At 48.5% G+C, this 72,089-nt stretch overlaps 1 long non-coding RNA gene across 1 annotated transcript; it reads left to right on the top strand.

Annotated features, from left to right (window-relative positions):
* Positions 1 to 12,463: 12,463 nt before the first annotated feature.
* On the top strand, positions 12,464 to 66,355 carry LOC144482142 (uncharacterized). Its single transcript, XR_013495876.1, has 5 exons — positions 12,464 to 12,522; positions 17,581 to 17,829; positions 26,836 to 27,084; positions 63,238 to 63,879; positions 65,408 to 66,355. It is a non-coding gene; the product is annotated as an uncharacterized LOC144482142 (long non-coding RNA).
* The last annotated feature ends 5,734 nt before the right edge of the window (positions 66,356 to 72,089 follow it).

Raw genomic sequence — 72,089 nt, 5'->3', positions numbered from 1 at the left:
CATTTTCGCTGGAAGCTTCAAATGACAAAGGGATCTTAATAACAGAGTCACAGAATCCCTGCAGTGCAGAAGGAGACCATTCAGCCCATCGAGTCTGTACTGACTCTCTGACACAGTATCTTACCAAGGCCCTTGACCCAGCCCTATCCCCGTAACCCCACACATTTACCTTAATCCACCGAACCAACACAGCTTTGGACAGGAAACGGCAATTTACTGTGTCCAATCCACAAATTTGGAAAATACTGGGATGGATTGAGAAATGGTTTCCGGGCAGAAAACAGAGCTCAGATACAAATGGGCCCTTTGGCCCAACTTTTCCCTGCCACCCAGTTTTTACCATTAAGCTCGTATCAAATGCCTTGCGTTTGGCCCAAATCCCTCCATACCAATCTTACCAGAATAACTGTCTAAATGCTTTTTAAAATATAAAATTGTGTCCGCTTCTACTACGACTTCTGGCAGCTTGTTCCAATCCCTCACCACCCTATGTGTGAAAAGAATTGCCCTCTGGACCCTCTCCCCTCTCACCTTAAACCTGTGTCTTCTAGTTTTCGACTCCCCTTCCTTTTGGAAAAGATGTTGACGAGCTTCTCAAAGAACAAAGAGAATTACAGCACAGGAACAGTCCCTTCGGCCCTCCAAGCCTGCACCAACCATGCTGCCCGACTGAACTAAAACCCCCTACCCTTCCGGGGACCAGATCCCTCTATTCCCATCCTATTCATGTATTTGTCCAGACGTTCCGTAAAACTCACTATCGTATCTGCTTCCACTCCCTCCCCCGACAGCGGGTTCCAGGCACCCACCACCCTCTGTGTAAAAAAACTTGCCTTGTACATCTCCTTTAAACCTTGCCCCTCACACCTTAAACCTATGCCCCCTAGATTTTGAATCTTCCACCCTGGTAAAAAGCTTCTGACTATCCACTCTGTCCATGCCCCTCATAATCTTGTTGAATTCTATCAGGTCGCCCCTCAACCTCCGTCGTTCCAGTGAGAACAAACCAAGTTTCTCCAATCTCTCCTCAGAGCTAATGCCCTCCATACCAGGCAACATCCTGGTAAATCTTTTCTGAACCCTCTCCAAATTCTCCACATCTTTCTGGTCGTGTGTCGATCAGAATTGAACACTATATTCCAAGTGCGGCCTAACTAAGGTTCTGTAAAGCTGCTGTATCCATGCCCTCATTATTTTAGAGACCTCTATAAGAACACCACTAAGCCAACTCAAGGGAAAAAAAGTCCCAGAGTATCCAGCCTCTCATTATAACTCAAACCATCAGGACCCCTTGGCATCCCAGTAATTCTTTTCTGCACACTTTCCAGCTTAATCATCTCCTTTCTATAAGGGTGACCAGAACAATACACAGCATTCCAAGTGTGGTCTTACCAATGTCTTGTACAACTTCAACAACTCGTCCCAACTCCTGTATTCCATGTTCTGACCAATGAAACCAAGCATGTGGAATGCCTTCTTCACCACTATATCCACCTGTGACCCCACTTTCAAGGAGCTATCAATCTGTACCCCGAGATCCCTTTGTTCTGTAACTCTCACCAACACCCTACCATTAACTGAGTAAGTCCTGTGTTGGTTCGATCCACCAAAATGTATCACCTCGCATTTATCTAAATTAAACTCCATCTGCCATTCAACAGCCCACTGGCCCAATTGATCAAGATCCCATTGCAACCCGAGATAACCTTCTTCACTGTCCACTATGCCACAAATCTTGGTGTCAACTGCAAACTTACAAACCATGCCTCCTAAATTCTCATCCAAATCATTAATATAAATGACAAATAACAGTGGACCCAGCACCGATCCCTGAGGCACCCCGCTGGTCACAGGCCTCCAGTTTGACCAAAAAAACAACCCTCTACAACCACCCTCTGTCTTCTGTCATCAAGCCTATTTTATATCCATTTGGCTACCTCACCCTGGATCCCGTGAGATTTAACCAAATCCTGTCTGCTTTTGTTTTTAAATGTTTACATTTTTAAACACTGAAACCTCTTGCCCTTGTTGGGAATATCACTGCGGTTTGAGAAAAGCAAACACTGATCCCACACTCAACACCCCCAAAACACAGGACTGAGCAGAGAGTGTGAAATGTGACTGGTGTGAGTGTGGATTGTCTTTTAAAAGTGGGTAAGAAACACTCCTCCATTTTCAAATCTTTACCTTGCTTATGTAGCGTCTCGGACTCCCCTGTCACTCACTATCCATCTGAATTAATCTCTATTCCTCACTGTCTAACTGTTACTCTCTGCATTGCTCCCTCTCCCTATCTCTCTGTTACTCTGCATCGCTCCATCTCTCTCTCTTCCTCTCTCTCTCTCCCTCTCCCTCTCTATCCCTCTCATCCACCATGTTGTTTATCGTTAAGGGGTCGAATCACGGAGAATTCAAACACTCTTTCTGTTTCTGTCTTGGCAGAATTAGCAACATGAGTGGATATTTCAAGACTGGATTCACACAATACAGACAGAACGCTGGTGAGCTCAGTACACGTGGTACCTGAATGTTACAATAAGATAGAATCTGTATTCAGACAACTGTCACCCCACAGGGTCCAAACTTCACCATGTTAATTTGATTTGATTTGATTGATTTGTATTGGGATGCAGTGAAAAGTATTGTTTCTTGTGCGCTATACAGACAAAACATTCTGTACATAGAGTACACAGGGAGAAGGAGAGGAAAGGGTGCAGAATATAGTGTTGCAGTTACCGATAGACTGTAGAAAAAGATCAGCTCACACACACACTCTCTCTTACACACTCTGAGACACACACATAATCTCACGCACACACACGCTCTCTCTCTCGCACACACACTCTCTCACACACTCAGACACACACACTCTCTCACACACACACACACACTCTCTCTCACACACACGCTCTCTCTCTCTCGCACACACACTCTCTCACACACTCAGACACACACACTCTCTCACACACACACACACTCTCTCTCACACACACGCTCTCTCTCTCACACACACTCTCTCTCACACTCTCAGACACACACACTCTCTCACACACACAGACACACACTCTCTCACACACACACGCTCTCTCTCACACACACTCTCTCACACTCTCAGAGACACACACACTCTCTCTCACACACACACACACTCTCTCTCACACACACAGACACACACTCTCTCACACACACACGCTCTCTCTCACACACACACTCTCTCACACTCTCAGAGACACACACACTCTCTCTCACACACACACACACTCTCTCAGACGCACTCTGTCTCCATCACACATTGTCTCTCTTTCTCACACTCTCCCTCTCACACACACACACAAAGTCATATTCTCTCTCACACACACACTCTCTCTCACACACACACATTCTCTCACACACACACAATGCAGAGGGAGATATACGCTGTATCTCACCCGATGCTGTACCTGTCCTGGGTGTGTTTGATGTGTAGGCAGCTTTTCCCTGTATCTATCCCCATGCTGTATCTGTCATTGGAATATTTGATAGTCATGATGTGGAGATTTGATAGTTATTTGATAGTGACAGTGCAGAGGGAGCTTTATCTGTATCTAACCCCGTGCTGTACCTGTCCTGTGTGTGTTTGATGGGGACAGTGTAGAGGAAGCTTTACTCTGTATCTAACCCTGTGCTGTACCTGTCCTGTGTGTGTTTGATGGGGACAGTGTAGAGGAAGCTTTACTCTGTATCTAACCCCGTGCTGTACCTGTCCTGTGTGTGTTTGATGGGGACAGTGTAGAGGAAGCTTTACTCTGTATCTAACCCCGTGCTGTACCTGTCCTCGGAGTGTTTGATGGGAACAGTGCAGAGGGAGATTTACTCTGTATCTAACCCCGTGCTGTACCTGTCCAGGGAGTGTTTGATGGGGACAGTGTAGAGGGAGCTTTACTCTGTATCTAACCCCGTGCTGTACCTGTCCTGGGAGTGTTTGATGGGGACAGTGTAGAGGGAGCTTTACTCTGTATCTAACCCCGTGCTGTACCTGTCCTGGGAGTGTTTGATGGGGACAGTGTAGAGGGAGCTTTACTCTGTATCTAACCCCATGCTGTACCTGTCCAGGGAGTGTTTGATGGGGACAGTGTAGAGGGAGCTTTACTCTGTATCTAACCCCGTGCTGTACCTGTCCTGGGAGTGTTTGATGGGGACAGTGTAGAGGGAGCTTTACTCTGTATCTAACCCCGTGCTGTACCTGTCCTGGGAGTGTTTGATGGGGGACAGTGTAGAGGGAGCTTTATTCTGTATATAACCCTGTGCTGTACCTGTCCTGGGAGTGTTTGATGGGGACAGTGTAGAGGGAGCTTTACTCTGTATCTAACCCCGTGCTGTACCTGTCCTGGGAGTGTTTGATGGGGGACAGTGTAGAGGGAGCTTTACTCTGTATCTAACCCCGTGCTGTACCTGTCCTGGGAGTGTTTGATGGGGGACAGTGTAGAGGGAGCTTTACTCTGTATCTAACCCCGTGCTGTACCAGTTCTGGGAGTGTTTGATGGGGGACAGTGTAGAGGGAGCTTTACTCTGTATCTAACCCCGTGCTGTACCTGTCCTGGGAGTGTTTGATGGGGACAGTGTCGAGGGAGCTTTACTCTGTATCTAACCCCGTGCTGTACCTGTCCTGGGAGTGTTTGATGGGGACAGTGTAGAGGGAGCTTTACTCTGTATCTAACCCCGTGCTGTACCTGTCCTGGGAGTGTTTGATGGGACAGTGAAGTGGGAGCTTTACTCTGTATCTAACCCCGTGCTGTACCTGTCCTGGGAGTGTTTGATGGGGACAGTGTGGAGGGAGCTTTACTCTGTATCTAACCCCGTGCTGTACCTGTCCTGGGAGTGTTTGATGGGACAGTGTAGAGGGAGCTTTACTCTGTATCTAACCCCGTGCTGTATCTGTCCTGGGAGTGTTTGATGGGGACAGTGTAGAGGGACCTTTTCTCTGTATCTAACCCCGTGCTGTTTCTGTCCTGGGAGTGTTTGATGGAACAGTGAAGTGGGAGATTTACTCTGTATCTAACCACTTCCTGTATCTGTCCTGGGAGTGTTTGATGGGAACAGTGTAGAGGGAGCTTTACTCTGTATCTAACCCCGTGCTGTATCTGTCCTGGGAGCGTTTGATGGGGACAGTGTCGAGGGAGCTTTACTCTGTATCGAACTCTGAGCTGTACCTGTACCTTTCCTGGGAGTGCTTGATGGGATCAGTGTCGAGGGAGCTTTACTTTGCATCTGATCCCGTGTTTCAGTTACTGATAGACTGTAGAGGAAGATCAGGTCACACACACGCTCTCCTTGCACACTCTCAGGCACACACACACACACATGCTCTCTCTGTCTCTCACACACACATACACTATCTCTTACGCACTCTCTCTCTCACACACATGCTCTTTCGCTCTGTCACACACACTTTCTCTCTCACACATACTCTCTCTCTCTCACACATACACTCTCTCTCAAACACACACACTCTCTCTCACACACACACTCCCTCTCACACACACACTCCCTCTCACACACACACTCCCTCTCACACACACACTCCCTCTCACACACACACTCCCTCTCACACACACACTCCCTCTCACACACACACTCCCTCTCACACACACACTCCCTCTCACACACACACTCCCTCTCACACACACACTCCCTCTCACACACACACTCTCTCTCACACACACACTCTCTCTCACACACACACTCTCTCTCACACACACACTCTCTCTCACACACAGACTCTCTCTCACACACAGACTCTCTCTCACACACACACTCTCTCTCGCACACACACTCTCTCTCGCACACACACTGTCTCATACACACACACGCACTCTCTCACGCGCTCGCTCTCTCTTGTACACGCTCTCACACACACGCTCTCTCTCTCGCACACGCTCTCTCTCTCGCACACACTCTCTCACACACACTCTCTCTCTCTCACACACACACTCTCTCTCACACACACTTTCTCTCCCGTGCTGTACCTGTCCTGGGTGTGTTTGATGTGCACAATGTGGAGGCAGCTTTTCCTTTAATCTAGCACCATGCTGTATCTGTCATTGGATTATTTGATGGGGACAGTGTATAGGGAGCTTCACTCTGTATCTAAACCTGTGCTGTACCTGTCCTGGGAGTGTTTGATGGGGGACAGTGTAGAGGGAGCTTCACTCTGTATCTAAACACGTGCTGTACCTGTCCTGGGTGTGTTTGATGGGGACATTGTCGAGGGAGCTTCACTCTGTATCTTAACCCGTGCTGTACATGTCCTGGGAGTGTTTGATGGGGACAGTGGAGAGGGAGATCTACTCTGTATCTAACCCCATGCTGTACCTGTCCTGGGAGTGTTTCATGGGGACAGTGTTGAGGGAGCTTTACTCTGTATCGAACCCCGTGCTGTACCTGTCTTGGGAGTGTTTGATGGGGACAGTGTAGTGGGAGCTTTACTCTGCATCTAACCCCGTGCTGTACCTGTCCTGTTAGTGTTTGATGGGGACAGTGTAGAGGGAGCTTTACTCTGTATCGAACCCCGTGCTGTATCTGTCCTGGGAGTGTTTGATGGGGATAGTGTAGAGGGAGCTTTACTCTGTATCTACACCCATGCTGTATCTGCCCTGGGAGTGTTTGATGGGGACAGTATGGAGGGAGCTTTACACTGTATCGAACTCTTTGCTGTGTCTGTCCTGGGAGTGTTTGATGGGGACAGTGTAGAGGGAGCTTTACTCTGTATGTAACTACGTGCTGTATCTGTCCTGGGTGTGTTTGATGGGGACAGTGTACAGCGAGCTTTACTCTGTATCTAACCCCGTGCTGTATCTGTCCTGAGTGTGTTTGGTGGGGACAGTGTCGAGGGAGCTTTACTCTGTATCTAACCCCGTGCTGTATCTGTCCTGAGTGTGTTTGGTGGGGACAGTGTCGAGGACGGTTTTCTCTGCATCGAAATACTTGAGGTATCCACTCTTCGATCGCTTCAATGTGGGAACAAACAGGGATCTAATTTTATCCAGCAATTGGATGGAGCTCTTGGGGCTAAAGTGGGATCAGGATGTTGAATTTGATGATCAGCCATGATCATAATGAATGTTGGAGCAGGCTGGAAGGGCCGAATGGCCTCCTCCTGCTTCTAGTTTGTGTGTTTATAAATGATGAAAAGACAGCAGCAGTGGGAGTTCAATATGTGTGGATATTTCACAGCTTGATTCACACAATACACACAGCAATGTCGCTGATATTTTGGAAATGCTGCAAATGTTGTCAAACACAATACGCAGGGCACCTTAATGTTGCAATGTTACTCCCAAACTGTCATCCCACAGGGTCAACATTTCTGTACAATGTGAGTGAATCGTAAGTTAATATAGTTCAGTTTCAATGTTTAAAATAACCAGTCACTTTTCTGTGGCTGCTTTGGGAATGTCAGTGGAATGTAGTTTACAGTAACGTGTGAACAATTGTATTGGGGAATAATTGGAAGCAGTTTCCATTGAGAGCTTCCTGCATTCTGGAAATGTGTGTGATCTATTCAGAGATTGGAAATGATGGATGAATAAAGATACAGTTCTTTGTTACTGACATTAGATTGTGACTCTTGAAGTTTCACCAGTTCCATGTGCTGAGAGAAAGGAATGATTAAGCAACATCCAGCATTCAAATTCTTCAGAGAAGTTTAAAAGGCAGTGAAAGACTGAATACACAAACTCTGAGACAGACAGACACAACTGTATTCACAGCTTAAACTTCATGTTTGAATCTGCGGGGATGAGATCATGGTTGGAATAAACAAGAGTCCACTCTGGGATGCTGAGCAATTTGAGTTCTGTTTTTCCTAAAAAGTCAATCTAAAAATCTGCAATTAAAAATTCCTTGGACAGAGCAGAGGGGATTTTACTCTGTGTGTTGTGTTTGGGTTGGAAGTGTTTTCTGAGCAGGGTGGTACAATGGCACAGTGGTAGGCACTGCTGCCTCACAGCGCCAGGGACCCGGGTTCAATTCCAGCCTCGGGTGACTGTCTGTGTGGAGTTTACACATTCTCCCCGTGTCTGCGTGGGTTTCCTCCGGGTGCCCCGGTTTCCTCCCACACTCCAAAGGTGTGCGGTTTAGGTTAATTGGCCATGCTAAATTGCCCCTTAGTGTCCAGGGATGTGTAGGTTCGGGGAATTAGCTCTGGTAAATGCATGGCGTTATGCGGATAGATGCTCTTTCGGAGAGTCAGTACAGACCCGATAGGCTGAATGGCCTCCTTCTGCACTGTGGTGATTGTATGGTTTTTGTGTCGATGAAGATTTACTCTGAAACACTGGGATTGAGGTTAAGGAGTGACTTAATGAAACCCTTCAAAATAATAAGTGAAATGGAGAGGGTTAATAAAGAAGAAAGCTAAAAGCAAAATACTGCAGATGCAGGAATCATGGGTGGCACAGAGGTTAGCACTGCTGCCTCAGAGCGCCAGGGACCCAGGGTCGATTCCAGGCTTGGGTCACTGTCTGTGCGGAGTCTGTACATTCTCCCCGTGTCTGCGTGGGTTTCCTCCGCCTGCTCCACTTTCCCCCCACAGTTCGAAAGACACGATGGTTAGGGTGCATTGGCCATGCTAAATTCTCCCTCAGTGTCGCCGAACAGGCGCTGAAACAAAAACAGAAAATCTCAGCAGGTTTTAATGCAGTGAAACGCATTAAACAGCATCTGTGGAGAGGGAATGGAGCCAATGTTTCGAGTCAGGATGACCCACAGATGCTGATAAAGAGGAACATTTTCTGCTGGTTGGGGAGTCCAGGACTTGGGGACATTTGATTTTAGACAATGTTTGGTATTTTAGACTTTTAGGAGTGAAATGAAGAAACACTTTGCCACGTGGAACTTACAAAGAAACATAGAAAATAGGAACAGGTGGAGGCCATTCAGCCCTTCCATCCTGCTCCGCCATCCATTGTGACCGTGGCTGATCATGGTTTCCTCCGGGTGCTCCGGTTTCCTCCCACAGTCAAAAGATGCCCAGGTTGGTTGATTGGCCGTGACAAATTGACCCTAGTTTCGGGGGGGATCAGCAGGGTAAATGTGTGGTGTTACGGGGATAGGGTGGGATTATTGTCGGTGCAGTCTCGATGGGCCGAATGGTCTCCTCCTGTTCCTATTTGCGACGTTTTTTTGTAAGTGTCAGGTACAATCTGCGACTGTACATCTTGTGTGTGTCTCAGTGTCAGCTCTGAAACCTGTACAGCACAATCCCATCCTGTTTCAGTCCCAGCCTGCCTCTGTATCTGTATCTCTCCCTCTGAAATTAGCTTGTCCTTTTCCTGAATAAGACTGACTACATTTCCAAAGGGCTGGATTCATACAATATAAACAGCAAGCTTTCTTCAAACGATGGTTTGCAAATGTTGGTGAGCTCAGTACACGTGGTACATTAATGTTACAATGAGATAGAATCTGTATTCAGACAACTGTCACCCCAGAGGCTCCAAACCTCACCGTGTTAACATTCTGACCAAACACTAAAGCTTTCCATAAAGCAAGGCTGACAAATCCCAATCCTCCTTTTCCGATGCACTCTGACTGATATATTTCTCTCACTCACTATCTCTCGGTCCCCCTCTTGATCTCTGTCACTCCCTTTTTCTCACTCACTCAGTCTGTGTTTTCTCTGAATCTCTCTCTCTCTCCCTCTGAGAATCTGGAATGAAACATCAGTCAGCTTTTTTAGGTTTGTTCACAGTGAGCAATTTTCTTCAATGCATTCTCAGATAAGGAGAGCAAAACTGTCCACAATACTCCAGGTGTGGTCTCACTGAGGCCCTGTCCAGCTGCAGTAAGACATCCTTGCTCCTGGACTCACATCCTCTTGCAAAGAAGGACAACATCCCATTGGTCTTCCTAACTGCTTGCTTTCCTGCAAGCTCACTTCCAGTGACTGGTGTATAAGGACATCCAGGTCCCTTTGTACACCATCATTCCCAATCTATCACCATTTAACCTATACTCTGCCATTCTGTTTCTCCGTTCAAAGTGGATAACATCACATTTATCCACATGTGTGGTGTGTGAGTTTGTGTCCAAATACAGTCAAACTAAGACACAAACTGGGGCTTTAACCACACACACAGTGTTGTGTACAGTTTTATCCTCTTACCTAAGGAAATACATTCTTGTTGAGAGACTTCAATGACGTTTCACTGCATTAATTCCAGGGGTGGAGGGAGTGTCCCCTGAGGAAAGATTCAATAGACTGGACTTTTATTTTATGCACTTTGGAAGAATGAGAGGTGATCTCATTCAAACTCAGAGAGTTCTTACAGGGCCCAGCGGGGTAGAGACATAAAGATTTACACATTGGAAACAAGCCCTTTGGCCAAACTTGTCCATGCCACCCAGATTTTACCATTAAGCTAGTACCATTTGCCTGTTTGACATATATCCCTCCATACCAATCTTCCCAATATAACTGTCTAAATGCTTTCTAAAATATAAAATTGTACCCGCCGCTACTACGACCTCTGGCAGCTTGTTCCAATTCCTCACCACCCTCTGTGTGAAAAGAATTGCCCTCTGGACCCTCTCCTCTCTCACCTTAAACCTGTGCCCTCTAGTTTTAGACTCCTCTCCCTTTTGGAAAAGATGTTGACGAGCTTATCAAAGGACAACAAAAATTACAGCACAGGAACAGGCCCTTCGGCCCTCCAAGCCTGCACCGACCATGCTGCCTGACTGAACTAAAACCCCCTACCCTTCCGGGGACCATATCCCTCTATTCCCATCCTATTCATGTATTTGTCCAGACGCTCCGTAAAACTCACGATTGTGTCTGCTTCCACTACCTCCCCGGCAGTGAGTTCCAGGCACACCACCCTCTGTGTAAAAAACATGCCTCGTACATCTCCTTTAAACCTTGCCTCTCGCACCTGAAACTTATGCCCCCGAGTAATTGACTCTTCGACCCAGAAAAAAAGCTTCTGACTATCCACTCTGTCCATGCCCCTCATAATGTTGTGGACTTCTACCAGTTCACCCCTCAACCTCTGTCGTTCCAATGAGAACAAATCAAGTTTCTCCAACCTCTCCTCATTGCTAATGCCCTCCATACCAGGCAACATCCTGGTAAACTTTTCTGAATCCTCTCCAAAGCCTCCACATTTTTCTGGTAGTGTGTCGACCAGAATTGAACACTATATTCCAAGTGCGGATTAACTGAGGTTCTATAAAGCTGCTATATTTATGCCTCATTATTTTATAGACCTCTATAGGACCACGCCTAAGTCAACTCAAGGACAAAAAGTCCCAGACTATCCAGCCTCTCATTATAACTCAAACCATCAAGACCCTGTAGCATCCCAGTAATTCTTTTCTGCGCACTTTCTGGTTTAATAATATCCTTTCTATAATAGGGTGACCAAAACAATACACAGCATTCCAAGTGTGGTCTTACCAATGCCTTGTATAACTTCAACAAGACGTCCCAACTCCTGTATTCAATGTTCTGACCAATGAAACCAAGCATGTGGAATGCCTTCTTCACCACTCTATCCACCTGTGACTCCACTTTCAAGGAGCTATCAATCTGTACCCCGAGATCTCTTTGTTCTGTAACTCTCACCAACACCCTACCATTAACTGAGTAAGTCCTGCGTTGGTTCAATCCACCAAAATGCATCACCTCGCATTTATCTAAATTAAACTCCATCTGCCATTCATCAGCCCACTGGCCCAATTGATCAAGATCCCGTTGCAACCCTAGATAACCACCTTCACTGTCCACTATGCCATAAATCCTGGTGCCAGCGGCAAACGTACTAACCATGCCTCCTAAATTCTCATCCAAATCATTAATATAAATGACAAATAACAGTGGACCCAGCACCGATCCCTGAGGCACCCCGCTGGTCACAGGCCTCCAGTTTGACAAAAAACAACCCTCTACAACAACCTTCTGTCATCAAGCCTATTTTATATCAATTTGGCTACCTCACCCTGGATCCCGTGAGATTTAACCAAATCCTGTCTGCTTTTGTTTTGAAATGTTTACATTTTTAAACACTGAAACCTCTTGCCCTTGTTGGGAATATCAGTGCGGTTTGAGAAAAGCAAACACTGATCCCACACTCAACAACCCCCAACACAGGACTGAGCAGAGAGTGTGAAATGTGACTGGTGTGAGTGTGGATTGTCTTTTAAAAGTGGGTAAGAAACACTCCCCCATTTTCACATCTTTACCTTGCTTATGGAGTGTCTCGGACTCCCCTGACACTCACTATCCATCTGAATTAATCTCTATTCCTCACTGTCTAACTGTTACTCTCTGCATTGCTCCCTCTCCCTATCTCTCTGTTACTCTGCATCGCTCCATCTCTCTCTCTTCCTCTCTCTCTCTATCCCTCTCATCCACCATGTTGTTTATCGTTAAGGGGTCTAATCACGGAGAATTCAAACACTCTTTCTGTTTCTGTCTTGGCAGAATTAGCAACATGAGTGGAGATTTCAAGACTGGATTCACACAATACAGACAGAACGCTGGTGAGCTCAGTACACGTGGTACCTGAATGTTACAATAAGATAGAATCTGTATTCAGACAACTGTCACCCCACAGGGTCCAAACTTCTCCGTGTTAATTTGATTTGATTTGATTGATTTGTATTGGGATGCAGTGAAAAGTATTGTTTCTTGTGCGCTATACAGACAAAACATTCTGTACATAGAGTACACAGGGAGAAGGAGAGGAAAGGGTGCAGAATATAGTGTTGCAGTTACCGATCGGGTGTCGAGAAAGATCAGCTCACACACACACACTCTCTTACACACTCTCAGACACACACATAATCTCACACACACACACACACTCTCTCTTACACACTCTCAGACACACACATAATCTCATACACACACTCTCTCTCTCACACACACACTCTCTCTCTCACACACACACTCTCTCTCACACACACACACTCTCTCTCTCACACACACACTCTCTCTCACACACACACACTCTCTCTCACACACACACACTGTCACACACACTCTTTCACGCTCACACACTCTCTAACACATGCACTCTCTCACACAGACACACTCTCACCCACACATACACGCGCTCTTTCTCTCACACACAAGACTCTCTCTCATACACACGCGCACTCTTACGCACTCACACATACACACGCTCTCTCTCTCACACACACACTCTCTCTCACACACGTACTCTCTCTCTCACACACACACTCTCTCTCACACACGTACTCTCTCTCTCACACACACACTCACACACTCTTTTATGCTCACACACTCTCTCATGCACTCTCTCACATATACACTCTCTCTCTCACACACACACACACTCACACACAGTCTCTCTCTCTCGCACACTCTCTGTCTCTCTCTCACACTGTCTCTCAAACATTCCCTCTCTCTCTCACACACACACAAACACACACATATTCTCTCTCACTCAGACACAATGATGGGGACAGTGTAGAGGGAACTTTACTCTGTATCTAACCCCGTGCTGTACCTGTCCTGGGTGTGTTTGATGGCGTCAGTGTCGAGGGAGCTTTACTCTGTATCTAACCCCGTGCTGTACCTGTCCTGGGAATGTTTGATGCAGACAGTGTAGAGGGAACTTTACTCTGTATCTAACCCTGTGCTGTACCTGTCCTGGGAGTGTTTGATGGGGACAGTGTAGAGGGAACTTTACTTTGCATCTAACCCCGTGCTGTACCTGTCCTGGGAGTGTTTGATGGGGACAGTGCAGAGGGAGCTTTACTCTGTATCTAACCCTGTGCTGTACCTGTCCTGGGAGTGTTTGATGGGGACAGTGTAGAGGGAACTTTACTCTGTATCTAACCCCGTGCTGTACCTTTCCTGGGAGTGTTTGATGGGGACAGTGTAGAGGGAACTTTACTTTGCATCTAACCCCGTGCTGTACCAGTCCAGGGAGTGTGTGATGCGGACAGTGTAGAGGGAACTTTACCCTGTACCGAGCCCATGCTGTCCTTGTCCTGGGAGTGATTGATGGGGACAGTGTAGATGGAACTTTACTTTGTATCTAACCCCGTGCTGTACCTGTCCTGGGAGTGTTTGATGGGGACAGTGTAGAGGGAGGTCTACCCTGTATCTAACCCCGTGCTGTACCTGTCCTGGGAGTGTTTGATGGGGACAGTGCAGAGGGAGCTTTACTCTGTATCTAACCCCGTGCTGTCCCTGTCCTGGGAGTGTTTGATGGGGACAGTGTAGAGGGAGCTTTACTCTGCATCAAACTCTGTGCTCTAACTGTCCTGGGACTATTTGATCGGGACAGTGTAGAGGGGTCTTTTCTGGGCACCTCATCCCGTGCTGTTCCTGTCCTGGATGTGTTTGATGGGGACAGTGTAGAGGGAACTTTACTCTGTATCTAACCCCGTGCTGTACCTGTCCTGCGAGTGTTTGATGGGGACAGTGCAGAGGGAGCTTTACTCTGTATCTAACTTTGAACTGCACCTGTCCTGGGAGTGTTTGATGGGTGCCAGTGTCGAGGGAGCTTTATTCTGTATCTAACCCCATGCTGTACCTGTCCTGGGAGTGTTTGATGGCGTCAGTGTAGAGGGAGCTTTACTCTGTATCTAACCCCGTGCTGTACCTGTCCTGGGAGTGTTTGATTGGGACAGTGTCGAGGGAGCTTTATTCTGTATCTAACTCCATGCTGTACCTGTCTTGGGAGTGTTTGGTGGGGACAGTGCAGAGGGAGCTTTACTCTGTATCTAACCCCGTGCTGTACCTGTCCTGGGAGTGTTTGGTGGGGAAAGTGCAGAGGGACCTTTACTCTGTATCTAACCCCGTGATGTACCTGTCCTGGGTGTGTTTGATGGGGACAGTGTGGAGGGAGCTTTACTCTGTATCTAACCCCGTGCTGTACCTGTCCTGGGTGTGTTTGATGGGGACAGTGTGGAGGGAGCTTTCCTCTGTATCTAACCCCGTGCTGTACCTGTCCTGGACGTGTTTGATGGGGACAGTGTAGAGGGAGCGTTACTCTGTATCTAACCCCGTGCTGTACCTGTCCTGGGAGTGTTTGATGGGGGACAGTATAGAGGGAGCTTTACTCTGTATCTAACCCCATGCTGTACCTGTCCTGGGAGTGTTTGATGGGGGACAGTGTAGAGGGAGCTTTACTCTGTATCTAACCCCATGCTGTACCTGTCCTGGGTGTGTTTGATGGGGACAGTGTAGAGGGAGCTTTACTCTGTATCTAACCCCATGCTGTACCTGTCCTGGGAGTGTTTGATGGGGGACAGTGTAGAGGGAGCTTTACTCTGTATCTAACCCCATGCTGTACCTGTCCTGGGAATGTTTGATGGGGACAGTGTAGAGGGTGCTTTACTCTGTATCTAACCCCATGCTCTATCTGTCCTGAATGTGTTTGATGGGGACAGTGTGGAGGGAGCTTTACTCTGTATCTAACCCCATGCTGTGGTTGTCCTGGGAGTGATTGATGGGGACAGCAGAGAGGGAGCTTTACTTTGTTTCTAACCCCGTGCTCTATCTTTCCTGGGTGTGTTTGATGTGGACAGTGCACAGGGAGCTTTACTCTGCATCTAGCTCCGAGTAGTACCTGTCCAGGGAATGTTTGATGGGGACAGTGCACAGGGAGCTTTACTCTGGACCTAACCCGTACTGTATCTGTCCTGGGAGTGTTTGATGGGGGACGATGTAGAGGGAGCTTTACTCTCTATCGAGTGCCGTGCTGTCTCTGTCCTGGGAGTGTTTGATGGGGGACAGTGCAGAGGGAGCTTTACTCTGGACCTAACCCGTGCTGTACCTGTCCTGGGAGTGTTTGATGGGGGACGATGTAGAGGGAGCTTTACTCTCTATCGAGAGCCGTGCTGTCTCTGTCCTGGGAGTGTTTGATGGGGGACAGTGCAGAGGGAGATTTACTCTGGACCGAACCCGTACTGTATCTGTCCTGGGAGTGACAGGCTGGAATTGAACGTGGGTCCTTGGTGCTGTGGGGGAGCAGTGCTAACCACTGTGCCATCATGTCGCCGGTGATGAGACAGAAAGTTTGCTACATTTCACAGAAATAGGCAGCATTTTAAGTCTTATAGCCAGAAGCTTCAAATGGCAAAGAGGTATTCCGCTGCATAAGAGCCCATTCAGCTCATTGAGTCTGCACAGACTTGATGACAGAGTATCTTACCCAGGCCCTCACCCCAGCCCTATCCCCATAACCCCATTGCTAATCCATCTAATCTATATATCTTGCGAGTGTGGAAGGTAACCAGAGCACCCGGAGGAAACCCACGCAGACACGGGGAGAATGTGCAAACTCCAAACAGTCACCCGAGGCTGGCATTGAACCCGGGTCCCTGGCGCTGTGAGGCAGCAGTACGAACCACTGTGCCACCGTGCTGCCCTAAAGTAAAATGTCTTGACTGAAAGGTTCAAAGAGTGAAAGATGGATTTCATTGGAGACAATTGTGTGGTCACCCACTTCAAAAGGATAGAACAGATTGCTTTATGAATGGGGAAAGGCTGGAAAGAGTGGAGGCCCAAAGAGACTTGGGGCGGTCACATCAACATAGAAAATAGGAGGAGGAGGAGGCCATTCAGCCCTTCGAGCCTGACCCACCATTCAACACTATCATGGCCGATCCTCTGTCTCAATGCCATACCCCAGCGCTCTCCCCATACACCTCGACACCTTTAGAGTCTCGAACTCTATCTCTTTCCTTCTTAAATATATTCAGTGACTTGGTCTGCACAGCTTTCTGTGGGAGAGAATTCCACAGGTTCATCACCCTCTGAGTGAAGAGGTTTCCCCTCATCTCAGTCCCAAATGGCCTCCCCCGTATCCTGAGACTGTGACCCCTTGTTCCAGACATCCCCAGCCGGAGGAAACAATATCCCTGTATCCAGCCTGTCCAGCACTGTCAGAATTTTATACCTTTCAATTAGATCCCCGCTCACTCTTCTACATTCCAGTGAATACAGGCCCAGCCGACCCAATCTCCCCACAGACATCAATGCTGCCATCCCAGGAATCAGTCTGGTGAACATTCACTGCTCTCCCTCTGTGGCAAGTACATCCTTCCTCAGATAAGGAGAGGAACACTGCACACAAGACTCCAGGTGTGGTCTCACCGAGGCTCTGTCCAGCTGCAGTAAGACATCCTTGCTCTTCTACTCGAATCCTCTTACAATGAAGGCCAAGATGGGTGGCACAGTGGTTAGCTCTGCTGCCTCACAGTGCCGCGGACCTGGGTTCAATTCTGGTCTCAGGTCACTGTCTGTGTGGAGTTTGCACGTTCTCCCCGTGTCTGCGTGGGTTTCCTCCTGGTGATCCGGTTTCCTCCCACACTCCAAAGATGCGCGCGTTAGGTTGATTGGCCGTGATAAATTGCCCCTTAATGCCAGGGAGATTAGGATATTGTGAGTGAGACTATGGGACTGTTCTCTATCTGTGTGTGTGTGTGAGACTGTGCGTGTATCTGTGTGTGTGTGTGTGTGTGTGCATCACTGCGTTTGTTGTCAGTGAGTTTGTGTGTGTTTCACTATCTTCCTGTCTCTCAGTCCCCCAGTCCCAGAATCTGCTTCTCTTTACACAGATGCTGCCTGTCCTGCTCAGTATTCCGGCATTGACTATTTCACAATCTGAGGAGTTGTGAATGCTGCGATCATCAGCGAACATCTCACCTATGGAGGGAAGGTCAGTGATGGAGCAGCTGAAGATGGTTGGGGCCTCGGACACTCACCCTGAGGAACTCCTGCAGTGATGTCCCGGGACTGAGAGGATCGGCTTTGAGATAATCGGCACATTGGGGGAAAGCTTGGAAAGCAGAGGATGCTGATTTAAGGTAAATGGCGACAGCGGCAACATGAGGCAATATCTGTGGCTTTGGAGTGATCCTTGTTGTACCCCACTATTAGCTGCTTGCCAACCTGAATATCTCACTGTTACTCTCTGCATTACTATCTCATCCCTATCTCTCAGTGACTCTGCCTCTCTCCATCTCTCCGGGGATATTATAATGGGGAGCAAAGAAATAGCAGCAGAATTGAACATATACTTTGGTTCTGTCTTCACAAAAGAGGCACAGATAACCTGGCAGAAATGTTAGGGAACCAATGGTTTAGTGAGAGTGTGGAATTGAATTGAAGGAAATCAGTATTAGTAAGAAAATGGTGCTGGGGGAATGAATGGGGTTAAAGGCTGACAAATCCCCAGGGCCTGATAATCTACATCCCAGAGTATTAAAGGAAGCGGCGCTGGAAATATTGGATGCATTGCTGGTCATCTTCCAAAATTCTATAGACTCTGGAGCAGTTCCTACAGATTGGGGGGTGGCAAATGTAACCCCACTATTTAAAATAATCTTTTCACTTGCGTGTAATTTATCACAGAACACGGGCAGCATGGGCTTATCGAGAATGATGGGATAGTGTTGGGGTGGAGAAGTTATTCCTTCAAGTGGAAATCAGTGTAGATTTGAAATGTGTTGAGGGTTTCTGCCTCTCCCCATTCAATCCTTCCCAACCTCTCTGTCGAGGCTCCTTCTCACTTTCTACCAGACAATTATTTGTGTTCGAGAGCGGGTGCAGAGGAGATGGAAATGAAACGGACAGACAGTTAACTTCAACACTGTATCTGTCCTGGGAGTGTATGAAGGGGAGTGTCGAGGCAGCTTTACTCTGCATCGAAAGCCTTGCTGTATCTGTCCAGGGAGTATTTAATGGCGACAGTGTAGAGGGAGCTTTACTCTCTATCTAACCCCGTGCAGTACCTGTCCTGGGAGTGTTTGAAGGGGACAGTGTAGAGGGAGCTTTACTCTGTATCTCACCCCGTGCTGTAACTGTCCTGGGTGTGTTTGATGGGAACAGTGTGGCGGGAGCTTTACTCTGTACCTAACCCCGTGCTGTACCTGTCCTGGGAGTGTTTGATGGGTGACAGTTTATAGGGAGCTTTACTCTGTATCTAACCCCGTGCTGTACCTGTCCTGGGAGTGTTTGATGGGGACATTGGAGAGGGAGCTTTACTCTGTATCTCGCCCCGTGCTCAAACTGTCCTTGGAGTGTTTGAAGGGGACGCGTGTTGAGGGAGCTTTACTCTGTACCTAACCCTGTGCTGTATCTGTCCTTGGAGTGTTTCATGGCGACAGTGAAGAGGGAGCTTTACTCTGTATCTAACCTCGTGCTGTACCTGTCATGGGAGTGTTTGAAGGGGACAGTGTAGAGGGAGCTTTATTCGGTATCTAACCCCGTGCTGTACCTGTCCTGGGAGTGTTTGTTGGGGACAGTGTCGAGGGAGCTTTACTCTGTATCTAACCCCGTGATGTACCTGTCCTGGGAGTGTTTTTTGGGGACAGTGTCGAGGGAACTTTACTCTGTGTCTAACTCCATGCTGTATCAATCCTGGGATTTTTTTGATGTGGGAAAATGCAGAGGGAGCTTTACTCTGTATCTGACCCTGTGCTGTCCCTGTCCTGGGAGTGTTTGATGGGGACAGTGTAGAGGGAGCTTTACTCTGTATCTAGTCCCGTGCTGTACCTGTCCTGCGAGTGTTTGAAGGGGACAGTGTAGAGGGAGCTTTACTCTGTATCTAACCCCGTGCTGTATCTGTCCTGCGAGTGTTTGATGGGGGCAGTGTCGAGGGAGCTTTACTCTGTATCTAACCCCCTGCTGTCCCTGTCCTGGGACTGTTTGATGCGGACAGTGTCGAGGGAGCTTTACTCTGGATGTAACCCCTTGCTGTATCTGTCCTGGGAGTATTTAATGGCGACAGTGTAGAGGGAGCTTTACTCTCTATCTAACCCCGTGCTGTACCTGTCCTGGGAGTGTTTGAAGGGGACAGTGTAGAGGGAGCTTTACTCTGTATCTAACCCCGTGCTGTAACTGTCCTGGGTGTGTTTGATGGGAACAGTGTGGCGGGAGTTTTACTCTGTACCTAACCCCGTGCTGTACCTGTCCTGGGAGTGTTTGATGGGGACATTGGAGAGGGAGCTTTACTCTGTATCTCGCCCCGTGCTGTACCTGTCCTGGGAGTGTTTGATGGGGACATTGGAGAGGGAGCTTTACTCTGTATCTCGGCCCGTGCTGTCCCTGTCCTGGGAGTGTTTGATGGGGACAGTGTAGAGGGAGCTTTACTCTGTATCTAGTCCCGTGCTGTACCTGTCCTGCGAGTGTTTGAAGGGGACAGTGTAGAGGGAGCTTTACTCTGTATCTAACCCCGTGCTGTAACTGTCCTGGGTGTGTTTGATGGGAACAGTGTGGCGGGAGCTTTACTCTGTACCTAACCCCGTGCTGTACCTGTCCTGGGAGTGTTTGATGGGGGACAGTTTAGAGGGAGCTTTACTCTGTATCTAACCCCGTGCTGTACCTGTCCTGGGAGTGTTTGATGGGGACATTGGAGAGGGAGCTTTACTCTGTATCTCGCCCCGTGCTCAAACTGTCCTTGGAGTGTTTGAAGGGGACCCGTGTTGAGGGAGCTTTACTCTGTACCTAACCCTGTGCTGTATCTGTCCTTGGAGTGTTTCATGGCGACAGTGAAGAGGGAGCTTTACTCTGTATCTAACCTCGTGCTGTACCTGTCATGGGAGTGTTTGAAGGGGACAGTGTAGAGGGACCTTTATTCGGTATCTAACCCCGTGCTGTACCTGTCCTGGGAGTGTTTTTGAGGACACTGTCGAGGGAGCTTTACTCTGTATCTAACCCCGTGATGTACCTTTCCTGGGAGTGTTTTTTGGGGACAGTGTCTAGGGAACTTTACTCTGTGTCTCACTCCATGCTGTATCAATCCTGGGAGTGTTTTGATGTGGGAAAGTGCAGAGGGAGCTTTACTCTGTATCTGACCCTGTGCTGTCCCTGTCCTGGGAGTGTTTGATGGGGACAGTGTAGAGGGAGCTTTACTCTGTATCTAGTCCCGTGCTGTACCTGTCCTGCGAGTGTTTGAAGGGGACAGTGTAGAAGGAGCTTTACTCTGTATCTAACCCCGTGCTGTACCTGTCCTGCGAGTGTTTGATGGGGATAGTGTAGAGGGAGCTTTACTCTGTATCTAACCCCGTGCTGTACCTGTCCTGGGACTGTTTGATGGGGGCAGTGTCGAGGGAGCTTTACTCTGTATCTAACCCCGTGCTGTACCTGTCCTGCGAGTGTTTGATGGGGATAGTGTAGAGGGAGCTTTACTCTGTATCTAACCCCGTGCTGTACCTGTCCTGCGAGTGTTTGAAGGGGACAGTGTAGAAGGAGCTTTACTCTGTATCTAACCCCGTGCTGTACCTGTCCTGCGAGTGTTTGAAGGGGACAGTGTAGAAGGAGCTTTACTCTGTATCTAACCCCGTGCTGTACCTGTCCTGCGAGTGTTTGATGGGGATAGTGTAGAGGGAGCTTTACTCTGTATCTAACCCCGTGCTGTACCTGTCCTGGGAGTGTTTGATGGGGGCAGTGTCGAGGGAGCTTTACTCTGTATCTAACCCCGTGCTGTCCCTGTCCTGGGAGTGTTTGATGCGGACAGTGTCGAGGGAGCTTTACTCTGGATGTAACCCCTTGCTGTATCTGTCCTGGGAGTATTTAATGGCGACAGTGTAGAGGGAGCTTTACTCTGTATCTAACTCCATGCTGTATCGATCCTGGGAATTGTTTGATGGGGACAGTGTAGAGAGAGCTTTACTCTGTATCTAACCCTGTGCTGTACCTGTCCTGGGATTGTTTGATGGGGACGGTGTAGAGGGAGCTTTACTCTGTATCTAAACCCGTGCTTTACCTGTCCTGAGTGTGTTTGGTGGGGACAGTGTCGAGGGAGCTTTTCTCTGTATCTAACCCCGTGCTGTATCTGTCCTGGGAGTGTTTGCTGGAGACGGTGTACAGCGAGCTTAACTTTGTATCTAATCCCGTGCTGTACCTGTCCAGGGAGTGTTTGATGGGGGACAGTGTAGAGGGAGCTTTACTCTGTATCTAACCCCGTTCTGTACCTGTCCTGGGAGTGTTTGAAGGTGACAGTGCAGAGGGAGCTTTACTCTGTATCTAACCCCCTGCTGTACCTGTCCTGGGAGTGTTTCATGGGGACAGTGTTGTGGGATCTTTATTCTGTATCTAATCCCGGGCTCTATCTGTCCTGGGAGTGTTTGATGGGGACAGCGTAGAGGGAGCTTCACTCTGTATCTAAGCCCGTGCTGTACCTGTCCTGGGAGTGTTTGATGCGGACAGTGTCAAGGGAGCTTTGCTCTGTATCTCGCCCCGTGCTGTCCCTGTCCTGGGAGTGTTTGATGGGGACAGTGTAGAGGGAGCTTTACTCTGTATCTAACCTAGTGCTGTACCTGTCCTGGGAGTGTTTGATGGGGACAGTGTAGAGGGAGCATTACTCTGTATCTAAACCCATGCTGTACCTGTCCTGGGAGTGTTTGATGGGGACAGTGTAGAGGGAGCTCTACTCTGTATCTAACCCCGTGCTGTACCTGTCCTGGGAGTGTTTGATGGGGACAGTGTAGAGGGAGCTTTACTCTGTATCTAACCCCGTGCTGTACCTGTCCAGGGAGTGTTTGATGTGGACAGTGCAGAGCGAGCTTTACTCTGTATCTAACCCTGTGCTGTACCTGTCCTGGGAGTGTGAAGCATCTTGGGATAATACTGTCCAAGGTGCTATATAAATGCAAGTTGTTGTTGTGTGTGTCTGAGTGTCAGCGTCTGTCCATGTCCAGGACACTGCAGGTAACAGAGAATGATTCACTCTGGTCTGCGATTGTACATCTCGTGTGTGTCTCAGTGTCAGCTCTGAAACATGTACAGCACTATCCCATCCTGTTTCTGTGTCTCTCTGCCTCTGTATCAGTATCTCTCCCTCTCGCTCCATCTCTCTCCCCATGACTGAAACAAACTAGAGTTTCAATCCCACACTGGCATGCTGTTCAATGTGAGTTCAGTTTCCCAGAAATAAAAATCCTCAATTAAAAATTCCTTTGACACAGCAGAGGGAACTTTTCTCAAAGTGAATTTGCGGCTGTCTTGAATTTGAACCCAAGTTTTCAATATGGGGGTGGCACAGTGATGCATGGGTTAGCACTGCTTCCCCACAGTGCCGGGGACCCGCCTTCGATTCCCAGCATGGGTCACTTTCTGACTGGAGTTTGAACGTCCGTCCCGTGTTTGTGTGGGTTTCCTCCGGGTGCTCCGGTTTCATCCCACACTCCAAAGATAGAACAAAGAAAATTACAGCACGGGAACAGGTCTTTCGGCTCTCCAAGCCTGCACCGACCATGCTGCCTGACTGAACTAAAACCCCCTCCCCTTCCGGGGACCATATCCCTCTATTCCCATCTTATTCATGTCTTTGTCAAGACGCCCTTGAAAAGTCACTATCGTATCCGTTTCCACTCCCTCCCCCGGCAACGAGTTCCAGGCACCCACCACCCTCTGTGTAAAAAAACTTTCCTCCCACATCTCCTTTAAACCTTGCCCCTCGCACCTTAAACCTCTGCCCCCGAGTAATAACTCTTCCACCCTGGGAAAAAGCTTCTGACTATCCACTCTGTTCATGCCCCTCAAAATCTGGCAGACTTCTGTCAGGTGTACAGGTTAGGTGGATTGGCCAAGCTAATTTTTCCCTTCGTGTCAGGAGGATTAGCTGAGGTAAATGTATGGGATTATAGGGATGGGGCCTGGGTGGGATTGTGGTCAGTGCAGACTCGATGGGCCGAATGGCCTCCTGCACTGCAGGATTCTATGAACCCTGTTCTGTATTTGGTTTGGGATTGTTTGTTGAAAAGTGTAGTTGAAGTGTTACTCTGTAATGCTGGAATTTAGGCTACGGGATGATTGGATCAAACACTTCAAGATAATAAGGGGAATGGAGAGGACTGATAAAGAACAACTTTTCCTGCTGGTTGGGGAGTCCAGGACTTGGGGACATTGGATTTCAAACAATGTTGAGGATTTTAGACTTGTAGGAGTGGAATTCAGAAACACTTTGCCACACCAGCTGTGATATTAGTTTGGAACTACCTTCTATAATTCACAGTTGATGCTCAGTCTGAGGTTGATAGATGATATTTTTATACAGGAGAAGCAATTTAAAATCAATGGGTCAATGTTAAAATGGATGCAGGAACAGAGAGACCTGGGATTTCAGTTCATTTTTACATCTTAAAGATTCAACCTGGGGCTCGGAATCTGTCAGTTGAATCTACTTTTCCCGCCAGATAAAGTATCAACAATTGTGTTGGGGAATGTGACAAAATGTGACATTCCTGCACAGTGGGGTTGGGAGGATGTTTGAAAGGAGATTCAGATTGTATCAGAAAGCGTCAATTAGATTGTGTCTCGTTGCAGAAGGTGCATATTTCACAGGAAATGCCCCGAGATAAAGACTAGTTTCACCGGTGTCTGAGTGACTTTCAAAGTCTGCAGACGCATGAAGGGGGCAGAGATATTGTAATATTCAGAGCAGGAGATGGGGGACAATCACAGAATTGAAGATGTGAGGCCATCTCCTGTTACCGAATGTCAGTGTTTAGCTTTTAAACTTTAGTCCTGTGCTAATAATTCCAAGTTTGCAATCCCACACTTTGCTGTTGTGAATTAGAGTTGTGAATTTTCTGAAATTGGTTGTGTAATAAAACTCCGTGCAGGATGCAATGATTCCCATTCTGCCTGCTGCTGCAAAGCCCCCGTGTCTGTCTCAGTTTCATCGTATTTATCAATGATTTGAGATCCTAGAATCATAGAATCCCTAAAGGGCAGACCATTCGGCCCATCGAGTCTGCATCGACCACAATCCCACCCAGGCCCGATTCCCGTAACCCCATATATTTACCCTGTTAATCCCCTGACACTAAGGTCAATTTATCATGGCCAATCCACCTTACCCGCACATGTTTGGACTGTGGGAGGAAACTGGAGCACCCGGAGGAAACCCACGCAGACACTGGGAGAACTCTACACTGACAGCGAGCTGAGGCTGGAATTGAACCTGGGTCCCTGGCGCTGTGCTAACCACTGTGCCACCATGCCGTTCATCATAGAATCCCTAAAGTGCAGAAGGAGGTCCTTTGGTCCATCAAGCCTGCCCCCGACAACAAGACCACCCGGGCCTGAATCCCCCGAACACTAAGGGGCAATTGAGCACGGCCAATTAACCTCACCCGCACATCTTTGGAGTGTGGGAGGAAACCAGAGCACCCGGAGGAAACCCACGCAGACACTGGGAGAACGTACAAACTCCACACAGACAGTCACCCGAGGCTGGAATTGAACGTGGGTCCTTGGTGCTGTGGGGGAGCAGTGCTAACCACTGTGCCATCATGTCGCCGGTGATGAGACAGAAAGTTTGCTACATTTCACAGAAATAGGCAGCATTTTAAGTCTTACAGCCAGAAGCTTCAAATGGCAAAGAGGTATTCCACAGCATAAGAGGCCATTCAGCTCATTGAGTCTGCACAGACTTGATGACAGAGTATCTTACCCAGGCCCTCACCCCAGCCCTATCCCCATAACCCCATTGCTAATCCATCTAATCTATATATCTTGCGAGTGTGGAAGGTAACCAGAGCACCCGGAGGAAACCCTTGCAGACACGGGGAGAATGTGCAAACTCCACACAGTCACCCGAGGCTGGAATTGAACCCGGGTCCCTGGCGCTGTGAGGCAGCAGTACGAACCACTGTGCCACCATGCTGCCCTAAAGTAAATTGTCTTAACTGAATGGTTCAAAGATTGAACGATGGATTTCATTGGAGACAATTGTGTGGTCACCCACTTTAAAAAGGATAGAACAGATTGCTTTATGAATGGGGAAAGGCTGGAAAGAGTGGAGGCCCAAAGAGACTTGGGGCGGTCACATCAAAATAGAAAATAGGAGGAGGAGGAGGCCATTCAGCCCTTCGAGCCTGACCCACCATTCAACACTATCATGGCCGATCCTCTGTCTCAATGCCATACCCCAGCGCTCTCCCCATACACCTCGACACCTTTAGAGTCTAGAAATCTATCTATTTCCTTGTTAAATATATTCAGTGACTTGGTCTCCACAGCTTTCTGTGGGAGAGAATTCCACAGGTTCACCACCCTCTGAGTGAAGAGGCTTCCCCTCATCTCAGTCCCAAATGGCCTCCCCCGTATCCTGAGACTGTGACCCCTTGTTCCAGACACCCCCAGCCGGAGGAAACAATATCCCTGTATCCAGCCTGTCCAGCACTGTCAGAATTTTATACCTTTCAATTAGATCCCCGCTCACTCTTCTACATTCCAGTGAATACAGGCCCAGCCGACCCAATCTCCCCTCAGACATCAATGCTGCCATCCCAGGAATCAGTCTGGTGAACATTCACTGCTCTCCCTCTGTGGCAAGTACATCCTTCCTCAGATAAGGAGAGGAACACTGCACACAAGACTCCAGGTGTGGTCTCACCGAGGCTCTGTCCAGCTGCAGTAAGACATCCTTGCTCTTCTACTCCAATCCTCTTGCAATGAAGGCCAACATGGGTGTCACAGTGGTTAGCTCTGCTGCCTCACAGTGCAACGGACCCGGGTTCAATTTTGGTCTCGGGTCACTGCCTGTGTGGAGTTTGCACGTTCTCCCCGTGTCTGCGTGGGTTTCCTCCGGGTGCTCCGGTTTCCTCACACACTCCAAAGATGCGCGCGTTAGGTTGATTGGCCGTGATAAATTGCCCCTTAATGCCAGGGGGATTAGGATATTGTGAGTGAGACTGTGGGACTGTTCTCTATCTGTGTGTGTGTGTGAGACTGTGCGTGTATCTCTGTGTGTGTGTGTGTGTGTGTGCATCACTGCGTTTGTTGTCAGTGAGTTTGTGTGTGTTTCACTATCTTCCTGTCTCTCAGTCCCCCAGTCCCAGAATCTGCTTCTCTTTACACAGATGCTGCCTGTCCTGCTCAGTATTCCGGCATTGACTATTTCACAATCTGAGGAGTTGTGAATGCTGCGATCATCAGCGAACATCTCACCTATGGAGGGAAGGTCAGTGATGGAGCAGCTGAAGATGGTTGGGGCCTCGGACACTCACCCTGAGGAAGTCCTGCAGTGATGTCCCGGGACTGAGAGGATCGACTTTGAGATAATCGGCACATTGGGGGAAAGCTTGGAAAGCAGAGGATGCTGATTTAAGGTAAATGGCGACAGCGGCAACATGAGGCAATATCTGTGGCTTTGGAGTGATCCTTGTTGTACCCCACTATTAGCTGCTTGCCAACCTGAATATCTCACTGTTACTCTCTGCATTACGATCTCATCCCTATCTCTCAGTGACTCTGCCTCTCTCCATCTCTCCGGGGAAATTATAATGGGGAGCAAAGAAATAGCAGCAGAATTGAACATATACTTTGGTTCTGTCTTCACAAAAGAGGCACAGATAACCTGGCAGAAATGTTAGGGAACCAATGGTTTAGTGAGAGTGTGGAATTGAATTGAAGGAAATCAGTATTAGTAAGAAAATGGTGCTGGGGGAATGAATGGGGTTAAAGGCTGACAAATCCCCAGGGCCTGATAATCTACATCCCAGAGTATTAAAGGAAGCGGCGCTGGAAATATTGGATGCATTGCTGGTCATCTTCCAAAATTCTATAGACTCTGGAGCAGTTCCTACAGATTGGGGGGTGGCAAATGTAACCCCACTATTTAAAATAATCTTTTCACTTGCGTGTAATTTATCACAGAACACGGGCAGCATGGGCTTATCGAGAATGATGGGATAGTGTTGGGGTGGAGAAGTTATTCCTTCAAGTGGAAATCAGTGTAGATTTGAAATGTGTTGAGGGTTTCTGCCTCTCCCCATTCAATCGTTCCCAACCTCTCTGTCGAGGCTCCTTCTCACTTTCTACCAGACAATTATTTGTGTTCGAGAGCGGGTGCAGAGGAGATGGAAATGAAACGGACAGACAGTTAACTTCAACACTGTATCTGTCCTGGGAGTGTATGAAGGGGAGTGTCGAGGCAGCTTTACTCTGCATCGAAAGCCTTGCTGTATCTGTCCTGGGAGTATTTAATGGCGACAGTGTAGAGGGAGCTTTACTCTCTATCTAACCCCGTGCAGTACCTGTCCTGGGAGTGTTTGAAGGGGACAGTGTAGAGGGAGCTTTACTCTGTATCTCACCCCGTGCTGTAACTGTCCTGGGTGTGTTTGATGGGAACAGTGTGGCGGGAGCTTTACTCTGTACCTAACCCCGTGCTGTACCTGTCCTGGGAGTGTTTGATGGGGGACAGTTTATAGGGAGCTTTACTCTGTATCTAACCCCGTGCTGTACCTGTCCTGGGAGTGTTTGATGGGGACATTGGAGAGGGAGCTTTACTCTGTATCTCGCCCCGTGCTCAAACTGTCCTTGGAGTGTTTGAAGGGGACGCGTGTTGAGGGAGCTTTACTCTGTACCTAACCCTGTGCTGTATCTGTCCTTGGAGTGTTTCATGGCGACAGTGAAGAGGGAGCTTTACTCTGTATCTAACCTCGTGCTGTACCTGTCATGGGAGTGTTTGAAGGGGACAGTGTAGAGGGAGCTTTATTCGGTATCTAACCCCGTGCTGTACCTGTCCTGGGAGTGTTTTTTGGGGACAGTGTCGAGGGAGCTTTACTCTGTATCTAACCCCGTGCTGTACCTGTCCTGGGAGTGTTTTTTGGGGACAGTGTCTAGGGAACTTTACTCTGTGTCTAACTCCATGCTGTATCAATCCTGGGATTTTTTTGATGTGGGAAAATGCAGAGGGAGCTTTACTCTGTATCTGACCCTGTGCTGTCCCTGTCCTGGGAGTGTTTGATGGGGACAGTGTAGAGGGAGCTTTACTCTGTATCTAGTCCCGTGCTGTACCTGTCCTGCGAGTGTTTGAAGGGGACAGTGTAGAAGGAGCTTTACTCTGTATCTAACCCCGTGCTGTACCTGTCCTGCGAGTGTTTGATGGGGGCAGTGTCGAGGGAGCTTTACTCTGTATCTAACCCCCTGCTGTCCCTGTCCTGGGACTGTTTGATGGGGACAGTGTCGAGGGAGCTTAACTCTGGATGTAACCCCTTGCTGTATCTGTCCTGGGAGTATTTAATGGCGACAGTGTAGAGGGAGCTTTACTCTCTATATAACCCCGTGCTGTACCTGTCCTGGGAGTGTTTGAAGGGGACAGTGTAGAGGGAGCTTTACTCTGTATCTAACCCCGTGCTGTAACTGTCCTGGGTGTGTTTGATGGGAACAGTGTGGCGGGAGCTTTACTCTGTACCTAACCCCGTGCTGTACCTGTCCTGGGAGTGTTTGATGGGGACATTGGAGAGGGAGCTTTACTCTGTATCTCGCCCCGTGCTGTACCTGTCCTGGGAGTGTTTGATGGGGACATTGGAGAGGGAGCTTTACTCTGTATCTCGGCCCGTGCTGTCCCTGTCCTGGGAGTGTTTGATGGGGACAGTGTAGAGGGAGCTTTACTCTGTATCTAGTCCCGTGCTGTACCTGTCCTGCGAGTGTTTGAAGAGGACAGTGTAGAGGGAGCTTTACTCTGTATCTAACCCCGTGCTGTAACTGTCCTGGGTGTGTTTGATGGGAACAGTGTGGCGGGAGCTTTACTCTGTACCTAACCCCGTGCTGTACCTGTCCTGGGAGTGTTTGATGGGGGACAGTTTAGAGGGAGCTTTACTCTGTATCTAACCCCGTGCTGTACCTGTCCTGAGAGTGTTTGATGGGGACATTGGAGAGGGAGCTTTACTCTGTATCTCGCCCCGTGCTCAAACTGTCCATGGAGTGTTTGAAGGGGACCCGTGTTGAGGGAGCTTTACTCTGTACCTAACCCTGTGCTGTATCTGTCCTTGGAGTGTTTCATGGCGACAGTGAAGAGGGAGCTTTACTCTGTATCTAACCTCGTGCTGTACCTGTCATGGGAGTGTTTGAAGGGGACAGTGTAGAGGGACCTTTATTCGGTATCTAACCCCGTGCTGTACCTTTCCTGGGAGTGTTTTTTGGGGACAGTGTCGAGGGAGCTTTACTCTGTGTCTAACTCCATGCTGTATCAATCCTGGGAGTGTTTTGATGTGGGAAAGTGCAGAGGGAGCTTTACTCTGTATCTGACCCTGTGCTGTCCCTGTCCTGGGAGTGTTTGATGGGGACAGTGTAGAGGGAGCTTTACTCTGTATCTAGTCCCGTGCTGTACCTGTCCTGCGAGTGTTTGAAGGGGACAGTGTAGAAGGAGCTTTACTCTGTATCTAACCCCGTGCTGTACCTGTCCTGCGAGTGTTTGATGGGGACAGTGTCGAGGGAGCTTTACTCTGTATCTAACCCCCTGCTGTCCCTGTCCTGGGACTGTTTGATGCGGACAGTGTCGAGGGAGCTTTACTCTGGATGTAACCCCTTGCTGTATCTGTCCTGGGAGTATTTAATGGCGACAGTGTAGAGGGAGCTTTACTCTGTATCTAACTCCATGCTGTATCGATCCTGGGAATTGTTTGATGGGGACAGTGTAGAGAGAGCTTTACTCTGTATCTAACCCTGTGCTGTACCTGTCCTGGGATTGTTTGATGGGGACGGTGTAGAGGGAGCTTTACTCTGTATCTAAACCCGTGCTTTACCTGTCCTGAGTGTGTTTGGTGGGGACAGTGTCGAGGGAGCTTTTCTCTGTATCTAACCCCGTGCTGTATCTGTCCTGGGAGTGTTTGCTGGAGACGGTGTACAGCGAGCTTAACTTTGTATCTAATCCCGTGCTGTACCTGTCCAGGGAGTGTTTGATGGGGGACAGTGTAGAGGGAGCTTTACTCTGTATCTAACCCCGTTCTGTACCTGTCCTGGGAGTGTTTGAAGGTGACAGTGCAGAGGGAGCTTTACTCTGTATCTAACCCCCTGCTGTACCTGTCCTGGGAGTGTTTCATGGGGACAGTGTTGTGGGATCTTTATTCTGTATCTAATCCCGGGCTCTATCTGTCCTGGGAGTGTTTGATGGGGACAGCGTAGAGGGAGCTTCACTCTGTATCTAAGCCCGTGCTGTACCTGTCCTGGGAGTGTTTGATGCGGACAGTGTCAAGGGAGCTTTGCTCTGTATCTCGCCCCGTGCTGTCCCTGTCCTGGGAGTGTTTGATGGGGACAGTGTAGAGGGAGCTTTACTCTGTATCTAACCTAGTGCTGTACCTGTCCTGGGAGTGTTTGATGGGGACAGTGTAGAGGGAGCATTACTCTGTATCTAAACCCATGCTGTACCTGTCCTGGGAGTGTTTGATGGGGACAGCGTAGAGGGAGCTTCACTCTGTATCTCGCCCCGTGCTGTCCCTGTCCTGGGAGTGTTTGATGGGGACAGTGTCGAGGGAGCTTTACTCTGTATCTAGTCCCGTGCTGTACCTGTCCTGCGAGTGTTTGAAGGGGACAGTGTAGAGGGAGCTTTACTCTGTATCTAACCCCGTGCTGTAACTGTCCGGGGTGTGTTTGATGGGAACAGTGTGGCGGGAGCTTTACTCTGTACCTAACCCCGTGCTGTACCTGTCCTGGGAGTGTTTGATGGGGGACAGTTTAGAGGGAGCTTTACTCTGTATCTAACCCCGTGCTGTACCTGTCCTGGGAGTGTTTGATGGGGACAGTGTAGAGGGAGCTTTACTCTGAATCTAACCCCATGCTGTACCTGTCCTGGGAGTGTTTGATGGGGACATTGGAGATGGAGCTTTACTCTGTATCTCGCCCCGTGCTCAAACTATCATTGGAGTGTTTGAAGGGGACCCGTGTTGAGGGAGCTTTACTCTGTACCTAACTCTGTGCTGTATCTGTCCTTGGAGTTTTTCATGGCGACAGTGAAGAGGGAGCTTTACTCTGTATCTAACCTCGTGCTGTACCTGTCATGGGAGTGTTTGAAGGGGACAGTGTAGAGGGAGCTTTATTCGGTATCTAACCCCCTGCTGTACCTGTCCTGGGAGTGTTTTTTGGGGACAGTGTCGAGGGAGCTTTACTCTGTATCTAACCCCGTGATGTACCTTTCCTGGGAGTGTTTTTTGGGGACAGTGTCTCGGGAACTTTACTCTGTGTCTAACTCCATGCTGTATCAATCCTGGGAGTGTTTTGATGTGGGAAAGTGCAGAGGGAGCTTTACTCTGTATCTGACCCTGTGCTGTCCCTGTCCTGGGAGTGTTTGATGGGGACAGTGTAGAGGGAGCTTTACTCTGTATCTAGTCCCGTGCTGTCCCTGTCCTGCGAGTGTTTGAAGGGGACAGTGTAGAGGGAGCTTTACTCTGTATCTAACCCCGTGCTGTACCTGTCCTGGGAGTGTTTGATGGGGACAGTGTCGAGGGAGCTTTACTCTGTATCTAACCCCCTGCTGTCCCTGTCGTGGGACTGTTTGATGCGGACAGTGTCGAGGGAGCTTTACTCTGGATGTAACCCCTTGCTGTATGTGTCCTGGGAGTATTTAATGGCGACAGTGTAGAGGGAGCTTTACTCTGTATCTAACTCCATGCTGTATCTATCCTGGGAATTGTTTGATGGGGACAGTGTAGAGAGAGCTTTACTCTGTATCTAACCCCGTGCTGTACCTGTCCTGGGATTGTTTGATGGGGACGGTGTAGAGGGAGCTTTACTCTGTATCTAAACCCGTGCTTTACCTGTCCTGAGTGTGTTTGGTGGGGACAGTGTCGAGGGAGCTTTTCTCTGTATCTAACCCCGTGCTGTATCTGTCCTGGGAGTGTTTGCTGGAGACGGTGTACAGCGAGCTTAACTTTGTATCTAATCCCGTGCTGTACCTGTCCAGGGAGTGTTTGATGGGGGACAGTGTAGAGGGAGCTTTACTCTGTATCTAACCCCGTTCTGTACCTGTCCTGGGAGTGTTTGATGGTGACAGTGCAGAGGGAGCTTTACTCTGTATCTAACCCCGTGCTGCACCTGTCCTGGGAGTGTTTGATGGGGACAGTGTGGAGGGAGCTTTAATCTGTATCTAACCCCGTGCTGTACCTGCCCTGGGGGTTTTTGATGGGGACAGTGTTGTGGGAGCTTTTCTCTGTATCTCACCCCGTGCTGTACCTGTCCTGGGAGTGTTTGATGGGGACAGTGTAGAGGGAGCTTTACTCTGTACCTAACCCCGTGCTGTATCTGTCCTGGGTGTTTTTTGATAGGGACAGTGTAGAGGGAGCTTTACTCAGTATCTAACCCCCTGCTGTACCTGTCCTGGGAGTGTTTCATGGGGACAGTTTTGTGGGATCTTTATTCTGTATCTAATCCCGGGCTCTATCTGTCCTGGGAGTGTTTGATGGGGACAGCGTAGAGGGAGCTTCACTCTGTATCTAAGCCCGTGCTGTACCTGTCCTGGGAGTGTTTGATGCGGACAGTGTCGAGGGAGCTTTAGTCTGTATCTTACCCCGTGCTGCACCTGTCCTGAGTGTGTTTCATGGGGACAGTGTACTGGGAGCTTTACTCTGTATGTAATCCCGTGCTGTAGCTGTCCTGGGTGCGTTTGATGGGGACGGTGTAGAGGGAGCTTTACTCTGTATCTCACCCCGTGCTGTACCTGTCCTGAGTGTGTTCGGTGGGGACAGTGCAGAGGGAGCTTTACTCTGTATATAACCCCGTGCTGCACCTGTCCTGAGTGTGTTTGATGGGGACTGTGTACAGCGAGCTTTACTCTGGATCTAACCCCGTGCTGCACCTGTCCTGGGAGTGTTTGAAGGGGGACAGTGTAGAGGGATCTTTATTCAGTATCTAACCCCATGCTGTATCTGTCCTGGGAGTGTTTGATTGAGACAGTGTAGAGGGAGCTTTACTCTGTATCTAGCCCCGTGCTGTACCTGTCCTGGGAGTGTTTGATGGGGACAGTGTAGAGGAAGCTTTACTCTGTATCTGACCCCGTGCTGCACCTGTCCTGGGAGTGTTTGATGGGGACAGTGTAGAGGAAGCTTTACTCTGTATCTGACCCCGTGCTGCACCTGTCCTGAGTGTCTTTCATGGGGGACAGTGTACAGGGAGTTTTACTCTGTATCTAACCCCGTGCTGCACCTGTCCTGAGTGTGTTTCATGGGGACAGTGTACCGGGAGCTTTACTCTGTATCTACTCCCGGGCTGGATCTGTCCTGGGAGTGTTTGATGGGGACAGTGTCGAGGGAGCTTTACTCTGTATCTAACCCCGTGCTGTACCTGTCCTGGGAGTGTTTTTTGGGGACAGTGTACAGCGAGCTTCACTCTTTATCTCACCCCGTGTTGTACCTGTCCTCGGAGTGTTTGATGGGGATAGTGTAGAGGGATCTTTATTCTGTATCTAATCCCGGGCTCTATCTGTCCTGGGAGTGTTTGATGGGGACAGCGTAGAGGGAGCTTCACTCTGTATCTAAGCCCGTGCTGTACCTGTCCTGGGAGTGTTTGATGCGGACAGTGTCGAGGGAGCTTTACTCTGTATCTCACCCCGTGCTGTACCTGTCCTGGGAGTGTTTGATGGGGACAGTGTGGAGGGAGCTTTCCTCTGTATCTAACCCCGTGCTGTACCTTTCCTGAGTGTGTTCGGTGGGGACAGTGCAGAGGGAGCTTTACTCTGTATATAACCCGGTGCTGCACCTGTCCTGAGTGTGTTTGATGGGGACAGTGTACAGCGAGCTTTACTCTGGATCTAACCCCGTGCTGCACATGTCCTGGGAGTGTTTGATGGGGGACAGTGTAGAGGGATCTTTATTCTGTATCTAACCCCATGCTGTATCTGTCCTGGGAGTGTTTGATGGGGGACAGTTTAGAGGGAGCTTTCCTCTGTATCTATCACCGTGCTGTACCTGTCCTGGGAGTGTTTGAAGGGGACAGTGTAGAGGGAGCTTTACTTTGTATCTAACCCCGTGCTGTACCTGTCCTCGGAGTGTTTGATGGGGATAGTGTAGAGGGATCTTTATTCTGTATCTAATCCCGGGCTGTATCTGTCCTGGGAGTGTTTGATGGGGACAGTGTAGAGGGAGTTTACTCTGTATCGAACCCCGTGCTGTACCTGTCCTGGGAGTGTTTTTTGGGGACAGTGTCGAGGGAGCTTTACTCTGTGTCTAACTCCATGCTGTATCAATCCTGGCAGTGTTTGATGGGGGACAGTGTAGAGGGAGCTTTACTCTGTATCTAACCCCGTGCTGCACCTGTCCGGGGTGTGTTTGATGGGAACAGTTTGGAGGGAGCTTTACTCTGTATGTAACCCCGTGCTGCACCTGTCGCGACTGTGTTTGATAGGGACAGTGTACAGCGAGCTTTACTCTGTATCTAATCCCCTGCTGCACCTGTCCTGGGAGTGTTTCATGGGTACAGTGTCGAGGGAGCTTTTCTCTGTATCTAACCCCGTGCTGTATCTGTCCTGGGTGTGTTTGATGGGGACAGTGTACAGCGAGCTTTCCTCTGCATCTAACCCCGTGCTGCACCTGTCCTGAGTGTGTTTGATGGGGACAGTGTACAGCGAGCTTTACTCTGTATCCAACCCCATGCTGTACCTGTCCTGGGATTGTTTGATGTGGGACATTGTCGAGGGAGCTTTACTCTGTATCTCACCCCGTGCTGCACCTGTCCTGAGTGTGTTTGATGTGGACAGTGTAGAGGGATCTTTACTCTGTATCTAACCCTGTGCTGCACCTGTCCTGGGAGTGTTTCATGGTGACAGTGTAGAGGGAGCTTTACTCTGTATCTAAACCCTTGTTGTACCTGTCCTGGGATTGTTTGATGGGGACAGTGTCGAGGGAGCTTTACTCTGTATCTAACCCCGTGCTGTACCTGTCCTGAGTGTGTTTAGTGGAGACAGTTCAGAGTGACCTTTACTCTGTATCTAACCCCGTGCTGTACCTGTCCTGGGAATGTTTGAAGCGGACAGTGTACAGGGAGCTTTACTCTGTATCTAACCCCGTGCTGCACCTGTCCTGGGAGTGTTTCATGTGGACAGTGTAGAGGGAGCTTTACTCTGTATCTAACCCCTTGTTGTACCTGTCCTGGGAGTGTTTGATGGGGACGGTGTAGAGGGAGCTTTACTCCGTATCTAACCCCGTGCTTTACCTGTCCTGAGTCTGTTTGGTGGGGACAGTGTCGAGGGAGCTTTTCTCTGTATCTAACCCCGTGCTGTATCTGTCCTGGGAGTGTTTGATGGGGACGGTGTACAGCAAGCTTTACTCTGTATCTAACCCCGTGCTGTACCTGTTCTGGGAGTGTTTGATGGTGACAGTACAGAGGGAGCTTTACTCTGTATCTAACCCCGTGCTGCACCTGTCCTGGGTGTGTTTGATCGGGACAGTGTACAGCGAGCTTTACTCTGTATCTAATCCTATGCTGTATCTGTCGCAGGAGTGTTTGATGGTGACAGTGCAGAGGGAGCTTTACTCTGTATCTAATCCCGTGCTGTATCTGTCGCAGGAGTGTTTGATGGTGACAGTGCAGAGGGAGCTTTACTCTATATCTAACCGCGTGCTGCACCTGTCCTGGGAGTGTTTGATGGGGACAGCGTGGAGGGAGCTTTACTCTGTATTTAACCCCGTGCTGTACCTGTCCTGGGAGGTTTTGGTGGGGACAGTGTCGAGAGAGCTTTACTCTGGATCTCACCCCGTGCTGCACCTGTCCTGAGTGTGTTTTAATGGGGTCAGTGTACAGGGAGCTTTACTCTGTATCTAATCCCGTGCTGTTTCTGTCCTGGGTGTGTTTGATGGGGACAGTGTAGAGGGAGCTTTACTCTGTATCTAACCCCGTGCTGTACCTGTTCTGGGAGTGTTTGATGGTGGACAGTTTAGAGGGAGCTTTACTCTGTATCTATCCCCGTGCTGTAACTGTCCTGGGAGTGTTTGAAGGGGACAGTGTAGAGGGAGCTTTACTCTGTATCTAACCCCGTGCTGTACCTGTCCTGGGAGTGTTTGATGGGGATAGTGTAGAGGGAGCTTTACTCTGTATCTAACCCCGTGCTGTACCTGTCCTGGGAGTGTTTGATGGGGATAGTGTAGAGGGATCTTTATTTTCTACCTAATCCGGGGCTGTATCTATCCTGGGAGTGTTTGATGTGGGACAGTGTAGATGGAGCTTTACTCTGTATCTAACCCCGTGCTTATCTGTCCTGGGAGTGTTTGATGCGGACAGTGTCGAGGGAACTTTACACTGTATCTAACCCCGTGCTGTACCTGTCCTGAGTGTGTTTGATGGGGACAGTGTACAGCGAGCTTTACTCTGTATCCAACCCCATGCTGTACCTGTCCTGGGATTGTTTGATGTGGGACATTGTCGAGGGAGCTTTACTCTGTATCTCACCCCGTGCTGCACCTGTCCTGAGTGTGTTTGATGTGGACAGTGTAGAGGGATCTTTACTCTGTATCTAACCCTGTGCTGCACCTGTCCTGGGAGTGTTTCATGGTGACAGTGTAGAGGGAGCTTTACTCTGTATCTAAACCCTTGTTGTACCTGTCCTGGGATTGTTTGATGGGGACAGTGTCGAGGGAGCTTTACTCTGTATCTAACCCCGTGCTGTACCTGTCCTGAGTGTGTTTAGTGGAGACAGTTCAGAGTGACCTTTACTCTGTATCTAACCCCGTGCTGTACCTGTCCTGGGAATGTTTGAAGCGGACAGTGTAGAGGGAGCTTTACTCTGTATCTAACCCCGTGCTGCACCTGTCCTGGGAGTGTTTCATGTGGACAGTGTAGAGGGAGCTTTACTCTGTATCTAACCCCTTGTTGTACCTGTCCTGGGAGTGTTTGATGGGGACGGTGTAGAGGGAGCTTTACTCCGTATCTAACCCCGTGCTTTACCTGTCCTGAGTCTGTTTGGTGGGGACAGTGTCGAGGGAGCTTTTCTCTGTATCTAACCCCGTGCTGTATCTGTCCTGGGAGTGTTTGATGGGGACGGTGTACAGCAAGCTTTACTCTGTATCTAACCCCGTGCTGTACCTGTTCTGGGAGTGTTTGATGGTGACAGTACAGAGGGAGCTTTACTCTGTATCTAACCCCGTGCTGCACCTGTCCTGGGTGTGTTTGATCGGGACAGTGTACAGCGAGCTTTACTCTGTATCTAATCCTATGCTGTATCTGTCGCAGGAGTGTTTGATGGTGACAGTGCAGAGGGAGCTTTACTCTGTATCTAATCCCGTGCTGTATCTGTCGCAGGAGTGTTTGATGGTGACAGTGCAGAGGGAGCTTTACTCTATATCTAACCGCGTGCTGCACCTGTCCTGGGAGTGTTTGATGGGGACAGCGTGGAGGGAGCTTTACTCTGTATTTAACCCCGTGCTGTACCTGTCCTGGGAGGTTTTGGTGGGGACAGTGTCGAGAGAGCTTTACTCTGGATCTCACCCCGTGCTGCACCTGTCCTGAGTGTGTTTTAATGGGGTCAGTGTACAGGGAGCTTTACTCTGTATCTAATCCCGTGCTGTATCTGTCCTGGGTGTGTTTGATGGGGACAGTGTAGAGGGAGCTTTACTCTGTATCTCACCCCGTGCTGTACCTGTTCTGGGAGTGTTTGATGGTGGACAGTTTAGAGGGAGCTTTACTCTGTATCTATCCCCGTGCTGTAACTGTCCTGGGAGTGTTTGAAGGGGACAGTGTAGAGGGAGCTTTACTCTGTATCTAACCCCGTGCTGTACCTGTCCTGGGAGTGTTTGATGGGGATAGTGTAGAGGGATCTTTATTTTCTACCTAATCCGGGGCTGTATCTATCCTGGGAGTGTTTGATGTGGGACAGTGTAGATGGAGCTTTACTCTGTATCTAACCCCGTGCTTATCTGTCCTGGGAGTGTTTGAAGGGGACAGTGTAGAGGGAGCTTTACTGTGTATCTAACCCCGTGCTGTACCTGTTCTCGGAGTGTTTGATGGGGATAGTGTAGAGGGAGCTTTACTCTGTATCGTACCCCGTGCTGTACCTGTCCTGGGAGTGTTTTTTGGGGATAGTGGCGAGGGAGCTTTACTCTGTGTCTAACTCCGTGCTGTATCAATCCGGGGAGTGTTTGATGGGGACAGTGTAGAGGGAGCTTTACTCTGTATCTAACCCCGTGCTGTACCTGTCCTGGGTGTGTTTGATGGGGACAGTGTAGAGGGAGCTTTACTCTGTATCTAACCCCGTGGTGCACCTGTCCTGGGAGTGTTTGATGGGGACAGTGTCGAGGGAGCTTTTCTCTGTATCTAACCCCGTGCTGCACCTGTCCTGAGTGTGTTTGATGGGGACAGTGTAGAGGGAGCTTTACTCTGTATCTAACCCCGTGCTGCACCTGTCCTGAGTGTGTTTGATGGGGACAGTGTAGAGGGAGCTTTACTTTGTATCTAACCCCGTGCTGTACCTGTCCTCGGAGTGTTTGATGGGGATAGTGTAGAGGGATCTTCATTTTCTACCTAATCCGGGGCTGTATCTGTCCCGGGAGTGTTTGATGGGGACAGCGTAGAGGGAGCTTTACTCTGTATCGAACCCCGTGCTGTACCTGTCCCGGCAGTGATTTTTGGGGACAGTGTCGAGGGAGCTTTACTCTGTGTCTAACGCCATGCTGTACCTGTCCTGGGAGCGTTTGATGTGGGACAGTGTAGAGGCAGCTTTACTCTGTATCTAACCCCGTGCTCTATCTGTCCTGGGAGTGTTTGATGCGGACAGTGTCGAGGGAGCTTTACACTGTATCTAACCCCGTGCTGCACCTGTCCTGGGAGTGTTTGATGGGGACAGTGTAGAGGGAGTTTTCCTCTGTATCTAACCCCGTGCTGCACCTGTCCTGAGTGTGTTTGATGGGGATAGTGTACAGCGAGCTTTACTCTTTATCTAATCCCATGCTGTATCTGTCCTGGGAGTGTTTCATGGGGACAGTGTAGAGGGAGTTTTCTTCTGTATCTAACCCCGTGCTGCACCTGTCCTGAGTGTGTTTCATGGGGACAGTGTAGAGGGAGCTTTACTCTGTATCTAATCCTGTGCTGTATCTGTCCTGGGAGTGTTTGATGGGGACAGTGTCGAGGGAGCTTTACTCTGTATCTAATCCCGTGCTGTATCTGTTCTGGGAGTGTTTGATGGGGGACAGTTTCGAGGGAGCTTTGCTCCGTATCTAACCCCGTGCCAGACCTGTACTGGGAGTGTTTGATGGGGATAGTGAAGAGGGATCTTTATTCTGTATCTCATCCCGGGCTGTATCTGTCCTTGGACTGTTTGATGGGGACAGTGTAGAGGGAGCTTTACTCTGTATAAAACATCTTTCCTTGCCTGTCCTGGAAGTGTTTGATGGGGGACAGTTTAGAGGGAGCTTTACTCTGTATTTATCCCCGTGCTGTACCTGTCCTGGGAGTGTTTGATGGGGACAGTGTAGAGGGAGCTTTACTCTGTATCTAGCCCCGTGCTGTACCTGTCCCTGGAGTGTTTGATGGGGACAGTGTCGAGGGAGCTTTACTCTGTATCGAACCCCGTGCTGTACCTGTTCTGGGAGTGTTTGATGGGGACGGTGTAGAGGGAGCTTGACTCTGGATCTAACCCCGTGCTGTACCTGTCCTGGGAGTGTTTGAAGGTGACAGTGTAGAGGGAGCTTTACTCTGTATCTCGCCCCGTGCTGTACCTGCCCCTGGAGTGTTTGACGGGGACAGTGTCGAGGGAGTTTTACTCTCTGTGAAACCCCGTGCTGTACCTGTCCTGGGAGTGCTTGATGGGGGCAGTGTCGAGGGAGCTTTACTCTGTATCTCACCCCATGCTGTACCTGTCCTGGGAGTGTTTGATGGGGGACAGTGGAGAGGGAGCTTTACTCTGTATCTAACCCTGTGCTGTACCTGTCCTGGGACTGTTTGATGGGGACAGTGCAGAGGGAGCTTTACTCTGTATCTAACCGTTTTCCTTGCCTGTCCTGGGAGTGTTTGATGGGGGACCGTTTAGAGGGAGCTTTACTCTGGATCTAACCCCGTGCTGCACCTGTCCTGCGAGTGTTTGATGGGGTCAGTGTCGAGGGAGCTTTACTCTGTATCTAACCCCGTGCTGTCACTGTCCTGGGAGTGTTTGATGGCGACAGTGTCGTGGGAGCTTTACTCTGTATCTAACTCCATGCTGTACCTATCCTGGCAGTGTATAATGGAGACAGTGTCGAGGGAGCTTTACTCTGTATCTAACCCCGTGCTGTACCTGTCCTGGGAGTGTTTGATGGGGACGGTGTAGAGGGAGCTTTACTCTGTATCTAACACCGTGCTGGACCTGTCCTGGGAGTGTTTGATGGGGGACAGTGTAGAGGGAGCTTTACTCTGTATCTAACCCCGTGCTGTAGCTGTCCTGGGAGTATATGAAGGGGACAGTGTCGAGGCAGCTTTACTCTGCATCTAAAGCCTTGCTGTACCTGTCCTGGGAGTATTTGATGGGGACAGTGCAGAGGGAGCTTTACTCTGTGTCTAACCCCGTGCTGTACCTGTCCTGGTTGTGTTTGATCGGGACAGTGTAGAGTGAGCTTCACTCTGCATCTATCCCTGTGCTGTATCTGTCCTGGGATTATTTAATGGCGACAGTGTAGAGAGAGCTTTACTCTGTATCTAACCCCGTGCTGTACCTGTCCTGGGAGTGTTTGATGGGGGACAGTGTAAAGGGAGCTTTACTCTGTATCTAACCCCGTGCTGTACCTGTACTGAGTGTGTTTGGTGGGGACAGTGTCGAGGGAGCTTTACTCTGTATCTAACCCCGTGCTGTATCTGTCCTGGGAGTGTTTGATGGGGGACAGATTAGAGGGAGCTTTACTCTGTATCTATCCCCGTGCTGTCCCTGTGCTGGGAGTGTTTGATGGGGACAGTGTAGAGGGAGCTTTTCTCTGGATCTAACCTCGTGCTGTACCTGTCCTGGCAGTGTTTGAAGGGCACAGTGTAGAGGGAGCTTTACTCTGTATCTAACCCCGTGCTGTACCTGTCCTGGGCGTGTTTGAAGGGGACAGTGTAGAGGGAGCTTTACTCTGTATCTAGCCCCGTGCTGTACCTGCCCCTGAAGTGTTTGATGGGGACAGTGTAGAGGGAGCTTTACTCTGTATCTAACCCCGTGCTGTACCTGCCCCTGGAGTGTTTGATGGGGACAGTGTAGAGGGAGCTTTTCTCTGTATCTAGCCCCGTGCTGTACCTGTCCCTGGAGTGTTTGATGGGGACAGTGTCGAGGGAGCTTTACTCTGTATCGAACCCCGTGCTGTACCTGTTCTGGGAGTGTTTGATGGGGACGGTGTAGAGGGAGCTTGACTCTGGATCTAACCCCGTGCTGTACCTGTCCTGGGAGTGTTTGAAGGTGACAGTGTAGAGGGAGCTTTACTCTGTATCTCGCCCCGTGCTGTACCTGCCCCTGGAGTGTTTGACGGGGACAGTGTCGAGGGAGTTTTACTCTCTGTGAAACCCCGTGCTGTACCTGTCCTGGGAGTGCTTGATGGGGGCAGTGTCGAGGGAGCTTTACTCTGTATCTCACCCCATGCTGTTCCTGTCCTGGGAGTGTTTGATGGGGACAGTGGAGAGGGAGCTTTACTCTGTATCTAACCCTGTGCTGTACCTGTCCTGGGAGTGTTTGATGGGGACAGTGTCGAGGGAGCTTTACTTTGTTGTGAATATTTATATTTGAAAGTCCAATAGAAAGAGTCAGGGGTCTTGTAGTTGTAGTTTCCTCTCAGGGTCTAATGAATTGAAGAATTGCAGTAAGGGGATATTTCAGCAGATTTTTCAGCTGCTGCCTGAAGTGAGTCTGTGTCACAGCATAAATGGCAGTGTTTGTACAACAACTTGTGAGTTGCAACATGAAACCAAGTTCCAGAACATAGTAATCTAACCAGACCGACCCATAGCCCAAATAATCCATCCGACTCCATATAGAATAAACCATTAATGTCGACCATAAGAGGATGAAATTGGCTGAGATAACAAACAGTAAAATGATGGATTTCCTGCGACTCTCCATCTCTGGGTCTCTGGGATTCTCCCCACTGCTGTGAGTCCGGAGTCTCCTGCGGGCACTGCTGCTCATTAAAATGTGTCTGACGGTGAAAACGTTGAGCAGCAGAATCAGGACGAACGGGACAGTCGGGGTTAGAATGTGGTGGAGGAACTCGATTGTTCCCCAGACCGGAGAGAACATCACATCCATTGTGACATCACAAAACCAGGGGTCGTTCCCCAGCTGATATCTATTTAATAACATAAAATACCAGAAGATGTTCTTTAAACAGCTCAGCACCGTCACTGTTCCCAGAACCACAGCCGCCGATTTCTCACTGCAATATTTACTCTTCAGCTTGGGGCAGCAAATGGCCACAAATCGATCAAAGGTGAAAGTGACGGTGAACCAGACAGAACAGTCAGTGGCTGCATAAAGCAGGACGGCGTGGATGTTACACACGGGGAGCGACAGCAGGAAATCAAACTGTTCCCGATAAAGAATGGGAATGTGTCTGAATATCAGGTCGAGGATAACGACCAGCAGATCCCCCGCTGACATGGCCACCAGGTAACGAGTCACACATTTGGACAGACCACAGTTTCTGCTCGTCAGGGTCACAATTGTGATCATGTTCACTGTCAGGAAGGTAAATAAAGAATAAAATTAGACAGGATTCAGGGAAAGAAGTTGCCATTTGGACTGAGGATGGGTTGAAATAAAAAAGAATGTACACACATAAAATCACTTATTTTTTTAAAACCAGCACGTCTTTTGCAGTGTGAGAGGAAAGTGGAGCATCCGGAGGAAACCCACACAGACACGGGGAGAAGGTCCAAACTCCACACAGACAGTGACCCAAGCCTGGAATTGAACCCAGGTCCCTGACGCTGTGAGTCAGCAGTGCTAACCACTGTGTCATCGTGCTGCTCCATGGTAGCAACACAGTGGTATATATTTGGGAGAGAGCTTTCCGGAGAGTCCACAACATTGACCCTCACTCAGCTACAAGGATGAAGGAGTAAACCCTGACAGAAAATCCAGACTGGAGTCCAGTAGATGGTAATCTGTCGTCTCTCAGACAGTTTACTGACAACCCCTGCAACAGAGCTGGGACCAAAGAGGGCTGGTTTGACCCTTGCCTCTGGACAATACTAACAATTGGCAGAGGGAGATCCTGATGCCTTGACAGCACAGAATCTCTATTATATTTACACAGAACTGTACCCTGGAGAGGAGATCACAGCATTGTGGCCACTGTTAGCACAACACAGGAAAAAATAGTAATCTCACATTCAATTGGCACAGAACACAACTTCCAGTGTTTGCTCTGAAGAGTGGGAGAAAGCTTCAGGGTTCAGCGAATCGCTATCGTCCATAATGCTCAGTGCGATTACTGCTGTCCCACGTTGGTCTACTGGACCAGTGCAGCTGCATCAGTCCTCTCTCGGCAGGAAGGTTGCCAATCTATGCACCAGGTAAAACTCAAACAAAGGCCAGTACCAAAGGAAAAGCTAAGCAGGCTGCCTTAATGCCTGTCGTCCGGTGACTCTGATGTCCAATATTATGAAATGCATCAAAAGGTTGGTCGTGGCATGAATCAGTTCCGGCTTCCCAGATTGCCTGGATCCACGACAGTTCACCGACATCCACCACAGGTCCACAATGCCATCTCCCTGGCCCGACAGTGAACCCTGGAACACAGACTCGTGTTTATCATCTACAGCTCAGCCTGCAACACCATTAGTCCGACGAAACTCATGTCCAAAGTCCGTGGCCCTGGGCTTGGCTCCCGCCTCTGCAATTCGATCCTCAACTTCCTAATCCATAGACAGCAAAATTAAGGACAGTCAACAACATCTCCTTCACAATCATCCTGAACAGCGGTGCCCCGTAAGGCTGCGTCCTCAGCCCCTTACTATACTCCTTATACACTGGTGACTGTGTGGCCAAATTCCCCTCCAACTCGATTTCCAAGTTTGCTGATGACACCTGCAGTGGGTCGGAGGAAGAGACAGAGAATCTGGTGAACTGGGGCGACAACAGCAATCTCTTCCTCAATGTCAACAAAGCAAATTGACTTCTGGAAGCCTAGTGGAGTACATGCCACAATCTACATCAATGGGATGAAGTTGAAATAGTCGAGAGCTTCACGTTTTAGGGTCCACATCACGAAACACCTTTCCTGGTTCCTCCATGACGTCCCTGTAATTAAGAACGTCTCCGAACGCCTCTATTTTCTCAGAGGTTTACAGACATTTGGCAAGTCAGCTGCGACTCTCACCAACTTTTACAGATGCACCATAAATAACATTCTAACTTGGTATGGCTCCTGCTCTGTCCAAGACTGCAAGAAACTTCAAAGCTTGATGAATGCAGACCAGTCCATCACTCAAACCAACCTCCCACTCATTTACTCTGTCTAAACTTCCCGTTGCCTCACAAAAACAACCAGCCTAATTCAGGAATAGCGCACCACAGACTTCAACTCTTCCCACTTGTTCCATTGGAGAAAAAGATAAAAAATGTGTGAGGACATGGACCAACCGACTATAGAATCATAGAAACACTACAGTGCAGAAGGGGGCCATTTGACCCATCGAGTCAACACCGACAACAATCCCACCCAGGCCCTATCCCCGAAATCCCACATGTGTAGCCTGCTAATCCCCCAAACAGACATATCCCAGGACGCTAATGGGCAGTTAACATGGCCAATCAACCTAACCTGCACATTTTGGACTGTGGGTGAAAACCGCAGCATCCGGAGCAAACCCATGCCGACACGGGAAGAATGTGCAAAATCCACACACACAGTGATCCAAGCCGGGAATCGAACTCAGGTTCCTGTGAGACAGCAGCGCTAACCATTGTGCCACCATGCTGCCGACTCAGGAACAGCTTCTCTGCTGCCATCTGACGTTTGAATGGACCCACATTGCATTAAGATGATCTTTTAGTACACCCCAGCTATGACTGCAACATTACATTCTGCCCTCTCTCCCTCTCTATGTACAGTATGCTTTGTCTGTATGGCACTCAAGCAACAACACTTTTCACTGTATATCCAATGTTATGAAATGCATCAAAAGGTTAGTCATGACATGAATCAATTCCGGCCTCCCAGATTGCCTGGATACACTACAGTTCACCTACCTCCCCAACAGGTCCACAGACACCATCTCCCTGGCCCAACACTGAACTCTGTAACACTGTAACCCTGAACATAGAGCAGGAGAGAGTGCAGAATGTAATGTTGGACTCAGAGCTGGGGTGTAGAATAAGATCATCTGAATGCGATGTGGGTCCATTAAAACGTCAGATGGCAGCAGAGAAGCTGTTCTTGAGTCGGCAACATGGTGGCACAATGGTTAGCACTGCTGTCTCACAGGGACCTGAGTTCGATTCCCGCCTTGGATCACATATTTATTATATGTGAAAATAATAAACCAAATCAATTCAAATCAAATCAGTCTTTCGCATCTCAAGCTGAAACATCAGCACGATGTGCCCTGACCTTACCAATGAACTTATGCAGGTTGATGATGTACACGGGACGGCTGTGACCGAGACTGAATTTACAAGGCTGAATGTGGACATTGGGGAGCTGCGAGAAACTGGACTTGCTCACAGTGGATTCTTTCCAGAGGAACACCACACGTTCTTGTAATAGGAGAAATCCCAACAGGCGAGATGTGAGAATGGAACAAAGTTTTAAAAAGAAGCTTCACTGGTGCTGATGGAATCCCAGGAATTGAAATGGGATCCCTGATGCTGTGAGGCAGCAGTGCTAACCACTGTGCCATACTGCCATCCTGCAAGGTGCCCTGGAGATATCCAAGATCACGGCCAGGACACCACCATCACCATATCCGTGTTCGGGAAATGATTGGAAAACAACCTGAGGGACAGAATTAATCTCCACTTCGAGAGGTAAGGATTTATGAACAATAGTCAGCGTGCCTTTGACAGGGGGAGATCATGTCTGACAATTCGCTGGAATATATTGAGGAGGTGACTGGATGAGGAGATGAGGGAAGTGCAGTCGATGTAGTCTACGTGTTCTTCAGAAAAGCTTTTGACAAATATGGAAGACTGAACAAGGAAGTGATTCCGATTGGAACCAGGTCAATTTGGTAAATTATATTCAAAATGGCTGAGTGGCAGAGGGTGATGGTGGAAGGTTGTTTTTGTGACTGCAAGCCTGTGTTCAGTGGGGTTCCACAGGGATCGATGCTGGGTCCCTTGCTGTTTGTAGTGTACATTGATGGTCTGGACATGAATGTGTGAGGTGTGATCAGTAAGTTTGCAGATGATACAAAAATTGGTGGTGTGGTAAATATTGAGGAGGAAAGCCTTAGATGACAGGAATCATAGAATCCTACAGTGCAGAAGGAGGCCATTCAGCCCATCGAGTCTGGACTGAGCACAATCCCACCCAGGCGATATCCCCTGAACCCCATGCATTTACCCAAGCAATTCTCCCTGACAGTAAGTCCAGTATATCCTGGCCAATCCACCTAACCCACAAGTCTTCCGACTGTGGGCGGAAACTGGAGCACCCGGAGGAAACCCATGAAGACACGTGGAGAATGTGCAAACTCCACACAGATGTGGTCCAAGCCAGAAATGGAACACACGTCCCTGGCGCTGTGGGGCAGCAGTGCTAACCACTGTGCCACCGTGCTGAGGAAACTGAAAGGCTGGGCAAATGGGCAAATGTAATTTACACCTGACCAATGTGAGGCCATGCATTTGGGACGACTATCCGGGCAAGGAAATGTACCATGTCCGGTCGAGTCTGAGGAAGTGCAGAGGACCAGAATGAATTTGGGCTGCAGATATGTGGATCTCCAAAAGCAGCAAGACAGGTAGATGAGGTGGTTAAGACGACATGTAGGATACTTGCCTTTAGCAGCCGCAGCATAGACTATAAGAGCTGGGAGGTGATGATGGGAGTGTATAAAATGCTGGTTGGACCAGAGCAAGAGAACTGTGCACAGCTCTGGTCATCACACTACAGGAAGGATGTGATTACACTGGAAACGGTGGAGAGGAGATTCACCAGGATGCTGCCTGGGCTGGAGAGTTTCAGCTATGAGGAGAGGCTGGTTAGGCTGGGTTTTTTACCTTAGAGCAGAGACGGCTGGAGGTGGAGTGGGTGTAGTGGGTGGTGGTGGGGAATGCTTTCAGGTGGGGGCGGGGGGTGGGGGGGGGGAGCTGAGTGATATGAACACAATTATGTGGCACACGGATAGGAAGAAACCTTTTCCCTTTAGTAGAGGTGTCAATAACCAGAGGGGCGTGGAGTTAAGGTAAAGGGCAGGTGTTTGTGTGGATTTGAGGGAAAATGTTTTCATCCACAGGGTGATGGGATCTGCAGCTCACGGCCTGAAAGGATGGTAGAAGCGGGAAAAACCACAAGAGGCATTTAGATCAGCAACTCAAACGCCAGAGCATATAATTATTAAACTAGAAAGAGTGCAGAAAAGATTTCCGAGGATGCGACTGGGACTTGATGGATTGAGTTATAAGGATAGGCTGAATAGACTGGGACTTTTTTCTCTGGAGCGTAGGAGGCTGAGGGGTGATCTTCTAGAGGTCTATAAAATAATGAGGGGCACAGATCAGCTCAATAGTCAATATCTTTTCCTAAAGGTAGGGGAGTCTAAAACTAGATGGCACAGGTTTAAGGAGAGAGGGGAAAGATACAAAAGTGTCCAGAGGGGCAATTTTATCACACAGAGGGTGGTGAGTGTCTGGAACGAGCTGCCAGAGGCAGTAGTAGAGGCGGGTACAATTTTATTTTTTAAAAGCGTTTAGATAGTTAAATGGGCACGATGGGTATAGAGGGATATGGGGCAAATGTGGGCAATTGGGATTAGTTTAGGGGTTTAAAAAGAAAGGGCAGCATGGATAAGATGGGCCGAAGGGCCTGTTTCCATTCTGTAAACTCTATGACAAGGCTATGGATCGAGTGCTGGAAAATGGGATTGGATTGGATAGGTGTTTGATGACCTATTCAGACATAATGGTCGAAGGGCCTCATTTTGTGCTGTTAAAACTCGATGGCTGTTGGACCACCCACAGCAGTGGCCCCATCACTTGCAGCTCTCACAGCGCTGGCTGGGATACCCACTACCTCCCAAACCTATCTGGTTGCAAATGCGCAATTGCAGCCAGCAGTGAGCTGCCTGGTCTGAGAGAGACATCTGTCAGCTCTCTGCTGCTGCAGCGAGCCTCAACACAGCAGCTGCCCCCAGGTAGTCCGGGGGTCCTCAGCTCTTTCTGAGCAGCCCCCGACCAGATATAGACCCAGCCCCCTCCCCACCACCTGGACCAATCACCGCCCCATCCCCCACACCAATTGCATGCAGAGTGTCAGCAGGGCACGCCTCCTTAACCCACTGTGCAGGCAGAGAGGCAGCAAGATCCCCCTCCCTACCCCACTGTGCAGGCAGAGAGGCAGCAAGACCCCCTCCCTACCCCACTGTGCATGCAGAGAGGCAGCGAGACCCCTCCCTACCCCACTGTGCATGCAGAGAGGCAGTGATGCCCCCCTCCCTACCCCACTGTGCATGCAGAGAGGCAACCAGACCCCCTCCCCACCCCACTGTGTATGTAGAGAGGCAGCGAGACCCCCTCCCTACCCCACTGTGCATGCAGTGAGGCAGTGAGACCCCCTCCCTACCCCACTGTGCATGCAGAGAGGCAGCGAGACCCCCACACTACCCCCACTGTGCATGCAGAGAGGCAGCGAGACCCCCTCCCTACCCCACTGTGCATGCAGAGAGGCAGCGAAACCCCCTCCCTACCCCACTGTGCATGCAAAGAGGCAGTGATGCCCCCCTCCCTGCCTCCACCAATCACGTTCGGTGTGGCAGCGAGACCCCCTTCCTACCCCAATGTGCATGCAGAGAGGCAGTGATGCCCCCCTCCTTACCAACACCAATCACGTGCAGAGTGGCAGCGGGGACCACCCCACCCCACAGACAGCGGGCAGTGTGGTAACGGCACCCTCTCCCACCCAGCAACTACTTTCAGAGTCGGCCCCGCTACCTTCAGGCTCCGCCCCTGTAGACCACGCCACCTCATGCGCCACTCCCTGGTACTGCCCGGTGGGCATTGCCCAAGGGGCACCTACCTTTGCCCTCGACCTTGCCCGGTGTCCTCAATGGCCTTCAGTTCTCCCGGCGAGGTCATCATGACTCGTCCTCATACATGTGGCCAGCTGTTTTCCTCACCGGACCCAACCTCTCCCGGTGAGGCTGCAAAGGCAAGTGTGGCGCACAATTCCATCCCAGGCTCACTAATTTCATTTAAATTTGTTTTAAAATAGATTGAAATAATTTATTCAGCCTCTTGCCGGAAATGGGCAGGAGACTGAATCCGCTGTTTATCCATTGCCGGTGAAGGTTGCAAGAGGTGAGAAATGGGACGTGGACCTGAGTTCCAGGCTGTCACGCGGTTTTACTTGATCACCCCACCATCAATGGACAGGGAGTAGCTGTTATCCTGCCCCCCTATCGTGTGTGTGTTGCGTGTGTCTATATTGTCTGTACCAGTATGCATGTGTGTGTGTGCGTGTTTGTGTGTGAGCAACAGAGTACCTGACGAGTGTTCCTAAGTGTGCGTTATTCTGGAGTGTTGCAGCAATTTTGGTTCTTGAATTTGTGTGTGAGTGGGAGTATCTAAATCTGATTGCTTCTATCAACAAATGTGTGTTTTAATGTATGTGTGTTTGGGTGTGTCTGTGTGTTTGTATTCCTGTTGCTCTCGGAGAGCTTGTGGTGGCACAGGGGATAGCATTGCTGCCTCACAGCAGCAGAGGTCCTGGTTCAATTGCAGGTTTGGCCACTGTCTGTGCAGATTCTGCATGTTCTCCCCATGTCTGCGTGAGTTTCCTCCGAGTGCTCCAGTTTCCTCCCACTATCTGAAAGTTGTGCTGGTTGGGTGCATTGGCCGTGCTAAATTTTCCCTCAGTGTACCTGAACAGGCGCTGGAGTGTGGTGACTCGGGGATTTTTATAGTAACTTCATTGCAATGTTAATGTTCGCATACTTGTGACACTGATGAATAAATTTCAAATTTAATGAAATATGTTTTCTCTCTGTGAGATCCTGCTGTGCAGATATGACCAATAAAATTAATTCTGTGGCCTGGTGATTGGGTGGGTGAACTGGTGTTATATGCAGAGGGTGAAAAGGATTCTGTCTCAATATTTTACGCATGAAGGAATAGTGTTTGAGGTCACATGTCTATGGAAAGTCACAGCACTCAGAAGACATCCCAGCCCATAGACCCTGAGACAATTGTCAGTGGCTGAAAGAATTAATAACCGGATACAGAGATTCAACAAGAGCAGCAAACCCAGTACAGGAAATGACAAGAAAATCAATACAGTTAAACAGCCTTTCTAGAATTAGGAACTGGACACAGGGGACGGGAGTTTCCAGCCTCACTCTTCCCCAAGCTGCAAAATCCCACCCGTGTTCAACAGACCTTCCCATTCTCCGCCCCTCGCCTGCTCCGATTCCCGTGGCGGTCGGGCCGGTCCAATTCCAGCCAGAGACTTACCCGGAACACCAACAATCGCCAGGAGGGGATAGTAAAAACATTGAATCATGTTCAGTAGATATCGAATCCAATCAGCTGATGTCATAATCCAATAATCATCAGTAAACACAGAAATCCAATAGAATAAACTCCTGTCCTTGGTTGGAACATTCCGGTTCATTGTTCCCAGATTCCGATCCATTGTTGCAAGATTCCAATCCATTGCTCCCAGATTCTGATCCATTGTCGTAACATTCCAATCCATTGTTCCCAGATTCTGATCCATTGTTGGAAGACTCCAATCCATTGCTCCCAGATTCTGATCTCTCCTCTCCCTCCCTCTCTCTCCACAGCCGCTGATCTCTGTTGCTGTCGGAGTTGCCGCTCCCGCTGACCCAATGGGACAACACATTGAACGGAATCCCTTATTAATAGAAGAGGGGAATCCCTCCAGGCACACTAATCAGATCCATGGAGACTCACATCAATTCCAGTCACTAAACAAACAGCTTCACTTAACCCCCTTCAATCCAACACTTTTTATACCCAACGTAGAACAGTTACAGCCTCGATGGGGTGTTGAGGGTCAGGGAGGGATGGAAAGTTGGAAATAATGTAGGGTCAATATTAATTCGATACAGCAGAGATCACTCTGCTAGTGTTAATTTCGAGACGACGAGAATACAAAAGCAGGGGTGTACTGCTGAGGGTTTATAAGACACTGGTCTGACCGCATTCACAATATTGTCAGCAATTATGGTCCCCGTATCTAAGGAAGGATGTGCTGGCCTTGGAGAGGGTCCAGAGCAGGTTCACAAGAATGATCCGGGGAATGAAAGACTTGACGCATGAGGAGCGTCTGATGTCTGTGGGTCCACACTCGATGCAGTTTGGAAGTATGAGGAAGGGGATAACATTGAAACTTACAGAATAATGAAAGGCCTGGATAGAGTGCGCTTGGGGAAGATGTTTCCATTAGTTGGGGAGACTTGGACCCGAGGGCACAGACTCAGAGGAAAGGGACGGCCCTTTAGAAATGTGATGTGGAGATGGCGGTGTTGGACTGGGGTGTGCGCAGTAAGAAGTCTCACAACACCAGTTTCCCACTCACCTGATGAAGGAGCAGCGTTCCGAAAGCTCGTGATTCGAAATAAACCTGTGGGACTTTAACCTGCTGTTGTGAGACTTCTTAGTTCAGAACTGAGACGAGGAGGAATTTCTTCAGCCAGAGGGTGGTGAATCCGGCACGGTAGCACAGTGGTTAGCACTGCTGCTTCACAGCTCCAGGGACCTGGGTTTGATTCCCGGCTCGGGTCACTGTCTGTGTGGAGTCTGCACGTTCTCCCCGTGTCTGCATGAGTTTTCTCCGGGCGCTCCGGTTTCCTTCCAAAGTCCCATAGAAGTGCTGGTTAGGTACATTGGCCATGCTAAATACTCCCTCAGTGTTATCCAAACAGGCGCCAGAGTGTAGCAACTGTGGGATTTTCACAGTAACTTCATTGCAGTGTTGATGTAAGCCTACTTGTGACACGAATAAATAACCTTTATACTTATTCACTGATGCTTGAGTGTTAAACCTCCCGATACAATCAGCACTTGTTTACACAGCAAAATCAATCCCATTCCAAGAGATACATGGGAGAGTGAACATCGAAGGGTCTGTTCCTCTGCAGCACTTTTCTTTGTTCTTAAGGCATCTTTAAGCATGTTGATTTGGAAATAATTTTATCCAAGATTTAACATAAATCTTCTTCACATCAGGTTATGGATCTCACTTTTATGGTCAGAAAAACATCCTTCAGTTCAGTTCCTGTTGTTCAACTCCTCCAAAACAGTCATGGGGGCGATGGGTTATTCACTCAGACATTTCCCTCAGATGCTTTTAATGTGATAATCCTTGGAAATTTAAACAGATAGTGAAAAAATCATGACAGTTCAATGAATCCGATCACATTGCAGAATGCCAAGACTAAAATAACCTGCTGCCTGGCTAATTGGATTAGCTATGTTGCCTCACAGCACCAGGGACACAGGTTCGATTCCCGGCTTGGGTCACTGTCTGTGCGGAGTCTGCATGTTCTCCCCATGTCTGCATGGGTTTCCTCCGGCTGCTCCGGTTTCCTCCCACAGTCTGAAAAACGTGCTGTTAGGTGGATTGGCAATGCTAAAGTGTCCTTAGTGTCCACAGATGTACTGGATAGGTGGATTGGCCATTCTACATTGCCCCTTAGTGTCCACAGATGTACTGGATAGGTGGATTGGCCATTCTACATTGCCCCCTAGTGTCCACAGATGTACTGGATAGGTGGATTGGCCATTCTACCTTGCCCCTTAGTGTCCACAGATGTACTGGTTCAGTGGATTGGCCATTCTACATTGCCTCTTAGTGTCCACAGATGTACTGGTTCGGTGGATTGGCCATTCTACATTGCCCCTCAGTGTCCACAGATGTGCGGGTTAGGTGTATTGGCCATGCTAATTGCCCCTTACTATCCAAAGATTTGCAGGTTAGGTGAATTGGTCATGCTAAATTTAGCACTCATGCCACGCTGAATCGTATAATTCTAGTGCAGAAGGAGGCCATTCAGCCCATCGAGTCTGCACCGGCCACAATCCCACCCAGGCCCTGTCCCTGTAACCCCATGCATTTACTCTAGCAAGTCTCCCTGACACTAAGGGGCAATTTAGCATGGCCAATCCACCGAACCTGCATATCTTTGGACTGTGGGAGGAAACCGGAGCACCCGGAGGAAACCCACGCAGACACGGGGAGAACGTGCAAACTCCACACAGACAGTGACCCGAGGCCAGGAATCGAACCAGGGTCCCTGGCGCTGTGCCACCCCACGAAGTATCAATCTATTTCTGAATATGAAGATTAATTAATGTTGGGGGTACAGAGTGTGAGCAGAATAAGAGGATTTTCGGGCACCTTCGTGTTGAGCTGGGCCAGAGAACGGGGCTTTAAACACTTCAATTCAGTTTGTAAAATCTGGAAATAAGTCAGTGAAAATAGCGGTGAAGTTGATGGGTTGTTTTAAAAGCCTGACCAGTTCACTGATGTACTTCAGGAGAGGTCCTTACCCAGGCTCAGCTCTACGTGACTCCAGCCCCACACCAATGTGGTTGACTCAACTGTCCTCTGAAGTGACTGAGTCTGCCCTGTGTTTGTAAGAAAGCTCCAACGATGAATTTCCAAGGATGGACACTAAAGTCAGCAATGCCCACACACTGAGAATGAACAATACTGATTTTGGCACGAAACATCGGTTATGTTACACCACACTAAGGGCCTCATGGTCTGATTTGCCAGCGGGATAAAGCCTCAGACCAGCAGGTTGTGTAGTGTCCAAAGATGTGCAGGTTGGGTGGATTGGCCATGCTAAATTGCCCCTTCGTGTCCAAAGATGAGAAGGACAGGTGGATTAACCATGCTAACTTGCCCCTTCGTGTCCAAAGATATGGAGGATCGGTTGATTGGCCATGTTAAATTGCCTTAACGGGCGCGAAAACTTGGTAAAGTCAGGTGTGAGGCGATTAGTACAATCCGTGCAGATGTCCACTTTACCAAGGCCCGAAAATGGCCGCGATCCGAACCGCGCCCGAAATGGGTGATGCATTTAAATTGACTTAATGAGCTGGATGCCCAATCTTACCTGCATTTCCGCCCTTACCATCGCGTTCGCCCGTCCAGATTCGGCGCGGAACAGATGTGCTCGGCAAAGGTCTGTTTCGGGCAGTCCAGCTCTGAGGAGGTAAGATCAGAGCTTCTGGCGGCTCTCTGACTCAGATCAGTGGTGGGGGGAGAGGGGGTGTGGGTGCGGGAGGCTGGAGGTGGATCAGATCATTCTCTGGTCATGGGGGGAGGGGAGGGAGGTGGATCAGATCATTCTCTGGTGAAGGGGGCAGGGGTGGGAGGGTTGCTGTTGCCATTCTGCGGGTGATTGGTGGGGGGGGGGGGTCGCGATCGGTCTGGGTAGTGGGGGAGGTGGGTGTAAAGGGGGATAGTTATGTTGTGGGGTGGGGCGATGTCTGTGGGGGCCATCACTCCCACCTTTCGCTCCCAGGTCACTTGATCCGCTTGTTGCTGCCCGGGAGCGCTGTGACAGGGGCGCCCATTTCAGATGTATTTCTCACTGCGCACGCGCAGTTCAGAGCTCCGATCGGAGTTGCAGCGTTTCGAGAGCGAGAAGCCCCGCCCACAGAGCGATTCACACTCACAATGTTTTTTCCAGGGTAAGTGCGTATGGGGCCCCCGGAGAACAGATTTCCAATTCAGATCTGAATTGCGTCCAGATTCAGTGCATGAAATCAAAATGGTAAAATCGGGCCCTTAGTGTGCAAAGGTGTACAGGTTCGGGGGATTGGCCATGCTAAATTGCCCCTTAGTGTCCAAAGACATGCTGGTCAGGTGCATTGACCATGCTAAATTCTCCCTAAGTACATGCGAACAGGTGCCGGAGTGTGGCGACTCGGGGATTTTCACAGTCGATTCATAGAGATTTACAGCATGGAAACAGGACCTTTGGCCCAAACTGTCCACGCATCCCAGTTTTCACCAATAAGCTAGTCTCAATTGCCCGCATTTGGCCCACATCCCTTTATACCTGTAGAAATCATAGAATCCCTAATGTGCAGAAGGAGGCCATTTGGCCCATCGTGTCTGCACCAATCACAATCCCACCCAGACCCTATCCCTGTAACCCCACCCATTTATCATGCTCGTCCACCTGACACTAAGGGGCAATTTACTATAGCCAATCAACCTAACCTGCTCACCTTTGGACTGTGGAAGGGAACTGTAGCACCCGGGGGAAACCCACGCAGACACGGGGAGAATGTGCAGACTCCACACAGACAGAGACCTGAGGCTGGAATTGAACCCGGGTCCCTGCCGCTGTGAGGCAGCAGTGCTAACCACTGTGCCACCGTGCAGCCCATCTTACCCATGTAACTGTCTAAATGCTTTTTGAAAGGCAAAATTTTACCCGCCTCCACTACTGCCTCTGGCAGCTCGTTTGCAATAAGTGACTTTTCAACAAAATTAACTTAATTGCAGAGTTAATATAAGCCTACTTGTGACCAATAAATAAACTTTAATCTGTAAACGGTGCCATCTTTGATGAAGAGTAAGATAAAAGCAAAATACCGTGGATGCTGGAATCTGAAATAAAAACAGGAAATGCTGGAAAAACTCAGCAGGTCCGACAGCATCTGAGAGAATAGAGCAAATGTTTCAACTCTGGATGACCCTTCGTCAGACTCAAAGCGTTGTTTCTATTCTCTCTTCTGTCTGTGTGGAGTTTGCACATTCCCTCCGTGTCTGTGTGGGTTTCCTCCGGGTGCTCCGGTTTCCTCCCGCAGTCCAAAGATCTGCAGGTTAGGTGGATCGACCATGATAAATCGGCACTTAGTGTCAGGGGGACTAGCAGGGTAAATATGTGGGGTTACGGGGATAGGGCCTGGGTGGGATTGTTGTTGGTGTAGGCTCGATGGGCCAAATGGCCTCCTTCTGCACTATAGGGATTCTATGATTCACAGATGCTGTCAGACCTGCTGAGATTTTCCAGTATTTTCTGTTTTTGATAAAGTTATACCTCCCAAAGTAAACAGACAGTGGAAACAGAAGGTCCCTTATTTTATAACAAAATGGCGATTCTCGAACCACTGCCCAGAATCGACAGTCAGAAAAGGAACTTTGCTGTTAAATTAAAGTACTGTGTTCAGTGACACACGTTAAAATAATCTGGGTCAAATACCTTCAATTCACAATATTGATTACACAATAATGATTACACAATACTGATTACACAATACTGATTACACAAGACTGATTACACAACATTGATTACACAATACTTATTACACAACATTGATTACACAATATTGATTACACAACATTGATTACACAATTTTGATTACACAACATTGATTACACAACATTGATTACACAATACTGATTACACAGTATTGACTACACAATACTGATTACACAACATTGATTACACAATATTGATTCCACAATATTTATTACACAACATTGATTACACAATATTGATTACACAGTATTGATTACACAACATTGATTACACAGTAATGATTACACAACATTGATTACACAATATTACAAAGAACAAAACAGCACAGGAACAGGTCCTTCGGCCCTCCAAGTCCGCGCCACTCCCTGGTCCAAACTAGACCATTCTTTTGTATCCCTCCATTCCCACTCCGTTCATGTGGCTAACCAGATAAGTCTTAATGGTTCCCAGTGTATCCGCCTCCACCACCTTGACGGCAGCGCATTCCAGGCTCCCACCATCCTCTGTGTAAAATACGTCCTTCTGATATCCGTGTTAAACCATCCCCCCCCTCACCTTGAACCTATGACCCCTCGTGAACGTCACCGCCGGCCTGGGAAAAAGCTTCCCACCGTTCACCCTAACTATGCCTTTCATAATTTTATACACCTCGATTAGGTCACCCCTCATCCTCCGTCTTTCCAGTGAGAACAACCCCAGTTTACCCAATTTCTCCTCATAACTAAGCCCTTCCATACCAGGCAACATCCTGGTCAACCTCCTCTGTACTCTCTCTAAAGCCTCCACGTCCTTCTGGTAGTGTGGCGACCAGAACTGGACGCAGTATTCCAAATGCGGCCGAACCAACGTTCGATACAATTGCAACATCAGACCCCAACTTTTATACTCTCTGCCCCATCCTATGAAGGCAAGCAAGCCATATGCCTTATTCACTGCCTTCTCCACCTGTGACGTCACCTTCAAGGATCTGTGGACTTGCACACCCAGGTCCCTCTGCGTATCTACACCCTTTATTGTTCTGCCATTTATCGTATAGCTCCTCCCTACGTGAGTTCTACCAAAATGCATCACTTCGCATTCATCTGGATTGAACTCCATCTGCCATTTCTTTGCCCAAATTTCCAGCCCATCTATATCCTTCTGTAGCCTCTGACAATGTTCCTCACTATCTGCAAGTCCAGCCATTTTCGTGTTGTCCGCAAAGTTACTGATCACTCCAGTTACAGCTTCTTCCAGATCGTTTATGCTATCACAAATAGCAGAGGTCCCAATACAGAGCCCTGCGGAACATCACTAGTCACAGGCATCCAGCCGGAAAAGGACCCTTCCACTACCACCCTCTGTCTTCTGTGACCAAGCCAGTTCTCCACCCATCTAGCCACCTTCCCCTTTATCCCATGAGATCCAACCTTTTGCACCAACCTACTATGAGGGACTTTGTCAAACGATTTACTAAAGTCCATATAGACGACATCCACGGCCCTTCCCTCGTCAACCATTCTAGTCACTTCTTCAAAAAACTCCACCAGGTTAGTGAGGCATGACCTCCCTCTCACAAAACCATGCTGACTATCGTTAAGGAGTTTATTCCTTTCTAAATGCGCATACATCCTAGCTCTAAGAATCCTCTCCAACAACTTCCCTACCACAGACGTCAAGCTCACCGACCTATAATTTCCCGGGTTATCCTTCCTACCCTTCTTAAATAACGGGACCACATCAGCTATCCTCCAATCATCTGGGACCTCACCTGTGTCCAGTGACGAGACAAAGATTTGCGTCAGAGGCCCAGCGATTTCATCTTTCGTCTCCATGAGCAGCCTTGGATAGATTCCATCAGGCCCTGGGGATTGGTCAGTCTTTATATTCCTCCTTTGTAATGGAGATTTTCTCTAATGGGTCAACACTCCCCTCCGAGACACTCCCAGTCAACACATCCCTCTCCTTTGCGAATGCCGATGCAAAGTATTCATTTAGTATCTCCCCTACTTCTTTGGGCTCTGAAGCATAATTCCCCACTTTTGTCCCTGAGAGGTCCGATTTTTTCCCTGACAACCCTTTTGTTCCTAACGTATGAATAAAATGCCTTGGGATTCTCCTTAATCCTGTCTGCCATGACATTTCGTGACCCGTTTTTGCCCTTCTAATTCCTCGTTTGAGTTCTTTCCGACTTTGTATTACTCCGGAGCTCCCTCTGTTTTTAGCTGCCTGGACCTAACGTACGCCTCTCTTTTCTTTTTCACCAATCCCTCAATTTCCCTGGTTATCCATGGTTCTCGATTCCTACCTTTCCTATCCTTCTTTTTTACAGGCACATGCCTATCCTGCAGCCCTATCAAATGTTCCTTAAAAGACTCCCACATGCCAGATGTGGATTTACCCTCAAACAGCCTCTCCCAATCAACAGCTGCCAATTTCTGCCTAATCCCACTTAAGTTAGCCTTCCCCCAATCCAACACCTTACCCTTGGGACACCACTCATCCTTTTCCATCACTATCCTAAAGCTAACAGAATTGTGGTTATTTTTGCCACATGTTCCCCTACCGTAACTTTGAAAACCTGACCGGGCTCATTCCCCGGTACTAGGTCCAGTATAGCCCCCTCTCTAGTCGGGCTATCTACATATTGTTCCAAAGAACCTTCCTGTACACATTTTACAAATTCCTCCCCATTCAGACTCCCAGCCCTACGCGATTTCCAGTCTATGCCAGGAACATTGAAGTCTCCCACTACAACAACCCTATTTTTCCTGCACCTATCCATTATCTCCTGACATATCCGTTCTTCCACTTCCCTTGGGCTGTTGGGGGGCCTGTAGCATACCCCCAACATCGTGACTGTGCCCTTCCTGTTTCTAAGCTCCACCCACAGTGACTCGTTACACGACCCCTCTGAATTGTCCCCCCTCTGCACCGCTGTACTATATTCTCTAACTAATACTGCTACTCCCCCACCTCTTTTGGTCCCTCCTCTGTCTCGCCTAAAACACTTGTACCCCGGAATATTCAGAATATTGATTCCACAACATTGATTACACAATATTGATTAAACAATATTGATTAAACAACTTTGATTACACAGTATTGATTACAGCACTTTGATTACAGAATTTTGATTACACAACTTTGATTACACAATATTGATTACACAACATTGATTACACAACATTGATTACACAATGTTGATTCGACAACATTGATTACACAACATTGATTACACAATACTGATTGTACAATATTTGTTGCACAATATTGATTTGACAACATTGATTACACAATACTGATGACACAATATTGATTATACAACATTCAGACAGACAGTGAAGAAATATAAACGGCATCATAATCTCTGTAAACTACTCAGTTTCCTTTAATTGACTGGTACTGGAGTGTGAAAAGACTACAATGTGACCAGCAAATATTCACTTAGCAAAAGCGAGTCACAATCTAAGAGATGTATCATAAAGAGTGCATTATACATGCTGAATTCCAAGATCACAGCATTCCCGTGAACCATCGAACCCACGGCAGTGCAGAAGGAGGCCCTACGGCCCATCGAGTCTGCACTGACTCTCTGACAGAGCATCTTACCTGCATTGGAATGATCCGGGTACATGTTTTCTTTTAAGACCAAAGTTAATATTTAAATGTGAAGACCTGAACGCCTCTCAATGCACAAATATTGTTCGTTTCAACATCATTTCCTGCAAACTTTAACATAAATCTGTTTGTTCTGTATCAGGATATGTCCCTAAATATTACAGTGAGGATAACAAACTTCATTGAACTTTTTGCCATTCATCTCCTCCAATAAATTCGTGAGGTGATTGATTAAGCGCTAAAATAATTCACTAAATTTGTTTCAAGCTTGAGAATACTTGAAACATAGAGTGCAAAATCACTGGGGACTTCATTGGGGCAGCACAGTGGTCAGCACTGCTACCTCACAGCGCCAGGGACCCAGGTTCGATTCCCGGCTTGGGTCACTGTGTGGAGTTTGCATGTTCTCCCCCATATCAGCGTGTGTTTTGTCCGGGTGCTCCGGTTTCCTCCCACAGTATGAAAGACGTGCCGATTGCAGTGCAGAAGGTGTCTATTCGGCCCTTCACGCCTGCACTGACCACAAACCCACCCAGCCCCCATGCCGGTAATCCCTCTTTACCCTTGCTAGTGCCCCCTGGCACTGAGGGGGAATTTAGGCATGGCCAATCCACCTAACCCGCACATCTTTGGAGTGTGGGAGGAAGCTGGGGCACCCGGAGGAAACCCACGCAGACACGGGGAGAACGTGCAGACATCACACAGACAGTGATCCAAGTTGGGAATTGAACCCGGGTTCCTGTGCTGTGAGGCAGTAGTGCTAACCATTGTGTCACGGTATGGTCCAGTCATTCACTGGCGCTTGAGACCTTGCAATGTAATCAGAACCTGTCTGATACAGTAAACAATAAATCACATTCTAAAAGATTTATCACAAACTGTGCATCAAATGCTGCTATCCCAGAGTGGTTAGCACTGCTGCATCACAGCGCCAGGGACCTGGGTTTGATTCTTGGCTTGGGTCAGTGTCTGTGCTGAATCTGCATGTTGATATAGAATAGTCATAGAATCCCTACACAGCAGAAGGAGGCCATGCAGCCCATCACATCTGCACCGACCACAATCCCACACAGACCCTGTCCCCGCAACCCCACATATCTATTCTGCTAGTCCTCCTGACACTCAGGGGTAATGTAGCGTGACCAATCCACGTAACCCAGACATCTTTGGCGTGTGGGAGGAAAGCGGAACACCCGGAGGAAACCCATACAGACAGGGGGAGAACATGCAGACTCCGCACAGAGAGCGACCCAAGGCTGGAATTGAACACGGGTCCCTGGCGCTGTGAGACGGCACTGCTAACCACTGTGCCACCGTGCCGCGTTGTCCCCATGTCTGTGTCTCCATGGGTTTCCTCCGGGTGCTCTGGTTTCCTCCCACAGTCCGACCGACGTGCTGGTTAGATGTATTGGCCATGCAAAATTGTCCCTCAGTGGAAGAACAAATGTAGGGGGGACGTATACAATAAATGGCAGAGCCATCAAGAGTATAGAAACACAGAGGGACCTCGGTGTGCAAGTCCACAAATCCTTGAAGGCGGCAGTAGAGGTGGAGAAGGTGGTGAAGAAGGAATATGGCATGCTTTCCTTGATAGGACGGGGTATAGAGTATAAAAGCTGGAGTCTGATGTGGCAGTTGTACAGAACGCTGGTTAGTCCACATTTGGAATATTGCATCCATTTCTGGTCGCCACACTACTGGGGCGGCACGGTAGCACAGTGGTTAGCACTGCTGCTTCACAGCTCCAGGGTCCTGGGTTCGATTCCCGGCTCGGGTCACTGTCTGTGTGGAGTTTGCACATTCTCCTCGTGTCTGCGTGGGTTTCCTCCGGGTGCTCTGGTTTCCTCCCACAGTCCAAAGATGTGCGGGTTAGGTTGATTGGCCAGGTTAAAGAAATTGCCCCTTAGAGTCCTGGGATGCGTAGGTTAGAGGGATTAGCAGGTAAAATATGTGAGGGTAGGGCCTGGGTGGGATTGTGGTCGGTGCAGACTCGATGGGCCGAATGGCCTCCTTCTGCACTGTAGGGTTTCTATGATTTCTATGATTTCTACCAGGAGGACGTGGAGGCTTTAAAGAGAGTGCAGAGAAGGTTTGCCAGGATGTTGCCTGGTAGGGAGGGTCTTAGATATGAGGGGAGATTTGGTGAGCTGGGCTTGTTCTCCCTGGAAAGACGGAGAATGAGGGGAGACCTAATAGAGTTGTACAAAATTATGAAGGGTATAGATAGAGTGAACAGTGGGAAGCTTTTTCCCAGGTCGGAGGTGACGATCACGAGGGGTCACGGGCTCAAGGTGAGAGCGGCGAGGTATAACTCAGACATCAGAGGGACGTTTTTTACACAGAGGGTGGTGGGGCCTGGAATGCGCTGCCAAGTAGGGTGGTGGAGGCAGACACGCTGGCATCATTTAAGACTTACCTGGATAGTCACATGAGCAGTCTGGGAATGGAGGGATACAAACGAATGGTCTAGTTGGACCAAGGAGCGGCACAGGCTTGGAGGGCCGAAGGGCCTGTTTCCTGTGCTGTACTGATCTTTGTTCTTTGTACTCGAACAGGTGCCGGAGTGTGGCGACTATGGGATTTTCACAACGTCATTGCTGTGCTAATGTAAGCCGACATGTGACACGAATAAATAAACTTATCTCAAACAATGACGAGACAGAGTACAGGAATGAGATAGGGAATCTGGTGAACTGGTGCAGCCACAGTAATCCCTCCCTCAATGTCAGCAAAATGAAGGAGATTGTCATCGACTTCAGGAAGCGTAAAGGAGAACATGCCCCTGTCTACATCAATGGGGACGAAGAAGAAAGGGTCAAGAAATTCAAGTTTTTAGTGTCCAGAACACCAACAACCTGTCCTGATCCCCACATGCCGACACTATAGTTCAGAAAGCCCACCAACGCCTCTTACTTTCTCAGAAGACTGAGGAAATTTGGCATGTCAGCTCCGAATCTCAGTAACTTCTACAGATGCATTATTTCTGGTTGGGTCACAGCTTGGTGTGTCTCCTGCTCTGCCCAAGACTGTAAGGAAGTACAAAAGGTTTTGAATGTAGCCCAATCCATCACGCAAACCAGCCTCGCATCCATTGACTCTGTCTATACTTCCCGCTGTCTCGGCAACGCATCCAGCATTATTAAGGACCCCACGTACCCGGGACATTCTCTCTTCCACCTTCTTTCTTCGGGAAAAAGGTACAAAAATCTGAGGTCACGTACCAATCGACTGAAGAACAGCTTCTTCTCTGCTGCCGTCAGACTTTTGAATTGACTTACCTCGCATTTAGTTGATCTTTCTCTGCACCCGAGCTATGACTGTGACACTACATTCTGCACTCTCTCCTTTCCTTCTCTATGTTTTGTCTGTTTCGCGCGCAAGAAACAATACTTTTCATTATATATTAATAAATGCGACAATAATAAGTCAAATCAAATCCAGATAAGCTGAAAATTAAGCTCACATCAATTTTGTGAAGCCCTTTCAGTCCCAGCAAGTCATTTGCAGTTGTCTTATTTACCAAACGGTCGCTACTTATCCGTTTGAGACATTAATATTCAAAAGAAAACAAGAATAAATGACCTTCTTGTTGCCGGGATCTGAGATTTAGTGTTGATCTAAAAGGTAACTCAGTAAAAAGAAAGGTAATTCGACAAGAAAACCAGATGAATGGGAAATCGAATAGCTTTTTCCATAATTCACACAGACTCATAATTTGCAAAACCGTGGTTATATGATGCAGTCATATAACAAAGTGACTTTTAAATTGTATCTCTGCAAATCATCTTAATTTGGATTGCTCATCCACACAGACCACGATTCCAGCTGTGGAAACTCTTTTAATTCATATCATTAATTCTCTCTCTCTATATTTGTTTACCCAACAATAATAAGATCAGATAGTCTGAGACTAGGTGACACAGTGGTTAGTGCTGCTCCCTCACAGCGTCAGAGACCAGGGTTCGCTTCCCGGCTTTGGTTACTGTCTGTGCGGAGTCTGACTGTTGTCCCCCATGTCATAGAGTCAGAGAGGTTTACAGCATGGAAACAGGCCCTTCAGCCCAACTGGTCCATGCCACCTTTTTTTAACCACTTAGCTACTCCCAATTACCTGCATTTGGCCCATATCCCTCTATACCCATCTTACCCATGTAACTGTCTAAATGCTTCTTAAAAGACAAAATTGTATCCGCCTCTGCTACTGCCTCTGGCAGCTTCTTCCAGACATTCACCGCCCTCTGTGTGACAAAATTGTCCCTCTGGGCCTTTTTGCATCTCTCCCCTCTCACCTTAAAGCTATGTCCTCTACTTTTGGAGTCCCATACCTTCGGGAAAAGATGTGGACTATCTGGGGCGCCACGGTGGCACAGTGGTTAGCACTGCTGCTTCACAGCACCAGGGACCCGGTTTTAATTCTGGTCTCGCGTCACTGACTGTGTGGAGTTTGCACATTCTCCCTGTGTCTGCGTGGGTTTCCTCCGGGTGCTCCGGTTTCCTCCCACAGTCCAAAGATGTGTGGGTTAGGTTGATTGGCCATGCTAAATTGACCCTAGTGTCAGGAGAATTAGCAGGGATATGTGGGGTTATGGGAATAGGGCCTGGGTGGGATTGTGGTCGGTGCAGAGTTGATGGGCCGAATAGCCTCCTTCTGCACACCAGGGATTCTGTGATTTGATGTTTAACACAGAAGTGAATTTGAAACATTATTTCTGTTTTCCTCCCCAGACAAACACGTTCTTTCCTGGCTGGTCTTTCGGGGCGTGGTTGTTGTTTCCGCTTAGAATCTGCTTCAGCACTTGATGTCACATCAATCCAGTCGTTGCATAAGCAGTAACACCGAAGATATCATTGTAGAGGACATCAACTCACTTCCTCCGAGCTTCATTGCAGCTGAATATCACATGAAGCAACTAGAGCAGCATCACCTTCTGAGAAATGAAGACCAGAGTGCGATTGTAAACTGTCAACATTTTTAAAATCTTAAGGAGACATTCGACCTCCGGCATTTGTTGAAACTTCTTTTTGTAAAAGTCTTTGAAGAACAATGAGCCAAACTGTCGTGGAAACTGCATTTTATTTCAGGATTTGAATATTTCAAGCAGCCTCATTGTAAGGTATACTAGTTCCTCAACAGAAAACAGAAGATTCATTCCTGAAACATTACACTGTGCATCACATCATTGAGCTGACAGCAAATTAGCATCATGACATTGCTGTTTTAACGGGGGAATCTGGCTGAAAAATCTCTTATTTATAATATCGTGCGGAATAAAAAAAGACATTCCTTCTCATTTTAAACATCGCCATTCTGTGAAACATGGGAGCTAAAAAAAACATAGCACGGGAGTTATTCATGACGATGCTTTGTCCGTCAGGCTCCCTTCTCATTTCTCATTCTGAAACCACCCAGTAAATCCCAGTGACCACAGGATGGTTTTGCCTTGTTAAATGTTGCATTATTTTGGGTTGAATGGAATCCAGTGGTTCAGTTCTGTTTTTGCATTGGCTTCAAGCGGATCGAGTTTATACAGCTTTACATTCCATGGCATGACTTGAGCTGAGCTCAAAGCAGGTTGGACGGTTGAGTTCAGTTGAACGGTAAGATGTCACAGTAATTTCATTGCAATGTTAATGTAAGCCAACTTGTGACACTAATAAATAAACTTTTAAACTAACATTTTTATTAAAGACAACCTTTCTTGATTAGTGCCCTGCACCCTAACAGCCTCTCCACCTACAGGGAAACATCTACACTCGAGATACAGAATTTCAGTGACTCCCTATTCACAGGATAATATATCGACATATCGATTGTGGTCCTTCAGTACTTTTCCATTCACAGAGATATACGTTCTAAATATGTCTCTTTGCGCATCTCTATCCACACCTCCCATCCATTGACTCTGTGACTCTGTCTACACTTCCCGCTGCCTCGGAAAAGCAACCGGCATAATCAAGGACCCCACACACGCCGGGCATTCTCCCTCCCACCTTCTTCCATCAGGTGACCTCCGTCTGAGGTCATGTACCAACCAACTCAAGAACAGCCTCTTCCTTGCTGCCATCAGACCTTTGAATGGACCTACCCCGCATTAAGTTGACCTTTCTCTCCACCCTAGATATGACTGTAACATTCAGCACCCTCTCCTTTCCCTGGAATCATAGAAACCCGACAGTGAAGAAAGAGGCCATTCGGCCCATCGAGTCTGCATTGACAACAATCCCACCCGGGTCCTATCCCCATCGTCCCAAATATTTACCCTGCTAATCTCTCTAACCTACATATCCCAGGACACTAAGGGGCAATTTATCATTGCCAATGCACCTAACCCGCACACCTTTGGATTTTGGGAGGAAACCAGACCCGGAGGAAACCCACGCAGACACAGGGAGAATGTGAAAACTCCACACAGACAGTGGCCCAAGCCGGGAATCAAACCCAGTTCTCTGGAGCTGTGATGCAGCAGTGCTAACCACCATGCCATTGTGCTGCTCACCACTGTGCAAAGAACAAAGAACAAAGAACAAAGAACAATACAGCACAGGAACAGGCCCTTCGGCCCTCCAAGCCCGCGCCGCTCCCCGGTCCAGGATTGAATCCTGAATCCAGGATCCCCACCCAATTTTCCAGCCTATCTACATACCAATATCCTATCCACCGAGCTGTCCCTCACAGCTACGATGCTTTGTTCATTACAACCTATTAACTTACCCCCACCCCCCCATTCCAGACCATGTGATCTCCAGGGAGAGGCGAAAACCCAGAGTGAAAAACCCCAGGGCCAATATGGGGAAAAAAAAATCTGGGAAATTCCTCTCCGACCCCCTGAGGCGATCGAAACGAGTCCAGGAGATCACAATGGCCCCGATCGGAAAATGCTTCCCAACCCTAGTCATTTCCACTTCCACGAACACCATATGAATCCCCTGCCCCCGAGACAGGTTCCCAACTATCCGCAGTCTCACTCTGTACTGGCACCAGCAAGATGATCGTAGAATGAAGCCTTGAAACGAGAAACCAGGAACAATTAGCCCGCGCCGCTCCCTGGTCCAAACTAGATCACTCTTTTGTATCCCTCCATTCCCACTCCGTTCATATAGCTGTCTAGATAAGTCTTAAACGTTCCCAGTGTGTCCGCCTCCACCACCTTGCCCGGCAACACATTCCAGGCCCCCACGACCCAATGCAATATGCATTGTCTGTATAGCGTGCAAGAAATAATACAATTCAATGTATACTAATGCATGTGACAAGAATAAAATCAAATCAAAACAAATCATCACAAAATTAAATAATTTAATTTATTCCTCCATCTGCCAACTTGTTCCCCATTCTGTTCTATTGTCTATATCTCTGTGCAGCCCCTTTGAATCCTCCTCATAGCTTTAATTCACAATTAGTTTAGAATCATATTGGAAATCTGGTAGCTAACTCCCAGCATCTTCAGTTATTTTGTTGACATATATTGGCCGAGTGGTATTATCGCCAGACTATTAATCCAGAAACTCAGCTAATGTTCCAGGGACCCGGGTTCGAATCCCGCCACGACAGGCGATGGAATTTGAATGCAATAAAAAATATCTGGAATTAAGAATCTACTGATGACCATGAAACCATTGTCGACTGTCGGAAAAGCCCATCTGGTTCACTAATGTCCTTCAGGGAAGGAAATCTGCCGTGCGGACCCGGTCTGGCTCACATGTGACTCCAGAGCCGCAGCAATGTGGTGGACTCTCAACTGCCCTCGAGCAAGTAGGGATGGGCAATAAATGTTGGCCCAGCCAGCGGCGCCCATGTCCCACGAACAAATAATAAAAAAACATAAACAGCTACATCCCCAATACAAATCTTTGCAATATTTCATAAGTTACAGCCAACCAGCCTGAATGTGCTTCAGTATCCCGACTCACTGTTCCGTGCCTGCTGACGAATTATCTATCCAATCCAGGCTGACAACCTGAGCCACAATCGGACACCTCGACTCTTTGTGCTGCACGATATGGGATTGTTGTAATCCAAATCTATGACATCTACTGGCCCCATCGTGTAGGGCGGTGAACTCACTTGCCAACATGACAGGGGTGTGATTCAGTATACTACCAATGATGTGAGTTCAATCTCCCTACAGGCTGCAGTGATTTGTAAATATTGTCTCCACACCGTGTCCAAGAGTGGCATAGACAGAGTGGATAGTCAGAGGCTCTTTCCTAGGGTAGAAAAGTCAAGTACTAGGGGCCATAGGTTTAAGGTGCGTGGGGAAAAGATCAGAGGAGATCTGTGAGGCAAGTTTTTTACACAGAGGGTGGTGAATGGCTGGAACGCGCTGCCCGAGGAGGTGGTGGGAGCAGGTACGATAGCGGCATTTAAGGGGCATCTCGATGAATACATGAATAGAATGGGAATGGAAGGATACGGATTCTGGAAGTGCATACGGTTTTAGTTTAGGCAGGCATTATGATCGGCGCAGTCTTGGAGGGCCGAAGGGCCTGTTCCTGTGCTGCACTGTTCTTTGTTCTTTGAGTGGTGAACTGAAATGGGCAGCACGGTGGTACAGTGGTTAGCACTGCTGCCTCACAGTGCCAGGGACCCGGGTTTGATTCCTGGCTTGGACTAGGGGATTTTCACAGTAACTACATTCCAGTGTTAATGTCAGCCTACTTGTGACACTAATAAAAACAGCACATTTACTCTATCAGCAGTTATCTATTTCAGAGCACGAAAGTCGGCTTTAAGTTTTGGCGATGTTATATGGTTTAAATCCCTCGACTTATACTTATACTTCCACTCCAGATACTGAGAGCTCCTTGCTCTTATGAGTAAGTCCATTGGTTATCCTCTATTCCTGCTATGGAAATGACGTGTTCCACTGTGAAAACAGATGCAGAATACAGAATCCTCAAAATAAAGATTCAGAAGGGTCCAGAGGGGGAATTCTTTCACATAGAGTGTGGTGAGTGTCTGGAACAAGCTGCCAGAGGCAGTAGGAGAGGGGGGTACAATTTTGTATTTTAAAAAGCGTTTAGTCAGTTCCATGGGTACGATGGGTATAGAAAGATATGGGCCAAATGTGGGCAATTGGGACGAGCTGAAAGGTAAAAACTGGGCGGCACGGACAGGTTGGGCCGAAGGGCCTGTTTCCATGCTGTAAACCTCAATGACTCGATAACATAGGAACAGGAATTAAGAGCAGAAGTCGGCAAATTCAGCCCTTCGAGCCTGCTCCGCCATTCAATCAGATCATGGCTGATCTCTCCCTGGTCTCAAATCCACCTCCCCACCTGTTCCCCATATCCCCCTAATCCCTTTTTTATTAGAAATATATCCATCTCCTTCCTGAAACCATTCAATGATTCAGACTCCCCCGCGCTCTGGGGCAGCGAGTTCCACAAACTCACCACCCTCTGCGAGAAGTAGTTCCTCCTCATCTCAGTTTTAAATCTATCGCCTCTCAACCTGTACCTGTGACCTCTTGTTCGAGATTGCCCCATAAGAGGAAACATTTGGTCTTCAGTTACTTTATCAATCCCTTTTAAAATTTTATATACCTCCATCAGATCCCCTCTCATCCCTCTGAACCCCAGTGAGTACAAGCCCAAAGTGATTAATCTCTCCTCATACGTCAATCCTCTCACCCCCAGAATCAAGCTGGTGAACCTCCTCTGAACTGCCTCCAATGCAGCAACATCCTTCCTCAAATAAAGAGACCAAAACTGGACACAATACTCCAGATACTCTGCGGGATTTTCATCGAATCATAGATAAAAAGATTCTTATCACTTGGAAAGGTTTCATCAGTAATGAGGGGACCTTAGTACATTTTGTTTGACCCGAAGTGGGAGGCAGCCATTCCTGATCGAAACTGGACGATCTTAATATCTTGGAACAGTGGAGTTCAAAGAGGTGCGAGAGACAATGAAATGGGAGATGGGAGGGAAGGAGGATATGTAAAGAAAGTCACTGAGCTGAGTAATATGATTATATATAGAGGTGAGAGGGGAAAGATTTCAAACGGACCTGAGGGGCAACTTCTTCACGCAGAGGGTGGTGTGTGTATGGAATGAGCTGCCAGAGAAAGTGGTTGAGGCAAGTTCAATACCAACATTTAAAAAAGCATTTGGATAGAGGGAAAGGATTAGAGGGATATGGACCGAACGCGGGCAATTGGGACCAACTGGAAGGGCACCATGGTCAGCATGGACTGTTTGGGCCGAAGGACCTGTTTCCATGCTGTATTGCTCTGTGACTCGATATAGGCTGCGTGAGGAGATATTCTGTGACTAGCACTATGCTGAGTGAAGTTGTAAAACTTGAAGTGTCCTTCCAGTAAACAAGAAAGATTTATGTTTCAAAATACACCCCTGTTTCTGAATATTTTGGATTTCCACAGTGCAGTGGAAGAGTGTCAGAATTCATGTGGTTTGCCTTGAATATTGTGATAGCAGTTTTGCCTTGAGTATTATTTCTGGAATTTGATCGATCAACATCTGGAAGAGATTTTTGACAAGAAATTAGCAGGGGGGTAGCAGGGTAAATATGTGGGGTTATGGGGATAGGGCCTGGGTGGGAATGTGGTCAGTGCGGACTCGATGGGCCAAATAACCTCCTTCTGCACTGCAGGGATTCTATGATTCTATGATCTTGGTTTCAGATAAAGTTCGGCACAACATCGTGGGCCGAAGGGCCTGTTCTGTGCTGTACTGTTCTATGTTCTATCTATGAAGTGCTTATAAGACTATTCTCACCAACTGGAATTTTAATAAGACTGTCCATAATATACCACCTAAATCCCCCACACCTCATTTTTAAATTTTGCCTCCACGTAACTGACCCTTCAGCTCAGGGGAACAGCTGCTGCCTCGTCACCCTGTCCATGTCCTTCATAATCTTGTACACCTCGATCAGGTCACCCCTCAGTCTTCTCTGCTCCAGAGAAAACAAACCAAACCTATCCAACCTCTCTTCATAATTTAAATGTTCCGTCCCAGGCAGCATCTTGGCGAATCTCCTCTGCACCACCTCCAGTGCAATCACATCCTTCCTATAATGTGTCGACCAGAACTGCACACAGTACTCCAGCTGTGGCCAAACCAACGCTCTATACAACTCCATCATGACCTCTACGTTTCTGTAATTTATACCCCGATTGACAAAGTTGAACAATAATATTCCAGCAACGAGGAATCGCTGGCAACCCCTCATCACACCTCAGCAGCTATAGACGCTGGTCGGGTCTGTGGTCCCGTGCGCCGTCCCTCTGGTCAGGAGGGAACCACTGCCGTTCCACCAGCCCAGGTATTCTGCTGCGGGGAAGCAACTTCACTCTCTCCAAAGTTCGGAGGTGGTGGGAGGAAGCTTCCTCATAGCAGACGTTATGTCCAATCTATTTAGGGTGTAGCGGTGACGGAG

The sequence above is a fragment of the Mustelus asterias genome (assembly GCF_964213995.1).
Source record: "Mustelus asterias chromosome 26 unlocalized genomic scaffold, sMusAst1.hap1.1 SUPER_26_unloc_31, whole genome shotgun sequence".
Classification (NCBI taxonomy): domain Eukaryota; kingdom Metazoa; phylum Chordata; class Chondrichthyes; order Carcharhiniformes; family Triakidae; genus Mustelus; species Mustelus asterias.
This window is presented reverse-complemented; position numbering and strand designations above follow the sequence as displayed.